The following is a 50978-nucleotide window of genomic DNA, read 5'->3' on the forward strand; positions in this document are numbered from 1 at the left end:
CACATGCCATTCTGCTATTGGCTTCATGACAACTCAGATAACTATCCCTGTAATCAAAGCTCAAAACAATAGCAAATTGCTGTCCCTTAAAGTCACATATCCTAGATAATGAGAATTTAATCTCACATTGGTCATAGTAAGAGACTGATCACAGAAAAATATTACTGGTCTCCTAATTCCTTTAAACAATGAGAACATCTTAAGCCCAGTCTTCAGAAGTCTGCATAAATTTCTGCACATATTCTAATTCTAGATTAAAAATAATATTAGATTTCCCACTAAGTTAACAGAAAAGAGCTCGTAAGTTACTACTCTTCATTAATATAACTGTCTCTACTGGCATCCTATCCCAGTTTAAACAAAGCAAAGAGGTTGCTAACTTTAACCTCACAAGTTGATGGATTTATGTCCTTTTTCACAAGCTTATTTATTCTTCTGTAATTATACTCACTCTGGAAGAATGAGACACTTCAGGATTTTAGTCTTATATGTATAAGTTCAAACAGTAGTTTAACTCTTGCTTAGGCCACAAAATGACAATAGATTCAGATTAAAACAGCAAGATGTCTTCTGCTTTACAGCTTACTACAATAATTTAGCAATAAATTATTTTGCAAATGAAAATTTAATAGACCTTCAAAAAATCAAACAAGACATTTCTTCTGAAAGTATTTCCCTTCCTTAAAAATAGTTTAAAATTTATCCTGATATTAAGAAGAATAATCACTAAACTTTTATAGAGGAAAATTAGTTGGGAACTTTTGAAATGATAGATAACTGTTTTTTACACGTTTAAGGAAAAATAAACCTTTAAAATTGGAATTCATTAAAACTAAGTTGGTGGGGCAGCTAGCTGGCACAGTGGATAAAGCTCTGGAGGATCTGAGTTGAAATTTGGCTTCAGACACATAACACTTACTAGCTGTGTGACCCTGGGCAAGTCACTTAACCCTGTTTGCTTTAGTTTCCTCATCTGTAAAAAGAGCTGGAGAGGAAAAAAGCAAACTGCTCCAGTATTTTGCCAAGAAAACTCCAAATGGGGACGCTGAATGTTGGACACAACTGAAACGACTTAACAACAAAACCAAAAATTATTAAAGTCCTGTTTAAATGCTGCTGCTGCTGCTGCTGGAGCATTGAGTCCTGGAGAAGTAGCAACAGCTATTGGAGAAGTCACGGGTGTGATTGCAATGGGAGCAGGCTGGTGGCAGAGCCACCAGGAGAAAGAAACTGAGATTGGCAAATAGCCATTGGCAGTGGCCCATGAGAGGCAGCTGACGAGGTCCTGGAGTGCCCAGGCACATGTCTCAGTCCTAAGACCTGGAAGGAGCATCAAATCCCACTTGTTCCTTCTGCCTGGGAGGCTGTTCCTATTCTGTCTGTGGTTCCTCCCAGTCATGTCTCCATAGATGAGATCATGGAGGGGGGCTTTGCAATGTGGGCACAGCTCTTCAGAAATGCTTCCAAACCACAGCAATGTCTTTAGGTCCTGGTAATTATTTGGAGGTGGTCAGGTTAATGAGCACACCTCTCTCCTTAGGTTTAATCTGCCTATGCTGCCAAGACACTAGGTGGTCCAAGAATCTGAAAGAGGTTCAACAAAGAGCACATTTGTCAATTGATAGCTGTGGTTCTCTAGGCTACAGCTGGTCCTGTCCATGGTTTCTGGGGTAGACCAGTGGAAAAAGCACTGGTTCTAGAACCTAAAGTTCTGGGTCTGAATCTTCACTGGACAATTCTTTTTCCCTGTCTGGGACTCAGTTTTCTCTTTTGTAAAATAAAAACATTGGACCCAAATGGCCTCTAAAGTCACTTCCAACCCTTGATCTAGGACCCTTATGTTCTGCATAGATATTATCTTGAGAAGCCAACTTCTCTAAACCTGTTTTCTACCACGTAGGCTGAGAGCAGCTGAAAAAGTAAGGGAGGAGGGTGGTTGATTCAATCCATCAAACCTGACCACTCCAATTAAAGTAAGCTCCTATTCCAGATATCTTGATGAGGACATATGACATTTGGATCAGTCTACCCAGGTGTGGATAGACATATCTGTTCAACCAGCGCATTTCAAATAATGTGACGAGAAGTCTGCTTGGATTGGTCTTAGTTTTGGGGGCTTGTATAAAACCAAGGGAGATAATTTAGAGTGAAGAGTTCAGTACCGAGCTGGTGGAAGCCTCTAGCCACAGCTCTAAGAAAAAAATCCTTTGATGGTAAAAGGAAGAGATCACCTTGGCCTGAGGAGAACTTTGTGGCCATGAGATGAGCAGGGAATCTGCCCTTTTCCACTGGTACCCCAGTATGACTGGGGCATTAACAGCTGGCAGTAGGATTCAGGACATGATCCAGGAGCCCAGGAGAAAAGCTCTACTTCAGTAAAGGGGAAGATCTCAAGGATTCTAGCTAAACAAAGTCCAAGAGTTTCGTGTTATGACATTGACTATATGTGTTCTCTAAGCTGGAACCTACTTTCTCCGGGACTTCTGTCTATATGTCTCAAACATTTTGGCTGGAAAAGAGGACGAATTTTGTATCAAGTATACAACCATGGTAAATATTCATTTTAAAAAGCTAATTAAATTGTATGGAAGTGAATGCTGAAAATTAAAAATAAATAAATATCTTTTTAAAAAGCTAATTAAGTCTAGCTGATTAATTGATATGAACTGTCAATCAAAGAAGGAAGTGTAGCAGTGTGCAATAGCATTTGAAAGATGCCCAGCCAAACCTCAGAGATACCCATAGAACCTCAGGTGGAGATGCACAGCTGTGCTCTGGGGGCCCAGCCTTCCAGTTCAAAGTGCAGTTGAAACAGTAAGCCTGGAACCTGTTCTCCATCTTCCCTGGTGAGGAAAATCCACTTCAACTGGGAGAACATTCATTGACTTTCCTGAAGGAAATCAAGCTAATTTCCATACCCCGCCCTAGCAAAATATTTTGTCTGACCTTTGACACTAAAGTAAATAACTTAATGAAACAAGAAATTTCCTAAACTCCTCATACATATGCTGATTCCATCTCTTCCAGTGGAGACAAAACTGGTCTGTTACAGATCTGATCAAATTCTTCCTGATATGGACAATTCATCCTGAAAAAATCCATGAAGACTTAAATTTGTTGTTGAGCTGTTTCAGTTATACCTGACTCTTTGTGATGTCATTTTGGGGTTTTCTTGGCAAAGATACTGGAGTGATTTGCCTTTTTTTAAATCTTCACATCATCTGACAGATGAGGCAAACAGGGGGAAGTGACTTGCCCAGGTTCACACAGCTAGTAAGTATCTGAGGCTGGACTTGAACTCAAATAGAGATTTAAATGAGGTTCTCTTAACTCCAATTAATTGGGCCCATGAGGTTCAATGAAGAAAAGTCGGTTTCAATGCCAGCTTCTTGTGGAAGTTTACCTGAGTCCAAGGCAAATAAATCAAGTCACTCAGCATTTTATTCTGTACAAACTGTTCAAAATAATATTTGTATTAGGTATAGCAAACATAATAAAACATTGAGTCTTACAGATCTGAACCCTAAGCATAAGACTGGGTGATGGTTCATTTGCTCCAACAAGGGAGAACTATAACAAGGGATACTGAACTAAGAAGCTCTAAGTTTGCAAAGAGCTTCATAGCTATTATCTCATTAGTAAAGTGAGCATGAAGGTGTTATTAGCCTCTTAGTACTGCTAAACAAACTGCTGTTCAGAGAGGTTATGTGATTCCCCCAAGACAAACAGCTAGTAAATATTTGGAGACTTGAACTCATGACTTTCTGACTCCAAGTCCAGTGTACTTTCCCCTAAACTATGTTCTTTTTAGGTCAAAGGAGAAAGTTCCTGATTTTAGCAAATGAAACCAGTGAGTCCCCAACAGCATCCTGTTTCAACATTTATCCTCATCCTTCCTTCCCATCAACCCCCACAGTCAGCTTCTTGCCTGTCAGAGAGATGTAGCAACAGGCACACCCCATGAGACGGTGGAAGACCAAAGATTGCTTTTCCCTCCTCCCTCAGTAAGAGGCTGCATGTTCCTAGCCCCAAACCCTCATCCCCAAGAGTTTAGGAGCTGATTACTTTAGGCTTTATCCTGACAGAATCAGGAGACCAGAGATTCTCAGGATCATAGTTCTAGAAGTGGGAGAGACCTCAGAAGCCATAAAGCCCAAGTTCCATCATTCTACAGATGAGAAACCGGGGCTTAGGGAAGTTGTGACTTGCCAACAGATTTAAATACAGGTTTCCTGACTGCAGTGCCAATTCTGAGAGCACTGGAGTTCAAAGTACCTTTAGGACCTAAAACATAGACAGTTACAGTTAACTAGTGCAATCTCCTCATTTTACAGATGGGGAAACTGAGATGCAGAGAAGGGAAATAATTTCTCCAATGTCACAAGTCTTTTCTCCCCAAAATCAGAAACATACTTCTTTATTAAGATAGCTAAATAAGTAAGCGATAAATAATAACAACATGTATCATATCCATCCAAATACAGTAAGTTGTCCAAGATGACAAATACCATTTGCCACCTTTGTCCTTATTTCTTGACTTATTAATTCTTGCTTAAAGTAACCCTGTTGTTTTTTTTTAATAGCAAGTCCTAGAAGAATTCTTTCATTCTATTCTTTACACTCTGAATCAAAAGCCCGGCCTAAGGGGTGTTTACTACTGCAAGGGTCAATGCTTTAGTCCAGTTTGGTACCCAGTACAAGGGAGGTGACAATGACATTGTTACTGTATTCTGCCTTGGTCCAGCCACACATGAAATATCATGTTCTTTTCTGAGTGTCCCGTTTTAGAAAAGACGGTGGTACCATGGACGGTTCCAAGAGGCAAGTACCTTAAGATCTTGTCCTATGAGGAATAATTGAAAGTCCTCAACAAGACACGTGAACAAACAAATCATGTCTTTTGAAGATTAGTTGAATATCAAATCAACAGGCAAAGCATATCCTATAAGGATTAGTTGAAAGTTAAATTAACAAATCAGCAAGAAAATTACATCTTATGAGGATTAGTTGAAAGAAGAGAAGATGCTTTACCTGGAATGGAGGAGATTCATGGCAGTGTTGGGGACAGGGAGAAGACCTGATGGATGGGTTCAAGGACTGGATCCTGCCCTATGGAGCAGGGGCCAAGCAAATTCTAGGACAGAATTAATAATCATGGCTGGAAACTAAAAAACGCAAATTTAAAATTTATCTAAGGAAAAACTTCTCAAGAATTAGAACTCTCCAAATGTAAAATGGGTTACCTCAGGACCAGTTAGTTCACTGTAGTCTAACTCTGAGGTTCATCTTAAAAAATGAATGAATGAAGAAATGAATGAATACATTTTTTTTTTATTTTTAGGTAATTGGGGCTAAGTGACTTGCCCAGGGTTACATAGTTTCAAGTGTTTGGTCTGAGGCCAGATTTGAACTCAGGTACTCCTGACTTCAGGGTCGGTGCTCTATCCACTGTGCCACTTAGCTGCCCCAGACGAATACATTTATTAAGTGGTTACAGTGTTCAACACTCTATGCAGAGCCCTGGGAATGTAAACACAAAAACTGAGGCAGTTCTTGCTCTCAAGGAACTCACATTCTATTGGAGGAAGCAACACAGCTGGCTAGAAGACAGAGGGAAAGGCCTGACAGTTCTTGGCCTAGGACAGCCAAGCTCGTGGCAGTGCTTCTTCCCTGTCACTTACATTAATAAAGCCATTTTTATTTCAAATGTTGACTCCTTTGAGAGTACCAAGGAATCTGGTGTTGAGAATTTTCTTTCCTAAGTCTTCAGTAACTGTGGCATCAGCCCCCCTAGAAACAGATTCCAGATCCCCCACACCTTCACAGGGAGTGATGCCTGGGATTATGGCTCTGAAGGTCAGGTTAGAATCATGGATGGTGTTTGGGGGAGGTGCTGTCACCCCCCCAAGTTCTTGGGTTTACCTACCCAATTTAGCAACTGGTCAGCCATTGGTAATTGTGAAGAGGGTGAGACCCTTTTCCCACAGTGATTGCTCCCTCAGTGATGGCTGCAGTACCTGGGTTGGAAGTAAACCTGATGATCTAGGGTGTGCTGTCCCCCTCCCAAGGATCTTGGGTTTACTTGCCAGTAAGAGACCATAACACTACCTACCTATTGGTAACACTCTATTCTGAGTGACATGATGAATGCTTCTCCTTCTGTTTCAGGGAGAGAATCAGGTTATTAGGGAGTTGAGAGGAGCATTTTTCCAAAAGACAATTGTGTATATGTATGTCTGTTTCATGCAGCATTTTTGACCTACTTTTCCTGCTCTTATTTCACTAAATGTCTTCTGTTGATCATTGAATGTCAGACTGGTTTGATTTTTGAAAGAATTCATTCACAGGATAGGATTTTGAGCCATGCTGACCAAATCTGCTTGAACTTGCTAACTGAAAATAGCATCCGAAGCTCAGGAGGCAGCAAAGGCCCCCAGAGTCATCTGGGGACCAGGAAGTGAAAAACCATGCTGTGTGAGTTTGTACACAGTAACAGCCACATTGTGTGATGACTGTTGTTGATGGACAGCCCTTCTCAGCAATGCAAGGATCTCAGACATCTGCAAAGGTTTCATGGTGGAAAATGCTATCCACATCCAAAGAAATAACTATGGAGTTTGAATGCAGATCGAAGCACACTATTTGCTATTTTTTTTTCTCTTTTCTTTTCTTTCCTCTTTCTGGTGATTCTTCCTATTGGTTCTAATTCTTCCTTACAACATCACTAATGTGAAATTATGTTTAACAGGAATATATATGTATAGCCTATATCAGATTGCATGCTAACTTGAGGAGAGAAGTGGGGAGAGAGGGGGAGAAAAATTTAAAACCCAAAAGCTTATGTAATGTTGATAAACCAAAATAAATTAAGGGAAAAAAATTAAAGAACAGATAATAAACTGAAAGCTCCCTGTTCACATCCTTGACCACCAATCTATTTGGGATTGGCTTTTTGGCTTCATACATTTCAGTCAGTTCCATATACATCTTAAACATGGGATCTTTATCAGGGAAAATTCGTAAAAGTATATTCCCCAGCTACCTATTTCCCTTCTAATTTTTACTATATTTGTTTGTGTAAAACCTTTGTAATTGTCTAAAATCACAATGAGCTCTTTTACCTTGTGTGATTCTCCCTGTCACTTATTTGGTCCTGAACTCTTGCCCTCTCTATAGGTCTGAAAGGCAATGTCTTCCTTGTTTCTCTGCTTTGCATATGATCTGACCTTCTATATGCAGGTCCTGTATTCTTTTCTCAAGGATACTAAGAATCTTAAGAAACTTCTCTAGACCTATCAAAGGAGGTGTTAGCTGAAACCTAATTTCTATCACACTGATGTCCAATTTTCCCAAATGGTTTTTGTCACATAGTGAGTCATTCCCCTAGCAACTGAGGTCTTTGTGTTTATCAAACACTATGCAGCTTGTGATGTCATAGTGAATAGAGCGCATGTTCTTGGAGTCAGGAAGATTCATCTTGCTGAGTCCAAATCTGCCTCAGGCGCTTCTTACCTATGTGACCCTGGGCAAGTCACTTAGCCATGTTTGCCTCAGTTTCCTCATCTTTAAAATGAGCTGGAGCAGGAAGAGGCAAACCACTCCAGTATCTGTGCCAAGAAAACCTCAAATGGGGTCATGAAGAGCAATAGCACTTCCAAGGCCATATAATCTATGAGCCTACCTCTATGAGGGGTCTTTGGTTGAACAGGAAGACAGCCAAATGACCATCCTTTTATTAAAATGCTGGCATTAGTAACAAAATGATCAAATTAACCAGAAATCATGTCTCTTGAGCCTTTTTCAACACCATAATGCCATCTAGACCTTTTACAGATGCATATGGAGAAATTGAGGAAGCTGTAGACACATGTGGTTTGGAAACCACACCCCCCACCTCCACAAGCAGTGTTTCTGGTGCCCTGGCAGCACCTGGGCATGCCCTACAGAACACAGAGTATCCCATTACAGTTTCTATGTGTCTCCTCAGTCCAGGTCACCACTCCCCCATGCCATTCCCTAGGCACCTCTGAGGCAATTTAGAAGAGTGGAAGGAAGGCTGAACATGGAGACAGAATTCAATCGAGCAAACATTTATTAAATACAAAGTGTGGCGAAGGCATTGGAGAGACCAAAGGAGGAAATCAAGGCCTGTCCCCAAAGAGCTTACATTCCCCTAGCATCTGGGGAAGAGGAGATACAGTATATACACAGTTAAGTCATTGCAAGTAAATCTGGTGTAGAGTTGGCCTCCCCACTGGGAAAACTAAGATTCAAGTCATGGGATCATAGATTTGGAGCCATGAGCAACCTTCAAGATAGGGCAACCCCCTCATTTTAGAAGTGAAGAAATTTCAAGCCAGGATGGATAAGAGATTTGTGCAAGATCGCAAGGGTAAGAAGTGACAAAAGTGGGATTTGAGCCGAGATCCTATAAGTCCAGAGCCAGTGCTGTCCTGTTTCCTGCCTCATCTAGTTTTGTGATTCAGGGCATGTCATTAACCTCTTAGCACCCTAGGCAGTTCGGGTAACTAAGTCTTTAAGGCTAAAATTACTAATGGCAATGAAATCACAGGAGAGACAGATAGATGCAGACAGAGACAAAAATATGGAGGAAGGAAGGAAAGAAGGAAGAAAGATGAGATAGGAGGATAAGGAAGAGAGAGAGAATGGGAGAGAGAGGAAGAAAAAGAGGGAGAGAGAAAGAAAGAGATAGAAAGAAAGAGAGAGAGAGAGAGAGAGAGAGAGAGAGAGAGAGAGAGAGAGAGAAGAAAAAGAGAGAGAAAGAAAGAAAGAAAGAAAGAAAGAAAGAAAGAAAGAAAGAAAGAAAGAAAGAAGGAAAAAAAGAAAGACACTAGTAAATGGTAATTTGAGTTCTAGACTTATTTATTCCTGGTTGTGTTATTTTGTGCAGTGCTGTATACAAGACAAAGTTCTGGACTCAGAGGAAGGAAGACCGGGGTTTGATATCTCCTCAGACATTTACTACAAGTGTGTATACCTTAAGCAAGTCGCTGAATCCTTCTTGGCTTCAAATTCCTTATTCACAGAATGAGGGTGCTGGGCTCAGTAACCTCAAAGGTCCCTTATGTGCCTAAATCTAAGGTGCTATGTTTCTTTCTGAGCCTCAGTTTCCTCAAGAGTGAAATGAGATTGGACATACTCAAGCAACAAGCCAAGGGCCTTCATAGTAAGTACTTAGTAAATATTAAGCTGAAATGTTTGTTAAAAAATGACCTTGCTACTGGGACTGAATACTTTGTTCTGTTTCTCTCTAATACTTATATTTAATGAGATACTAGCATTCCTTGTCTTTGCATCATATTTCCTGGCTATAATAGAAGATGCATGGGGGCAGGGAATTTGACTTATCCAAATCCTGTGTCTCCCCCACTGCATAGTCTGAAATGGGAAATTCTGGAGACTATGGCTCTAATCATGGAGACTTTAGCAAACGAACACTAAAGGAGCTTATCCAAGTGAGTCCAAGGCACTGACCCATATACCTGAGATGCTATGCCCTGTGAAGAGCTAACACTGTTCAGTAGTAGAGTGCGCCAGCCCTAGCAGTGGACTGGACTTGCATAGCAGTAAGGCCATCCATCGAGCACAGACACATGCTCAGCAGTGAACTTTGCAAGGACATTTCAGGAAAGACAAAAGTCATTGAGTCTCTGAAGTTGCAGAGTTGTAAGTTACCTTGGTCACATGTGTTCCCTGTACCTGTGCTTCTTTATCATTCATTAAGAGTTGCTGCTTACTCTCTCCCCTCTTACAGATATACACTGTGCGTATTGGCAGGAAAGCGGGTCCCAGGTTTTGGGAAGGGATGCTTTGCAATTCTTGTTACGACTTTTGAATGTTATAGGGAAGCACACTGGGGGGGGGCTCAGGAGCTACAGTGTTAGAAATATGGTGGCCCTATAACCCTCTGAGGATCACCATCATTGAAGAAGAGTATGTTTGAGGAGGGGCTGCTATACTGGGCTTTACTAGACTGAGACAAAAATATAGAGTCAGACTAATGTGAAAATATGCTTTATCTCTTTACTAGACTGAAAGTTCCATGAATATGAGGAATGTATCTTATCCACATCTCTCAGCAGCAGGTTTTTAATTCATGTTATGGAGGGGTGGAACTGCCTTGCAGACCGTCCAGTGTAGAACCCAGGCTGAGGCCTCAACAGTTGCTCATTGGAACTTAATCTCTGAGTACTCGGTGAGGGCGTCAGTGGGTCCACAGTCTTCTCTTGGTTTCACTCCTTGGAAGTTGAGGCAGGCATAATGTAAGTCATCTGGTCTATCCTCTGGGGCTGCTGGGGCTGGGGCTGTGTCTGGACCTGGTGAAATGGGATGCAGGGACTGGTCCACCCAGGACAGCATCTTGGGATCCTGGAGACAGGGCAAGGGGACGTTGAGGCAGGGCAGGTCCCCCGTGTCACGAGAGACAGAGCAGAAGGTGGGGAGAGATGGCCTTGGGACACAGAGGGAGCTGGGGACTGAGAGAGTTGGGTGGACAATTGGGGACTGGGGGCTGGCATGCTCTACCTGTGCTGCCCCCCTGGATGCTGCTGCTTCTGCTGCTGCTTCTGCTGCTGCTGCCACTGACTTCTTTCTGAGCATTCTTTACCCTGAGGAGGTAGAAAGGCAGAGTTGGTGCAGGGGAGAGAAACTGAGGCTTGGATCCAGAGAATGAGGGCCCTGTCACTCTCTGCCTGACCCTGGGCATGTCATTTTCCTTCAATGGCCTCCTCTTTCTTCAATTGTAAAATGTAATTGTGGGTCCCTGAGGTCCCTTCCCCTGTGACATTCTCCTGTTCTGTGATCTTCAGTCACCAAATCCCACAAACATGTGAGCCACAGGAGTGTCTAAGAAAGACCATTGGGCTAAGGATCAAGAGACTTGCACTTGGCACACTTTCGCTCTGAGATCTTGGGTGAATCCCCTCCTCACTCTAGGCCTCAGTTTCCTCATCTGTAAAATGAGAGGCTTGGATAAAATTGTCACTAAGGACTCTTTCAGTTCTACATCCTGTGATCCCATGGGATGATACTGCTTCCAATCATCAGGACCTGAAGGCTTTATCTACTTTGCTTCCCAAATGGCTCCCCACTGGAGCAAGTCAAGCCATCTGCTCCTTTGTAATAAATTCCCTATCCCACTAACCACAGCATGGACTCCAAACCTTCTCATCTGTCCTCAGGCCTCTCATGACACCTCACCCCTTACCCTCTCAGCTGAGTACTGTACCTCAGACTTCACCCAAAAGATTGAGGCCTTTGGCTGAGAACTCTTCCTGTCCCCTCTGCCTGTCTACTGACTCCTACCCCACTACCAATGAACATTTCTATGTTGCCTCCATCCTTAAGAAATGCACATCACCAATCACTCCTGAAGGAGATCTCAAAATGAAAACCCTGAGGAATGTGCTAGTCCAATTCCAGAGCTCTGAGGTCAATGAGAAAATATTGCAAACAGCCAGAAAGAAACAATTCAAAAACTGTGGAACTTCATTCAGGATCACACAAGATTTAGAATTAACAACTGTAAAGGGCTGCTAGGTAAGACAGTGGACAGAGTGCCAGGCCTGAAGTCACAAAGACTCATCTTGCTGAGTTCAAATTCAGCCTCAGACGTTTTCCAGCTGTGTGACCCTGGGCCAGTCACTTAACCCTGTTTGCCTCTTTTTCTTCTTCTTCTATAAAGTGAGCTGGAGAAGGAAATGACAAACCATTCTACTATCCTTGGCAAGAAAACCCCAAACAGCATCACAAAGAGTCAGACCCAAATGAAATGACTGAACAAAAACTTTAAGGAAGTGGACAGCTTGAAATATGATGCTTCAGAAGGCAAAGTAGCTAGTATTACAACTAAGGATACTCACCTAGCTGCCAAAACAGACTATAATCTTTCTGGGGGAAAATGTACACAATGAGAGAGAAGAGTTTCAAGCATTCCTGATGAAAAGAACAGAGTTGAATGGAAAATTTGACGTTCACACACAGGACTCAAGAGAAGTATAACAAGGTAAACCTGAAAGAGAAATCATAAGGGACTTCATGAGGTTAAACTGTAAAGTTTCTATATTCAAAGATGATACTTGCAACCCCTGAGAACTTTATCATTATTGGGGCAGTTAGAAGCGTTATACAGAGAAAGAAGGCCCAGGTATAAATATGTTACATCAGGATGATGTTAAAAAGAAAGAATGGAAGTGTAAGAAAGGGGTATTCACTGGGAGAAGGGGAAAGAGAGAAAAACAATAGGGAAAATTATCACACATGAAAGAGGCATTCAAGGAAGAGCTTTTACAATGGAGGAGGGAATGGAGGGAAAGAGTGGTAACACTTCAACTTCACTCTCATCTGAACTGGCTCAAAGAGCAAACAGTACACACACTCACTCACACATGTACACACACACAGAGTCAGGTTTAGAAATTCATCTTAACCAACAGGAAAGGAAGAGGAAGAGGAGGCCTAGCAATACCAGATCTCTACAAAGCAGTAATCATCAAAACAACGTCCTCCCATATAGAAACAGAGTGTTTGATTAATGGATTAGGCACACAATATTTCAAAGGAAATGACCATAGTACCTAGAGTTACTCAAAGACATACTCAAAGATCCAAGCTATTTGGATAAAAACTCATTATTCTACAAACACCACTGGGGAAAAAGGAAAGCAGTCGGGCAGAAACGAGGTATAGACCAAATCTCAGCCCACATAGCAAGATCAGCTCAAAATGGATACATGATTTAGATGCAAAGAATGATATCATAAGCATATTAGAGGAACATGGAAAAATTACTTATCAGATCTATTGATAAGGGAAGAGTCTACAGAAGAGATAGACAGGATCATAGGAGGCAAAATGTATATTTTTGATCACGTGAAATGAAAAAGTTTTCCACAAACAAAACCAATGAGGCCAATATTAGAAGGAAAATAGTAAACAAGAAAAAAACCACATTCCTTTGATAAAAGTCTCATTTCCCAAATTTATAGGGGACTGAGGCAAATATATAAAAAAGAGACATTTTTCAATTAATACATGGTCAAAGCACATGAACAGGCAGTTTTCAGAAGAAATGAAAGCCCTCAATAATCTTGTGAAAAAATGCTCTGTCATTGATCATTAGAGAAATGCACATTAAAACAACTCTGAAGTACTATCTGATACACATTATACTGAGTGTATGTAACAGAAAAGAAAAGTGTCAAACACTGGAGGTGATGTGGAAAAATAGGGAGAGTGATGCACTTTTGGTGGAGCTACGGACTGGTCCAACCACTCTGGAGAGCAATCTGGAGCAACGCCCCCAAAGGGCTATAAAACTGTATACCTTTGACCCCCCAATACTGCTAGGAGGACTGTACTCCAAAGAGATAAAAGACAAAGGAAAAAGACCTAGATGTGCAAAAAACTATTTATCGCAGCTCTTTTAGAAGGGGCCAAAAATGGAAATTGAGGGGACACGGATCAATCAGGGAATGGCTGAACAAGCTGTGGTGCATGATTATGATGCAATAATATTGTGCTGTAAGAAATGAAAAGTGAATGAGTTCGGAAAAGCCTGGGAAGACTTATGTGAACTGATGCAAAGTGAAGTGAGCAGAAGGAGGAGAACCTTGTGCACAGTAACAGCCCCCATTTATTGGGAGGATGATTAACCATGAAAGATTTAGCTACTCTAATCAAGACAATGATCCAAAAAGCTCCAAAGGTCTCATGATGCAAAAGCTGTGCACTTCGAAGAGAAAACTGAGGAACTCTGATGTGGATTGAAGCATTTTTTCACTTTTTTTCTTTTTCTTTCTTTTCTTAGCTTTTGGGGGGATTACATTTTGCATGACTTCATATGTATACTGGGTATTGTATTCCTTTCCTTGTCGATGAATAGGGGAGGGAAATAATTGAGAACTGGAAGTAAGAATTTTATTTAAAAATGAAAAAGAAAAGTAAAAAATAAAAAGACTGATGTGGATGCAGAAGGAGCTCACCAATGCAGCTGGGTTTCTAACAAAAAGAGACAACAAGAGGAAGCTGAATGCACATGTAGCACTGCTGAGGGAAGGTGTGATGGGGACGTTCAAGCTGGGAAGGAGCCAAGCTGGGGAGAGAAGCCGAGGATGATGGAAAGGTCAGAGAGGAGAGGCAGGAAAAGGCACAGGGCCACTGCTTGGAGTAGATGGGAAAAGGATAAGGCACTGCAAAGAGAAGGCAGAATCTCATCTCAGATTTGTTTTCTCCATCAAGATGAAAAACCATCAGAGAGAAAAGGATGTAACAAAAATGATGGAGGCTGAGAAACCATGTGAGAATTTCAGTTTGGCTGCTTAACTGGGATTTTGTTGGACTGGGTATATTTCGTACAAGGATTTCTCATTAGGAGGGAGAAAAAATAAATGCTAAAATTAAAAAGAAAAACCAACAACATTTTTAAAGAGAGCAGAGGCTCCACAAAATGGAGGAGGGCAATGTCCTAATCTTTTTCAAAGAGCCTCTTACCCTTGAATCTTCCCCCTCCTGTCCAGGATAATATAAATACCTGTTCTGAGGAATGATCAGGCCCATCGGCCAACCATCTCCTCCTCATCTTATTGCTCTGGGGAAAGGGCACTGGATGATGCAGGGGCCAAATCCCTCTGTGCCACTCCCTGTCTGTGCCACTGAGCCCATCATTCAGCTCAGGGAATTGAAAGGGGGTGGACCAGGGAAGGAAACAAGAAGGCACTAACCACCTACTGTGTGCCAGGCCCTGTGCCAAGGACTTAACAGATACGACCTCAATCAATGATAATAATAAATAACATTTCTACATTACTTACTACATGCTAGGCACTGTACCAAGCACTTTACAGAGAAGATCCCATTTAATTATCATAATAGCTCACATTTAAATAGTGCCCTACAAGTTAGGTACTCTTATTACACCCATTATACATGTGAGGAAACTGAGGCAAACAATTTAAGTGACTTGCCCAGGCTCACACAGACTTCTAAGTGTCTGAGGCAGGATTTGAACTCAGATCTTCATGACTCCTGGCCCACTGCTCTATCCACTGGGCCCCCAGTTTCCACATTTGGTTCTGGAAGCTCCACTGGATCTGGAATCAGGGGCCTGGATTGTTTTAAATCATGACTTGACTACATACCAGGCCATATGTGCAACCCTGAGCAAGTCACATCTCCTCTATGACTCTCTGATTGGTTTTTCAATCTGCAAAAGGAAGAGAACTGAAACTTCCCTTCCTAAAGTCCATCTTATATTTCTGTTAAACCTGTGCCCGAACCCAGGGAGACATCAATATCTGAGGCTTTCTGAGACATCAAAGCAGGCTATAATTCCCTAAATCACCCCCAGCCCCAGATCTCCTCCCCATCCCAGCCTCCACACTCACAGAAGGAGGAGGCAGAGGGCTAGCAGACTTGCTGTAATAGCTCCGCAGAGGGCACCCAGGATCACACCATTTTGGAATACATGAGAAGGCGTGGGCCTATCTGGAAAAAAGGAAATCTGGAGTGAACATGGGTGGTCGCCACATTTGGCCCACTGTCCTCAGGGCCCTCAGCTCCAGCTTCACTCCCTCTCCCATCCCTCACCTGTCACCAGCTGGAAGAGCAAGGTGTGGGTCCCCTGTGGGTTCTTCCCCTCACAACTGATCTTAATGGTGGGGACCCTGTCCAGTTTCACACACAGGCTGCTGTTGTCCCAGGGCCCAGACCTGTTTGATATCACCTGGAAGGTGTTGCTGCTACCACTGCCCTCCACAGGCTTCCCCCCTACCCACCACTGCAAGGAGGGGGCTGGCTCTGCCTGGACAGAACAGGTACAGAACAAGCCCTCCTTGACCCAGGAGCAAGAAGGGCTGAGCATCCTTGGGGGGTCGGTGGGAAGATACAGGAGATTCCCCCTTAGTGGGTGATACTGTCCTTATCCCACCAGCAGCCACGCACCCCATGGTGCCCAGCCCCATCACACTCACACTGCACAGAGACATTTAGGGAGGCCTGCTTGGAGCCCAGAGGATGCTGAGCAAGGCAGATGTAATTCCCTCCATCTGCTGGCCCTAGGTGGGGCAGATCCAGGTGCAGGACTCCATTCTGTGAAGGCTGGGAAGAGGCCAGGGTTTGGTCCCCCAGGAGCCAGCTCAGTGTGGCTGGGGGATTGCTGTTGGCAGCACAGAGCAGGCGAAGGGACTGTCCCTCCTGCACCACAAGATCTGAGCTGTTTCCTGAGATGAAAACTGAAAAAGATCAGGATGTCCCAGGAGTGAGAACCCGGAGGGACTTAAGATCCCTAGTCCCCACCTTCACTGTATCCAGTAGGGTCCTGGGAGCTAGAGAGCTGATGTGACTTTCCCAAGGTCACACAAGGAAGGGGCAATTGGAAGAGGACAGGAGACCAGGCAGGAAGGAAAACCCCCAGGCCCAGTCCAGCCTGCATTCCTGCCCCCTTCTCCCTTCACCCTGGCTGCTCCCCAGAGGCAGACAAGGGAGGCCTCCCCTGTCTACCTTCCTGCTACCAGCCCACACTCAGCCCAGTTCATGTTCCCTGCCTTTCCTTCAGATTGGGTTTTTTGTTTATCTTCCTTTCCTCTCTTCCTTCCACTTCTTCCATCCTTTCTTCTATCATTTTATTTCTTTTACTTTATCTTCTTTTTCCTCTTTTTTCTTCCTTCTTTCCTTCATGATTTTCTACCTACCTTCCATCTTTCTTCTTTTTCCCTTCCTTTTATTTTTTCTTTATCTCTATCACATCTTGCTTTCCTTCATTTTTCCATTCTTCTTGCCTTTCTCTCTTCCTTTCTATTTTCTTCCTCTTTCTTTATTTCTTTCTGCCTTTTTTCTTCCTTCCTTATGTGTTTCCAACCTTTCATCTTTCCTTCCTGCCTTCAATCCTTTCTTTCTTTTTTCTTTCTTATTTCCTTTCTTTATCTTTTGTTTCCTTCATCTCTTCCTTCTGGGTCTAGAGAATGAGATTCCCTGTCTCTCCTGTCTCCCTCACCTCCCTGACATCCATGCCCACCCTCAGAGTAGCAGCTGAAGGACCAGGTCCCCTCCCTGCCCTCCCCCTGGGGCTCTGCTAATACCTGTTGTCCTGCTGTCCTGGGCGGTGGTGATAGTCATATTCTGCACAGCATCTGCAACAGAAGGACCAGGCTGGCTGGGGGCTGGGGCTCTCTGCCCAGCCCAGCCTCAGGCAGGGAAGACATTAAATTCAGAAGCACAGAACTTCAGAGGGGAAGGGAGCTCAAAGACCATCCAGGATAATCACTGTGTGACTGACACTGGCACATGAAACCACAGAGACTGAGAGAGAGAGAAAATAGGAAATGCCAGACTGTGTCTGCTGGGATGCAGCTCTCCCTGCCCTGGGCCAGGAAAAAGGCATCTGGTTTCCCAGGGCTGGGCCAGGGCCGTGGACTCTTGATGCACCCCTCCCTCCTCCCTCACTGGGGGATGCAGGCCTCCTGCACCTAGCACTCACAGGACACGTTGAGTTGGACGGTTCTCTCTGTGCTCAGACGGCCTCCAGGAAGGGTCACCTGACAGGTGAGGTTGGTGCCATGATGCTGGTGCCCAGGGATGAAGGAGACCTCTGAGGAGTGGGATGCCCAAGAGCTTTGTGTCTTGGAGAAGAGGGCAGTCCCCCTCCAGGAGAATTTGAAGGGCCTGTTTTCCCCACAAGTCCAAAGAAATGTACAGTTCAGAGTCACTGGGTGCCCTGACTCTACAATCTCTGGAATAGAGATGTCTGGTTTCTGGATCAAGTCTGGAGAGGAGAGAGACAGTGAGCCATGGGCTAGGGAGGAAATTAGGCCTCAAGTGTCCTTCCAGATGCTGACACCTCCCCCTTCCCTCAGATCCCTACACTGTTCCCCTCATAGTACGACCTCGTTCAGCCCCCTGCTCCTTACATACCTTCTGAGCCTCTCTTGTCATGCTCAGGACTTGAGTCGTGCATAGATTATAGGTCAAGAGGAAGTTGCCTTAGACCCAAGAGAGAACAAGTCCTTCATTTGACATAAGGAGAAACTGAGTCCCAGAGAGGGAGGGGAAAATTCTAGGACCAAATGCCCCAAAGAGAGTGAGTCTGAAATCTGGGATTTGAATCTACTTCCTTGGACAACAGACCCAGAGTTCTTTCCAGCACAAACCATGGCCCCTGTCAGCCTTACCTGGAGTCCTGGTTCCTCACACAGAGGAGCCTTCCACATGCCCTCCCCTTTGCAGCTCTGGAGCTTTCGGCAGGGTCTTCACCTCCTTCCCTGGGGCTGCCCCTCTCCCTGAGTGCAATCCTCACCTGTCCCCCTCCCACAGGGAGCTTCAGGGTCTCCAAGGCCAGTCCTTTCCCCGGATCTCCCTGCCTCATACACTGAGAATCTCCCCGAAGAGGAGCATCCTACCTGTCACATTCACGTAGAGTAGCTTTTTCATATATTTATAATATCCATTATGAAGACTGAAGAAGTATTTCCCAGTGTCTGAGGACTGGGCCTCTGTGATGCTGAGAGAGCAATTGTTCATTTTGGGATCCCCAAGGAGATGGAATCTCCCCTTGTCTTGCCCCTTCACCCTCTCATCTGGGTCATTGGTGGCCACGATCTTGTCATGAGTAGGTGGAATCCCTTTTCTGAACCAATACCCGTAAACTGAGTTGCGGTCATCACGTAAGCGGGCATTATCATTGAAGGTGCAGAGAACATGGGCACACATCTCCTCCTGCAAAGTCACTGAGAGCTGCCCCTGCAGTGTCTGGGACAGGGACCCTGAGGACAGACAGAGGCCTGGTCAGCATCTCCAACTCTTCCCACCCACCTCAGACCAGTGTCCCTCTGCCCCAGCCCCACTCACCCTCCCAGAGCAGGGGCAGCAGCAGCAGCAGCAGCAGCAGCATCTATGAGACAGGAGAAAGCCAGGTTCTGCTGGGGTGCTGTGTCACTGCCTGAACTCCATGGCTCCCTCTGGCCAGATGTGTGAGGTTCAGGGCAAAGAGGAAGATGAAAGAGGAAGCCCATGTGCGGAGAGAGAGGGGGGACCATCCTCAGAAGAGGAACCCCTGTCCTCTTCCCCCTGTCCTCCTAAGCTGAGCTCAGTGGGGAGGGGCCTCCTACTCCAGGGACAGTCAGGACTCAGGTGCTGGTGTTGGGGGAGGGACAGCTCTGCTGCTCAGGCTGTGGCCGTGGATGTTTTGTGGAATAACGTGTCTCTGTGGGTGAGAGGGGTGCAGTGACCAGAGCCTGTCCCAGAGCAGGGGCTGACCATCAAACACTGCTGCCCCTGTCCTTTGCCAGCTGACCTGGGGTCAGGAACAGCTGAGCTGGAATCCTGCCTCAGACATGTCCTGCATGGCATTTTCCCTGTGTGAGCCTTAGTTTTCCCATCTGTAAAATGGGGATAATAATAGTACCTCCATCTCAGCCTTGTTGTGAGGATCAAATGTGATATTTGCCAAGTGTTTTGCAGACCTTGGTTCACAGTGGCATAAATATTGGTGGTTATTATTACTTTACTCTTCTCTAAGATCTCTCTAATCCAGCTACACTGGCTGGTTGCGTGCTCTTCAGGCAAGACTTTCCATCTCCCATCTCCAGGCCTTTGCCCTGGCTGTGCCCCCATGCCTGGAAGGCTTTCACCCCTCCTTTCCTTTTTCCTGGCTTGAACCAAACTTCATCTCCAATGCCATCTCCTGCTTCCACTTTCCATTTATCTTCTACTCTCTTTCCCTCTCCTAAATACCTGGTTACTGATGGGGTGTCATCGCACTAGAAGGAATGTTCCTGCTGGATGGGGGCTGGTTTGCCTTTCTTGGTATCCTCAGTGCTCGGCACAATGCCTAGTACATAGCAAGCAATTAATAAATGCTTGTTGACTCTTGACTGGTTGCCGGTTCATTATTTGGATTCCATGGTCTTTGCCCACAGTGTTTCCCTCATTCACCTTTCCCACGCTTCATCAATTCATACTCATCTTCTCTGTGTGCCCATACCCCCACAAGCACCATTTCCCAGTATTTTCATCCCACATAATTCTGTCAGCTTCCCCCCTCCTTTGGATCCCCACTGTCCCTTTTCTTGTGGTCATGGCGGTATCTGAGCCACCACCATTTTTGCTATGGATGTTCTGGTGGTTATGGGACCCTTCTGTCTTGTCTTTGGTCTCCTTGGGATCCAATCTCAGTAAAAACCGTTGGCGGCTCATTGATGCAGGTTACGGACTGTCCTCCAAGCTTTCAGGTACAAACCGTGCAATTACTTAGGAAGGGACTCCTCTGTGGCAGACACTGTGCAGGGCACTGCTGATTCAGAGACAGGGAGATGTTCCTGCCCTCAGGGAGCTTACAGTCAACTCAGGACGGGGGGAAGATAAACTCATGCATAGCCTAATAAAAAGCTCTTCTGGGTTCACTCTTCCAGCTCTCCCTCATCATACTGACAGTTTAGGGTGTGGGTGGGGAGAGGTAGAACACTGCACCTGGCCTCTTCCTCTGTTGCCCCTACTACCCTGTGCTATAGCACAGCTCGATATCTATTTATGTTTTGGCATGAGAAACCTTCTGGAGTATGAACTAACCACTTTGCAATATCTCAATTGATTTCTGTTGAGGGTAACCGTATCCCATTTGTATTATTCATCCTTAGCACGTGAAAAAACCCCAACAAAACCTGTTTCCCCCTCTTTATGGACACATATTACATCTGCTTTAGGGAACTGAATGTCTGATATCAATTATGACACTTCTCAGTATCTAAATTTGGAACTTCCTCGAGTCGGTGCCTTCTGTGTTCCCTCAATCTTACCTTGACTCTCTGTTTCCACTATGTTTGTGAAGTTTTTCTGTATGATTCCTCAAACATATTCAATGGCATTGGTTTTGTGTATTTTTGGAAGAAGTCCAATTCTTACATTCTTTTTTGTCATTCTGTCTGAATGCTCAGTTGGGTTGGGTTGTAGATATCTTAGATATTTTTCTAGACTTCACATATTTCGATTTTGTTCTTCTTTCTCCTTCTAACTCATCCCTGCACATTGAGTCAGTCAAAGGTCCAGAGTGGGTGTTACCATAATGGGAAAGATCCTTTAGTCCCTTCCATATCGTTGTCATTTGTCTTTCATTCTTGAAGAGGACCAATGACACCAGGGGCTGATAGTGTCTTGAATTGCAAGTGAATTGGATTTGAGTGTGGCAGAGATGTGCAAAGTCATCAGTCTCACTGTCTCCTTCAACGTCGTTTGAGTCCAGTGGAAGACATGGGGCAGGACACCTGGCGATGGCCCAGCTTGCAGTGGGAGACGTTGGCTCTTTGCAGCTAAGTGTGTCCCAGGTCTGAGTTTGTCAGAGGCAGCACCAGTTCAGCATGTAAAGGTCAGGCAAGAATGGAGGCAAACGATGGCTTAGTTTGCCTTCACAAAAGAATCAGTCTGAGAGGGGAAGACCCTCAGAATTTCTGTCCAGAGCAGAAACAATTGCTATTTACACTCACTCTGAGCCATCAGAACTCAAACAATGAGCAAGTGATGCCTGGGCTAGGACCTATTATTGCCCAATCACTGAAAGGCAGAGTGATTTGGGGTTAAAGGGATAGTCAAGCAGCTCTATTTGGACCCTAATAGGCTTTATCAAAGCCTGGTTTTCCAGAGCTACATGTCAAGAGATCATAAATGAAAACTGTGTGAGACAGGAGTTAATTGTTCCAGCTTTAAAAAATAAAAAGAGGGACTTCTGCTTCTGGGAGCCATGATGGCAGAGTGAAAAGGTAGCTACTCTCACTCTCCCCTATCAAACTCTGAAAACCCAGAAAGTATCACCCCAGAAAAAAACCCTGGGACAGCCAAACTAGAATAAAGATGGGAAGCAGCAGTGCAGCAGCCCACCAAACATGTCTCCCAGTGCCTCAGCAAAAATAATGGGGGCCGGACTACAAGGGGCCCCAGGCTGGTACGTACCCTGCGGCATTCTGAAAGGAGGTGAAGAAAACAACCTAAAGCCCCAGCCTCGCTGGTTCCAGCACAACACCAGGTGAGCTGTCGGAGCCCTGCAGCCTCCAATTGTGAAGAAATCCTGAAGCCCAGTCAGTAGAGCAGGCAAACACCAACACCCGGACCTCTGAATGCCTCAGTAAGGGTAGGGGAACTGGTGAAAACCAGCTCAGAAAACCACCAGGTGCCTTGGCACTCTACCACAAAGGAATCTCCCAGTGCATTAGCAGAAATGAGGGAGACAACACTGCAGGGGGCCCCAGGCAGATAAACACCCTGCAGCACCCATCTAAAAGGAGCTGAAGAAAGCTAAAGGAAAGGAAAAGCAGGCAACCTAGAATTGCCTGAAAGTTCCAACCTTGCTGATTCCAGCCCAACACGAGGTAAGCTGCCAGAAACCTACAGCCTCCAATTGCCAACATAAGAGGCCCCAGCACACAAAGCCAGTGACCAAGACCTAGGCTCCCAACACAAGAAGCTTGGGTCAGTACCCTCTGTTCCCCAGCAGGAGAGCTCAATCTCTTTAAAGGCCAGGGAATAAAGAAACACCATGAGTAAAAAGAAACGTACCATAGATTCATATTATGAGAAGAGTGAAGATCAAGACAGAAATTCTGAAGAGGACAACATTGTCAACAAACCCACATCTGCAACAACAAAAGGGAATATGAACTGGTCTGAAGCCCAAAAAGCCTTCTTAGAAGAGCTCAAGAAGGATTTTAATAGTCAAATGAGAGAGGTAGAAGAGTCCTTCAAAAATACAATTGGCCAATTGGAAAAAAAATACACTGAAGAAAACAAGTCCCTAAAAAACACAATTGGCCAATTGAAGAAGGAAGTACAAAAACTAACAGAAGAAAACAATCTGTTAAAAACTAGAATTGGACAAATGGAAACTAATGTCTCTATGAGAGAGCAAGAATCAGTCAAACAGAAAAAAAAAAATGAAAAAATAGATGAAAATAAAATACCTCATCAGTAAAACAACCGACCTGGAAAATCGATTCAGGAGAGACAATTTAAAAATTATTGGACTACCTGAAAATCATGATGAAAAAAAGAGCCTGGACAGTATCTTTCAGGAAATCATAAAGGAAAACTGCCCGAAGTCCTAGAACCAGAAGGGAAAATAACCATAGAAAGAATCCACGATCACCACCTGAAAGAGATCCCAAATTGACAATGCCAAGGAATATAATAGCAAAATTCCAAAATTACCAGATGAAAGAGAAGGTGCTGCAAGCAGCCAGAAAGAAACAATTTAAATATCATGGAACCACAGTCAGGATTACACAGGACCTTGCAGCTTCTACATTAAAAGAGCGGCATGGAACATGATATTCCTAAGGCAAAGGAGCTTGGAATGCAGCCAAGGATCAATTACCCAGCAAAAATGAGCATCATTTTTCAAGGGAGGAGATGGATATTCAACAAAATAGGAGACTTCCAAACTTTCCTGATAAAAAGACCAGAGCTCAACAAAAAATTTGATCTTCAAGTACAGGACTCAAGAAGGACTTAAAAAGGTAAATGGGACAGAAAGATACAATATGTTGTTAATAAGGGGGGGCTGTTTAAACCCCTACAAGGGAATATGACACTTGCAACCCTTGAGAACTGTATTGTTATTACACCATGTTAAAGGAGTATACATAAAGAGGGTGGATATTAGTTGACTTTGATGTAATGATAAAAAAAAATCTAATCAAGTGGGTTAAATGGATCCAAATAAGTGGATCAATCTGATCTTAGAAAATGTACTGAGAAAGGAGGAGGCAGACAAGGGTAAATTACATTACAGGAAAAGACACAAAATCCTATTACAGCAGAGGGAAAGAAGGGGGGGTAAGCATTGTTTGAACCTTACTCTCATCAGATTTGGCTCAAGAAGGGCATAATAATCAGTTAGGTATAGAAATCTAACTTGCCCTATAGGCAGTAGGAGGAAAAGGAAAGAAAAGGAGGGGGAAAGAAAAGGGAGGGGGGAAAGAAGGGAGGGAAGAAGCAGTAAGAGTAAAGGGGAAGAAAAGGGAAAGGGATAAAAAAGGGAGGAGACTGAAGGAGTGGTGGTCAAAAGCAAAACACTAGTGAAGGGGGAAAGGAAAAAGGAGAAAGAAAAGCATAAAGGGGGAAAAGGATGGAGAAAAAGACACAGATAGTAATCATAACTGTGAATGTGAATGGGATGAACTCTCCCATAAAAGAAACGGATTGCAGAATGGATTAAAAACCATAATCCTACAATATGTTGTTTACAGGAAACACATTTGAAAAAGAGTGACACATACAGGGTAAAGGTAAAAGGCTGGAGCAGAATATATTATGTCAGCTGAAGTAAAAAAAGCAGGGGTAGCAATCCTGATCTCAGACAAAGCAAAAGCAAAAATAGATCTAATCAAAAGAGATAAGGAAGGAAACTACATCCTGCTAAAAGGCACCATAGACAATGAAGTAATATCATTACTAAACATATATGCACCAAATGGTATAGCATCCAAATTCTTAGAGGAGAAGTTCAGGGAGTTACAGGAAGAAATAGACAGCAAAACTATACTAGTGGGGGACCTGAACCTCCCCTCTCGCACTAGATAATCTAACCACAAAATAAACAAGAAAGAAGTTAAGGAGGTGAATAGAACATTAGAAAAGTTAGGTATGATAGACCTCTGGAGAAAACTGAATGGGGATAGAAAGGAATATACTTTTTTCTCAGCAGTACATGGCACATACACAAAAATTGACCATGTACTAGGGCATAAAAACCTCACAATCCAATGCAGAAAGGCAGAAATATTAAATGCATCCTTTTCAGATCATGATGCAATAAAAATTATATGTAATAAAGGGCCATGGAAAGATAGACTAAAAAATAATTGGAAACTAAATAATCTAATCCTAAAAAATGATTGGGTCAAACAACAAATCATAGAAACAATCAATAATTTCATTCAAGAGAATGACAATAATGAGACAACATACCAAAACTTATGGGATGCAGAAAGCAGTTCTTAGGGGAAGTTTTATATCTCTAAATGCTTACATAAATAAAATAGAAAAAGAGGAGATTAATGAATTGGGCATACAACTAAAAAAACTAGAAAAAGAACAAATTAAAAATCCTCAACTAAACACCAAATTAGAAATATTGAAAACCAAAGGAAAAATTAATAAAATTGAAATTAAGAAAACTATTGAACTAATAAATAAAACTAAGAGCTGGTTTTATGAAAAAACCAATAAAATAGATAAACCTTTGGTTAATTTAATTAAAAAAAGAAAGAAGAAAACCAAATTACTAGTATCAAGAATGAAAAGGGGAAGCTACCACCAAGGAAGAGGAAATTAAAACAATAATTAGGAATTATTTTGCCCAACTATATGCCAACAAATTTGACAATCTTAGTGAAATGGATACATATTTACAAAAATATAAATTGCCCAGATTAACGAAGAGGAAGTAAAATACTTAAATAACCCCATCTCAGAAAAAGAAATTGAACAAGCCATTGATGAACTCCCTAGGAAAAAATCTCCAGGGCCAGATGGATTTACATGCAATTCTATCAAACATTTAAAGAACAATTAATTCCAATACTATATAGACTATTTGGGAAAATAGGTGAAGAAGGAGTCTTACCAAATTCTTTTTATGATACAAATATGGTGTTGGTACCTAAACCAGGAAGAGTCAAAATAGAGAAAGAACCAATTTCTCTAATGAATATAGATGCAAAAATTTTAAACAAAATACTAGCAATAGATTGCAGCAACTTATCACAAGAATAATACACTATGACCAGGTAGGATTTATACCAGGAATGCAGGGTTGGTTCAATATTAGGAAGATTATCAGCATCATTGATCATATCAACATCAAAACCAACAGAAACCATATGATCATCTCAATAGATGCAGAAAAAGCTTTTGATAAAATACAACACCCATTCCTATTAAAAACACTAGAAAGCATAGGTATAAATGGAGTCTTCCTTAAAATAATAAATAGCATATATCTAAAACCTTCAGCAAGCATTATATGTAATGGGGACAGGCTAGAAGCATTTCCAATAAGACCGCGGGTGAAACAAGGATGTCCATTATCACCACTGTTATTAAATATTGTACTGGAAACTTAGCTTTAGCAATAAGAGAAGAAAAAGAAATTGAAGGCATTAGAATAGGCAAAGAAGAAACAAAGCTATCACTCTTTGCAGATGACATGATGATATACTTAGAGAATCCTAGAGAATCAAGTAAAAAACTACTTGAAATAATAAACAACTTTAGCAAAGTTGCAGGCTATAAAATAAACCCACATAAATCATCAGCATTTCTATATATACCAACAAAGCCCAACTGCAAGAGATAGAAAGAGAAATCCCATTTAAACTTACTGTAGACATTATAAAATATTTAGGAGTCTACCTACTGAAACAAATCCAGGAACTCTATGAACACAATTACAAAACACTTCTCAGACAAATAAAATCAGATCTAAATAATTGGAAAAACATCAGTTGCTCATGGGTAGGCCAAGCTAAATATTGACAATTACCTAAGCGATTTATATTCAGTGCCATACCAATCAAACTACCAAAAAATTATTTTATAGAGTTAGAAAAAATAATAACAAGATTCATTTGGAAAAACAAAAGGTCCAGAATATCAAAGGAACTAATGAAAAGAAATGCAGGGGAAGGTGGCCTAGCAATTCCAGATCTTAAATTGTATTATAAAGCAGCAATCATCAAAACTGCTTGGTACTGGCTAAGAAATAGGGAGGTGGATCAGTGGAATAGGTTAAATATGCAAGACACAGTAGTCAATGACTATAGTAATCTATTATTTGATAAACCCAAAGACCCCAGCTTCTGGGATAAGAACCCACTCTTTGAAAAAAACTGCTGGGAAAACTGGAAAAGAGTATGGCAGAAACTAGGCATAGACCCAAATCTCACACCATATACCAAAATAAAGTCAAAATGGGTTCATGACTTAGATATAAAGGCTGATACCATAAGTAAACTGGGAGAACAAGGAATAGTTTACCTATCAGATCTATGGAGAACAGAAGAATTCATGACCAAACAGGAGATAGAGAACATTATGAAAAGCAAAATGGATAATTTTGATTACATTAAATTGAAAAGTTTTTGCACAAACAAAGCCAATGCAACTAAGATTAGAAGGAAGGTAGAAAATTGGGAAAGAATTTTTACAACCAGTCTCTCTGATAAAGGCCTCATTTCTAAAAATATAGAGAATTAAGACAAATTTATAAGAACACAAGCCATTCCCCAATTGATAAATGGTCAAAGGATATGAACAGACAGTTCTCAGATGAAGAAATTAAAGCCATCTATAGTCATATGAAAAAATGCTCTAAATCGTTATTGATTAGAGAAATGCAAATCAAAACAACTCTGAGGTACCACATCACACCTATCAGATTGGCCAACATGACAAAACAGGAAAATGATAAATGTTGGAGAGATGTGGGAAAATTGGAACACTAATACATTGTTGGTGGAGTTGTGAAATGATCCAACCATTTTGGAGGACAATTTGGAACTATGCCCAAAGGACTACAAAAATGTGCATACCCTTTGATTCAGCAATAGCACTTCTAGGGCTATATCCCAAAGAAGTCAAACAAATGGGAAAAGGACCCATATGTACCAAAATATTCATAGCAGCTCTTTTTGTGGTGGCAAAGAATTGGAAATTGAGAGGATGCCCATCAATTGGGGAATGGCTGAGCAAGTTGTGGTATATGATTGTAATGGAATACTATTGTGCTATAAGAAATGATGAACAGGCTGACTTCAGAAAAACCTGGAAAGACTTATATGGTCTGATGCTGAGTGAAGCAAGCAGAACCAAGAGGACTTTGTACACAATATCAACCTTGGTGTGTGATGACTAATATTTTTAAACTGAACCCTTCTCAGCATTACAGGGATCTAACACATCTCCAGAGGCCTCGAGATGGAAAATGCTATCCACATCCAAAGAAAGAACTATGGAAGTTGAATCGCTCTCACTTATTTTTACCTTCTGTTGAGTTTTGTTTCATCTTTCTGATGGTTCCTACTATTGGTTTTAAATTTTACTTACAACTTCACTAATGTGAAAATATGTTTAATAGGAATGTAAATGTAAAACCTATGTCAGATTGTGTGCCATTTTGTGGGGGAGGAAGGCGGATAAAAATTTTCAACTCAAAAGCATATGGAAATGAATGTTGATAAATCAATAAATTAATAAAATTGGGAAAAAACAAAAAGGAAAAAAAAGATGATAGAATAAATAAATAGGGAAGAAAAATTTGGTCCCTAAATCCCACTATACCTTGTAAAATATAAACAGTCAAAATTGATATGCCTTTGGAAAGAGCCCCCACATGTAAGGATATGATTCTGCATGAAAAGAAAAGGAGAAGGAAGAGAAAGAAAAGCAGGAGGAAAGAGCAGTATTGCCCAACTGAAATTGGCCAACTAGGTCCCCAGGAAGGCAACTAGTCCACAGGGATTGTTCTTCTTCCTTAATTCTTGAAGACCATTGACATCAGGAGGGTCGTAATGTCTTGACTTGCAAATGAATTGGGTTTGAGTGGGGCAGAGCTGTGCAAAGTCCTCAGCCTCACTCTCTCCTCCAGTCATCAGAGTCCTTCCATAAGAGAATTAGTAAAAGATGTTGGCTAATTCAACCCAAATTAAAAGGGGGAAAGGACAACTTCCTTCAAACATCTCATGGACAGTCAGTGCAAATGGGATTGGGGTTGCTCAGTGTAGCCCGAGAGAGCAAAAGCAGTAGGAATTGATGGAAGGTCCACTGAGGTCAATTTAGGCTTGATGTCAAGAAAGACTTCCTAACTGGCAGAGCTATCCAAAGGTGGGTAGACTTCTTAGGGAAGTCGTGAGAACCTCAACCAATCAATTATACTTGGCTGTGCCCTAGGCATTGAGAATACAAACATAAAAAATGAATTGATCCTGGATCACAATGACATGATAATTAATGAGAAGAAAATTAATGTATACGCACATGTATATGTATGTTTATAGATATATACATGTGTATATATACATAAAATAAGTATGAAGTATGTATATATGTTTAGGTATACGTATTTATAGAGTTGGAGTTATTAGTATAGTTATACATAACTTTGTATTTATTCTGTTTACAGAGACATACAGTTAATATAAAGTTTATTTACATATTTCTATGCATATATGGATATAGAGCCACACAAAATAGTCACAAGGCAACACAAAGTAGTACGGGAGAGAGGGAAACAGCAACTGGGGATCCCAGGAAATGTTTCATTCAGAAGAAGATGGAGCCTGAGCTGCATCTTAAGTGAAGAGATGTCAGAAGGAAGGCTTGTCAGGCACCTTGTAGAACTCATTGCTGAGGGGCTATGGATTAAGTTAGATGACTCTGAATGCCCCTTGTGTCTCTGCAGTTCTGGGATTCCCCCAAACTTCCTGATTTCCATGGAAGGCACCACCATTCTTCTAAGGGCAGCAGCCTCAGAGACACCCACAACTTTCCCCTCAGCCTCCCTGCCACACCCAATCAGCTGTCATTTCACCTCAGCAATGTCTTCTAGGAACTGGCTTGTTTCTCCTCCCCTGGAGCTAACCCTCCAATTCAGGCCCTCATCAACCCTCCCCTGAAATACTGCATGCACCTTGTAACTGCTCTTTTTGCCTTCAGGGCCTCCTCTCTCCATCTATCCCCAAGTTGCCAAATTGATATCGTTAAAGCTCAGACATGGCCATGCCATTTCCCTTCTCAGAAATCTTTACTGGCTCCCCACTGCTGCTAGGAAAAAGAACGGCACCTTTGCTTGCCATCTAAAGCCCTTGGCAAGCCAGCTCCACAATGTGCCAGGCACTGGGCCAGGTGCTTTACCTTTATGATCCCACTTGACCCTCACAACAACCATGAGGGTGTTAGCAGGTGTTCTTATTATCCCCACTTCACAGATAAGGAAACTGAGGCCAACAGAGATTAAGTGACTTGCCCTGGGTTACAGTTTTTCTGAGGCTGGATTTGAACTCAAGTCTTCCTGATTCCTGGCCCAATGCTCTGTCCTGTGTGCCACCTACTTGGCCCAGTATTACTAGAGGATTGGATTGATGGGTGGATTGACTGAATCCTTCCTTAGTCATTGCCTGCCTAGGACAAATGTCCCTTCCCTGAACAACTGTCCGAGCTCCTCACAGCCATCCAGGATAGCCTCATCCCTGCCTTGTTCCTATTTATTCCCTTCTACTCATCTACTGTGCTTAGTGGAACCTCAGTTTCTAGGAGCTATGGGGTCCTCACTGGTGAAAAGCCATAAAAAAATCACGGTCAGTGAAAGATGAAAGGCCCGGACATGGTGACTTGTTAAAAGTTGTAACACAGACACTGAGTCACCATAACAGGAATATCGTGACCAGTGCATGGCCAATACACACATTTATGTGTGCACAGAACATTGGTTAAGTCCCAAACTCCACCCGTCATTAAGGATGGACTCTCTGGCTCCTGCTCTCTTTCTCAGTTCTCTATAATTACCGTGGGGATTTTTGGGATCCTCTGGGGTGCTCCCTTGAACTGTCCAGCTGCTGCCCCAGACTGAAGATCACCCCTGTCATAATGATTGATTCAATACAGATATAATCATTCAGGACATCCTGGGCCTCTTCATTTGGTACCAAAAGGAACACTCTACAGTCATGGGGGAGGAACAGGGCTCCCCAGCCAGGGGATTCTGGATCTTACAGTAACACACTGCCCTGGATGTCAGGCCAGTGCCTTCCTCTCCAAAATGACTGAACGCATTCTTGATTTGGTATTCTAGCAACATCTGATTTGCCCTTCAGCAGAACAAAGGCTCCCAGAAGCCTTGGGGACTGTCTCCTTTGATGTCTGGGTGCCCAGCACCTAGAACTGTCTGGGAGGATGTTGGCCATGCGTAAATTCTTGTTAGTTGGTGAAATAGACCCCCTGCAGAATGGGAGAGGCCTGCCACCCTCTGGTGGCAAAGGAGAACAGCAGGTAGGGCCCCTGAAGGAGCAGGACCTCCCCTGCCCTGCACCCTAGTAAGGGACACACATTCACTTCAGGCAGCTGGGGTGTGGGATGCATGGCTCAGAAACCTGGTGACCCTCATTCCTTGGGTGCCAGTACCCTGAAGAAGGGAACACAGACTACCGAGTCTAACCTTCTCATTTCAGATGGGGAAACTCATGAGATAAGGAAGCATGCCCTGGGTAGGGGATCCTGGGATACAGACTTCCTCATCAATGAGATAATACCATAGGCCAGTCAGGAGAAGGACCTGGGGCTGTTCAGAGGGAGAAGAGGAGACCCAAGGGAGCCTTGAGGACTGTCTTCTAGTGCTGGAGGTTGGTCCTTTAGCTGGAGGGTCAGGCTTCACATGCTGGGTCCCTGAGGGCAGAACTGGGGCCATTGAGGAGAAGGGGCAGGAGGCAGGTCTGAGGCAGGTTCAAGGCCAGGAGAGCCTTCACACAGAGCACTGGGCAGCCTCTGGAGCTGGTGGCTGCTCCCTCCCTAGAGGATTCCTGTGGGAGAAACAGGCCCAATGCAGGTCACAGCTGGAAGAGCCTGGGCCTTAATGCCAGGGGGTGTGCGGGGTGCTGGAGACCCCAGGGCCCATTTCTGGTAAGCAGAATGAGGAGGGGGTTGGGCAGTGGGTGAGGAGCACAGTATGCCGTGGGCTTGGGGTCAGAGGGCAGACATACTCACCGGGTGTAATAGAGCCAGGTGAGGCCATAGGTGAGCAGAAAGCCGGCCCCCATGAGGGCTCCCCGGAGCAGTGTGAGCATGAGGGGCCAAGAGCTGTTCTCCTGGGCAGAGAAGGCTGTGGGAGACAGAGGAGCATGGATGATTAGAGGCTCATTGTCCCCTAGGCTCCAGTTCTCCCCATCCAGCCTCACTCCCTCTCAGGACCCCAGCTCCCTCCTTGAATTCCCAAGGCCCAGGGCTGCCAGGCCCTTCTCTAGGGGTAGGAGACGGAGCCATCCCACTGGGCACAGGGCAGGAGTCCAGGCTCTGATAACTGCCTTCAATACCTCTTCCTGCCTGATTCTACATGCTTTGGTGTGCTCAGATTGGGAACAGAACAAGGCGGGGAAACTGTGAACCCCACCCCCATAATCAGCACAGGCATGATCTCAAGAGAGGCTCTCTAGCTCAAACAGCAGAGGGGCCGCCCCCCACCATCTGCCCCTCCCAGACCTTCCCTAGCAATCTCTCTGCTACTTCACGAACCCCAGGCTTTCTCCTCTCCTCTGTCCTCTACCTCGACGCCCAGACCCGAACACCAGGGTGCTGGCCTGAGATGCTGAGGCGTCTTTGATGTCCAACCAAGCTGTAAGCCCTCTGCAGTGGCTGCATCAGCCACCTTCACGGGCATTGGAACCAATTGTCCTTATTCTGCCATTCTAGCATCAGAAGTCTTCACATGCTTTGGGTAGACTTCCCCCTAACTCACCCATGGCTGTGAGGCCTCTCAATTACTCTCTACCTAGTTTACCCGTCTGCTGAGACAGTTTCACCAGAGTGTGTCCCCAGTGCATGCTACAGCTTCTTGGAGCCAAAGGGGAGACTGTGTGAGAGGTGGCTGCCAGAGGTGGAGGAGCCCCGACGAGGGCTCTCCAGCCCTCCCACACCAGGTGCTGACCTGCCCTGAACACCCCATCCACCCCTACACATATACCCATCCCCCCTGGCACGTAGTGGGTACTTCATAAGTGCTGGCTGACATGACTTCACGTTAGATAGGTGAGGAGATAGATGGAAAGCCAGTATGTGTCTGCCCTCAGAGATTCAAGTCCTAAACAAGTTCAGTCTTGGTCCTCAGGTGATGAAGGAAGCAGCAGGTGGGCCTCCTAATGACTTCTTGGGGTCTTTGATGCATAGTAGAAAGTGGGAGGGAGGCCACAGGCCTGCAGGACCAAGTGAAGCCCTCATTTTAAACCAGGAAGCAAGTGAATGACTAATCCAGGGGTGGGGATGGGGAACAGCACAGCCTCCATTACCTGCAGGCCAGGGAGCTTGCCTCCTTCCCCATGCCCAGTCCTGGTCTGCAGCAATCCACAGTTCTCCTTCTTCTCCACAGGGTTGACATGAATTCTCTATCCCACACTTGGCTAAAGTCCAGCTCAATTGTATCTCTGGCATTCCTCCCACCAGCCAGGGTGGTGCAGGATCAAAACGACACAGAGGATTCGAAAGGTGGGGCCTTTGACTCTGCAATCACAGCTTCCCTTTCTCTCTCTTCACCAAACACCCCTTTAATATTCCATCCTCAGACTTGCCCTGCCCTCCCCCTGGGGCTCTGCTAATACCTGTTGTCCTGCTGTCCTGGGCGGTGGTGATGGCCACATTCTGCACAGCGTCTGCAACAGAAGGACCAGGCTGGCTGGGGGCTGGGGCTCTCTGCCCAGCCCAGCCTCAGGCAGGGAAGACATTAAATTCAGAAGCACAGAACTTCAGAGGGGAAGGGAGCTCAAAGACCATCCAGGATAATCACTGTGTGACTGACACTGGCACATGAAACCACAGAGACTGAGAGAGAGAGAAAATAGGAAATGCCAGACTGTGTCTGCTGGGATGCAGCTCTCCCTGCCCTGGGCCAGGAAAAAGGCATCTGGTTTCCCAGGGCTGGGCCAGGGCCGTGGACTCTTGATGCACCCCTCCCTCCTCCCCTCATTGGGGGATGCAGGCCTCCTGCACCTAGCACTCACAGGACACGTTGAGTTGGACGGTTCTCTCTGTGCTCAGACGGCCTCCAGGAAGGGTCACCTGACAGGTGAGGTTGGTGCCATGATGCTGGTGCCCAGGGATGAAGGAGACCTCTGAGGAGTGGGATGCCCAAGAGCTTTGTGTCTTGGAGGAGAGGGCAGTCCCCCTCCAGGAGAATTTGAAGGGCCTGTTTTCCCCACAAGTCCAAAGAAATGTACAGTTCAGAGTCACTGGGTGCCCTGACTCTACCATCTCTGGAATAGAGATGTCTGGTTTCTGGATCAAGTCTGGAGAGGAGAGAGACAGTGAGCCATGGGCTAGGGAGGAAATTAGGCCTCAAGTGTCCTTCCAGATGCTGACACCTCCCCCTTCCCTCAGATCCCTACACTGTTCCCCTCATAGTACGACCTCATTCAGCCCCCTGCTCCTTACCTTCAGGGCCTCCTCTGTCATGCTCAGTACCCAAGTCATGCATGGATTATAGGTCAAGAGGAAGTTGCCTTAGACCCAAGAGAGAACAAGTCTTTCATTTTACATAAGTGGAGACTGAGTCCCTGAGAGCTCCCTCTCTGGGGAAATTATGGGACGAAATGCCCCAAAGAGAGTGAGTCCAAAATATAGGATTTGAATCTACTTCCTTTGACAACAGACCCAGAGTTTTTTCCAGCACAAACCATGGCCCCTCTCAGCCTTACCTGGAGTCCTGGTTCCTCACACAGAGAAGCCCTCCACATTCCCTCCCCTTTGCAGCTCTGGAGCTTTAGGCAGAGTCTTCACCCCCTTCCCTAGGGCTGCCCCTCTCCCTGGGGGGTTCCCCACATGTCCCTCATGTTCTCTCACCCCTCCCACAGGGAGCTTCAGGGTCTCCAAGGCCAGTCCTTTCCCCAGACCTCCCTGCCTCATACACTGAGAACCTCCCAAGAGAGGAGCATCCTACCTGTCACATTCACATAGAGTAGATTCTTGAGGTAACTGTATTTATCATATCCAGAGTGAAATCGGAAGAAGTATTTCCCTGTGTCTGAGAACCGGGCATCTGTGATGCTTAGAGAACAATTGTTCATCCTGGGATCCCCAAGGAGATGGAATCTCCCCTCAGCTTCATCCTCCACCTCCCGAGATGGGTCATTGGTAGCCACGGGTCTGCCATATAAAACATGAGTCCCTTCTCTGAACCAGTAGCCATGAACTCCGTAGTGGTAAGAGAATAATCCTCCTGAGCGATGGAAGGTGCAGAGGACATGGGCACACATCCCTGCCTGCACCGTCACCGAGGGCTGCAGCTCCAGTATCTGGGACAGGGACCCTGAGGGCAGACAGAGGCCTGGTCAGCATCTCCAACTCTTCCCACCCTCCTCAGACCAGTGTCCCTCTGCCCCAGCCCCACTCACCCTCCCACAGCAGGGGCAGCAGCAGCAGTAGCAGCTGCAGCATTTATGAGACAGGAGAGAGCCAGGTTCTGCTGGGACGCTGTGTCACTCCCTGAACACCATGGCTCCCTCTGGCCAGATGTGTGAGGCTGAGGGCAAAGAGGAAGATGAAACAGGAAGCCTGTGTGTGAAGAGAGAGGGGGGACCATCCTCAGAAGAGGAACCCCTGTCCTCCTCCCCCAGTGGGCTCCCATCCTCCTTAGCTGAGGTCAGTGGGGCGGGGCCTCCTGCCTTGGGCCATCTCCAGGGACAGTCAGGACTCAGGTGCTGGTGTCGGGAGGGGGGTATAACCGATTTTCTGCTCAGGCTGTGGCCGTGGATGTTGTGTGGAATAGCATGTTTCTGTGGGTGACAGGGGTGCAGTGACCAGAGCCTGGCCCAGAGCAGGGGCTGACCATCAAACACTTCTGCCCCTGTCCTGTGCCAGCTGACCTGGGGTCAGGAACACCTCAGCTGAAACCTTGCCTCAGACATTTCCTACATGTCATTTCCCCTGTGTGAGCCTCAGTTTTGCCACCTGTAAAATGGGGATAATAACAGTATCTCCTTCTCAGCCTTGTTGTGAGGATCAAATATGATATTTGCCAGTGTTTTGCAGACTTTGAATCACTACAGCACACATATTGGTGTTTATTCTTACTTTATCCTCCTCTAAGATCTCTCTAATCCAGCTACACTGGCCAATTGCATGCTCCATAGGTATGACATCCCTTGCCCATCTCCAGGCCTTTGTGCTGGCTGTGCCCCATGCCTGGAAGGCTTTTAGCCCTCCTTTCTTTTTCCTGGCTGGAACCAAACCTCAGTAAAATGAAGGCTGCCCTATATCAAGTATGCTTTATCACCTTTGGGGCTTGTACAAGAGTCATTGCTGATCTTTTTTTTTTTTTTAATTAATTTATTTTGAATTATCAACACTCACTTCCATAAGCTTTTGAGTTTTAAAATTTTTCCCCCTCTCTCCCCATCTCCCTCCCCAAGACAGTGTACAATGCGATATAGGCTATACATACACATTCCTATCAAACATATCTTCACATTAGCTATGTTCTAAGGAAGAATTAGAACCCAGAGGAGAAAACACCACAAAGAGGAAACAAAACTCAACAAAAGAAAAAATAAATAGCAAATAGTCTGCTTCGATCTGCATTCACACTCCACAGTTCTTTCTCAGGATGTGGATAGAATTTTCCATCAGGAGATTTTTGGAGGTGTCTTAGATCCTTGCATTCCTGAGAAGGGTGAAGTCTATCAAAGTCAGTCATCACACAATATGGCTGTTACTGTGTACAGTGTTCTACTCACTTCACTCAGCATCAGACCATACAAGTCTTTCCGGGTTTTTCTGAAGTCTGCCTGCTCATCATTTCTTACAGTACAGTAGTATTCCATTACATTCATATACCACAACTTGTTCTCCCATTCCCCAATGGATGGACGTCCTTTCAATTTCCAATTCTTTGCCACCACGGAAAGAGCTCGTATAAATATTTTTGTACACACAGGTCCTTTTCCCATTTGTATGATCTCTTTGGGATAGGATTGCTGATCTTTTACTTACATTGGCAGTGACCTGGAAACGAGTTAACTCTGAGCTTCCTAGTGAAAATTTCATCCAGGAAAACTATGTAAAACACTGACTGGGGTGCAAATTCCCCAGACCTGAACTTGGGCTTTGTGGATTCATGGCTTGGCTTTGTGGGCTGGGAGCTTGGAGAGCTTCCCTCAGTCTCCTCTCCCCTCTGGAAGGGAGAGTGCCACAGTCCTCCCAAGCCTGCCTTTGGAGAAGACAGAAAGAGGACTCTCAGCTCGCTCCACTCTGCACCTGCCGCTCTGCCTGGTTTATCCAGAGAATGGGATACCCCTGCTCCAGGGACCCCATTTGACCAAGCGTACTGTGGACGTGGTGGGAACCCCTGATAGAAGCCAGTGGAGTCTAGGGACGCTGCCCACCAGCGTGGGAAATCTTTGTATGAGGCAGGGACCTCCCCCACGTGGCAGCTCTGGGAAATGACCCCTGGGGAAGCTGTGGGGTTTCACAGGGAGTGGGGATGGGGTGAGCGTGGGGGAAACTGACTCCATGCAGAACAGAAAAGGCCTGCCAGCATCTTGTGGCAAAGACAAAGAGCCCCAGTGTTTAAATAGGAACGAGTTCCTGCCCTCAGGGAGCTCACTATCTGTCAGGAAGTTGGCCTCTCCTGCAGATCTCTGAGATGGGCAGACTTACTGGGTGACAAATATCTCAGAATTGTGCAAATGAAGGGCCTTGGAAGGTGGCAGAGATGGCAGTGTGTCCTAGGCAGGCTGCCTGGAGAAGGGGGCTTTGCTTAAGCCTGTATCATGACAACTCACCTTTCTATAGCTAAGGCTGAGAAAGCAGGAAACAGACATTATCCCACTGAAGCTTCACAGAAACCCTGGCAGGAGGACACTTGGGTGTTTCCATTTCCATTTTATAGATGAAGAAAATGAGGCTCAGAGAGATTGAGCCGTTTATTAGCCTATTGTCACGTGGTTGGAGGGTCCCACAGACTTCCTAGCTCAGGGACCAACCCTCCAACCTCAAACCACAGGACAAGGGCCAGGTCACCAGGTCAGCAGGCCTGGGGATGGCCTTCAAGATGGAGAGTGTCTGAGGACCTAAGGTCCTGAGCTGGGAGAGAGGAGGCTGAGAGGGCAGACCATGAGGAGTCCAGCCTGGCTGAGGCAGGTTGGGAAAACCCAAGCCTATGGAGACTCAGCTGAGAACCATGGCAGCCACACAAACTAACTCAATTCTAGGCTGTATGAAAAGAGGCCCTGGGCCTGTGATGAAGGAGGGGGTGCTCCAGTTGTCCTGGCTCTGACTCACCACTTCTGCTGAGCCGGGTTCACTGCTGGGCACCAAGATTCAGGAAGGACAGTGATCATCTGGGGAGGGTCATGAGAGGAGAGATACCAGGCTAGGGAAAGGCCCTGAGGTCGTGCCATAGGCCAATCAGAGGAAGAAGAGGAGACCCAGGGGAGACTTGAGGACTGTCTTCTAGTGCTAGAGGTTGGTCCTCTGGCTGGTGGGTCAGGCTTGACTTGCTGGGTCCTTGAGGGCAAAACTGGGGCCATTGAGTGGAAGGAGCAGGAGGCAGGTCCTGGCTGGGTTCCAGGGCAGGAGAGCCTTCACACAGAGCACTGCGCAGCTTCTGGAGCTGGTGGCAGCTCCCTCCCTAGAGGCTTGCTGTGGGAGAAAGAGGCCGAGTGCTGGCCACAGCTGGAACAGCCTGGCCTTAAGGCCAGGGGGTGTGCGGGGTGCTCGAGACCCCAGGACCCATTTCTGGGAAGAAGAGTGAGGAGGGGGTTGGGCAGTGGGTGAGAGGCATGGGATGTCATAGGCTTGGGGGTCAGAGGGCAGACATACTCACCGGGTGTAATAGAGCCAGGTGAGGCCATAGGTGAGCAGAAAGCCGGCCCCCATGAGGGCTCCCCGGAGCAGTGTGAGCATGAGGGGCCAAGAGCTGTTCTCCTGGGCAGAGAAGGCTGTGGGAGACAGAGGGGCAGGGATGATTAGAGGGGGCATATTTTCCCTGAGGCCCCAGTTCTTCCCCTCCAGCCTCACTCCCTCTCAGGACCCCAGCTCCCTCCTTGAATTCCCAAGGCCCAGGGCTGCCAGGCCCTTCTCTAGGGGTGGGAGACAGAGCCCAGCCCAGTGGGCACAGCACAGGAGTCCAGGCTCTGATAACTGCCTTCAATACCTCTTCCTGCCTGATTCTACATGCTTTGGTGTGCTCAGATTGGGAACAGAACAAGGCAGGGAAACCACGACCTCCACCCCCATAATCAGCACAGGCATGACCTCAAGAGAGGCTCTCCAGCCCAAACAGCAAAGGGGCTGCCCCCCAACCATCTGTACCTCACAGACCCTCCCCAGCACTCTCTCTGGTGCCTCACCCACCCCAGGCTTTCTCCTCTCGTCTGTCCCCTACCTCAATGCCCCAACCGAAGCACCAGGGTCCTGGCTGCCCCCTGGCACCATGTCTCTGACAGAAAGCTCTGGCAACTCATTGCCCCCTCTCACCTGGTCGACCAATGGGGAGCACAGGACAGGGAACTCTGCCTCTGGTGCTCACAGCTGTGCCACTCTCCCCCAAGCTCCAGAGTGTCACCTGGCCGAGCCCCCAGTTCCCTCCTGTTCTCTGTGCATAGATACACCAGGGGTAGGTGTTGGGCTTGGGGCCTTTCACCAATCGCCTCTGTAGACATAACCCCGGGGGGAGTCATGTCTGCAGGCCCAGTTCAGCCATGTGACTTACAGGCTGAGGAAGGGGCTGGCCCTCCATGAACTGCAAGAAGTCAGCCCTAGGGTCATTTTACGTTCTGAGGTCAAGGCCCCATCCACCACTACACATACATCCATCCCCCCCTGGCACCTAGTGGGTGCTTCATAAATGCTGGCTGACATGACTTCACGTTACATAGGTGAGGAGATAGATGGAAAGCCAGCATGTGTCTGCCCTCAGAGATTCAAGTCCTAAACCCTGACAAATTCAGTCTTGGTCCTCAGGTGATGAAGGAAGCAGCAGATGGGCCTCACAATGACTTCTTGGAGTCTTTGAACCATATTAGAAAGTGAGAGAGAGGCCACAGGCCTGCAGGACCAAGTGAAGCCCTGATTTTAAAGCAGGAAATAAGTGAATCACTGACCTGGAGGTGGGCAGGTGGAATGGCACGGCCTCCATTACCTGTAGGCCAGGAAGCTTGCCTCCTTCTCCATGCCCAGTTCTGGTCTGCAGCAATTCACAGTTCTCCTTCTTCTCCACAAGGTTGACGTGAATTCTCTATCCCACACTTGGCTAAAGTCCAGCTCAATTGTATCTCTGGCATTCCTCCCACCAGCCAGGGTGGTGCAGGATCAAAACGACACACAAGCTTTGGTAGCTGGGGCCTGGTCTTGGTGAACCATATCAACTCTTTGAATCACGGTTTCCCTTTCTCTCTCTTCACCAACCACCCCTTTAATATTCCGCCTTCAGAGTTTGCAAAGCTTCAGGTCCAGTTCACTGGCCTCTACTTTGTATGGTCTGTTCTCTTCCTCTTAAATACAACACTCAGGACATTGGTCCCTCTCCTGTCCTACACAGTCCAGGGTCTTTGATATGTTATGGGGAGAGCCTTACCAATATCTGTTTTATTCTCTCTTTCTCTGTTTCTGTCTCTCTGACTATCTCTTTCTCTTTCACTTTAGTAGTTTAGGTGAAAATAATGTGAGAGACAGAGAACAAAACATGCTGTCAGGAAACTGAAATGTCCACATCGTGATCCTGGGAATCTTGTTTCGTAGGGGCCCAGTGTGATCACCACTAGGTTCCCTCACCCAGTAGCCATGTGGCCTCAATGCAAATACTGCACTGGCCCAGACTGAATGCTAAGGGCTCAGCCTGTGTGGCCAGAATCCTGTCCTCCATTGACAGCAGCTGGAACCATTCCCCATAACCTCTTCCTACACAAGCCCCTCAAACTCTCCAGATCAGCCCTGTAACGAAAATGAATGCACCGAGGTAGCAAAGCCTCCCCATTTGGCCTGGACTGCAGAGTGCCAGGTCAGCTTTCCCCAACAGGGAAACATGGATAGGTCTAGTGGACAGAGCACTGGCCTGGGAACTGGACCCCAAGGTGAGACTTGTACCTGTCAGCCTAAGCCTGGTGTAGCGGAGAGGTCACTACATTTAGACTCTACATTTAGAGTTCACATGTCTCTGTGAACTAGGTCAGGCCCTCCTCACAGGTCTGGGACTCAGCTTTCTCATCTGCAAAATGGGGATAAGAACTCTCCCACTCTCTTATCTCATGAGAACATTAGGAGGAAAATGGTTTCTAAGCCCTAAAGTCATGAGTAAATGGGAGCTGATGTTATTCCAAGAGGAGGGGCAGCCCAGGACAAAGAGAACCTGGGTCTGCAGAGTGAGATTCCCTGTCTCACTTCTCTCCCTCACCTCCCTGACATCCATGCCCACCCTCAGAGTAGAACCTGAAAAACCAGGGCCCCCTCCTGGTCCTCCCCCTGCTAATACCTGCTGTCCTGTTGTCCAGGGCCATGGTGATGGCCACATTCTGGATGGCATTTACAACAGAAGGACCAGGCTGGCTGTGGGCTGGGGCTCTCTGCCCAGCCCAGCCTCGGGCAGGGAAGACATTAAGTTCAGAAGCACAGAACATCAGAGTGGAAGGGAGCTTAGAGACCATCTAGGATAATCCCTACCTGACTGACACTGGCACATGAAACCATGGAGGCTGAGAGAGAGAAAAAATAGGAAATGCCAGACTGTGTCTGCTGCGATGCAGTTCTCTGTGCCCTGATCCAGGAAAAAGGCATCTTGTTTCCGAGGGCTGGGCCAGAACCCTGGTCTCTTATTGCACCCTTCCCTCACCCCCTCACTTGGGCATGCAGGCCTCCCGCAATAGCACTCACAGGACACGTTGAGTTGGACGGTTCTCTCTGTGCTCAGACGGCCTCCAGGAAGGGTCACCTGACAGGTGAGGTTGGTGCCATGATGCTGGTGCCCAGGGATGAAGGAGACCTCTGAGGAGTGGGCTGTGTCAGAGCTTTGTGTCTTGGAGGAGAGGGCAGCCCCCCTCCAGGAGAATTTGAAGGGCCTGTTTTCCCCACAGGCCCAAGGAAATGTACAGTTCACAGTCACTGGCTTCCCCGGCTCTATCCTCTCTGGAATAGAGATGTCTGGTTTCTGGACCAAGTCTGGAGAGGAGAAAGATAGTGAGCCATGGGCAGGGGAGGGGACTTAGGCCTCAAGTGTCCTTCCAGATGCTGGTACCTCCACCATTCTTCTGATCCCTACTCTGTTTCCCTCATTTTGTGACCCAATTCAGGCCCCTGTTCATTACAAGCCTCCTGGTCATCCTCTCCTATCTTTAGGATTTGACTTCTTCTTGCAGCATGAGTTTAAATAGATAATATATTAAAGATAATATAGTCCAACCCTCAGATGCTACAGTTGGAGAAACTGAGGCCCAGAGAGGTGCAGTTATGTGCTAATTGTCCCACAGGCCATAAGTGGTCATTCAGGGGGTTGAATCCAGCTTTTGGGGGAGCTATAAATGTACTGCTCTTTCTAGAGCACCCCACAGACTTCTCAGTTTTGCCTAGGGTTCTGCTTCCTCACAGAGAGGAACCCATCATGATCCCTTCCATACCAACCTATGGTATCTGGAGCACAACTTCTATATCCTTTACTTCCTTCGCCATTCTCCTTGGGTCATTCTCCTATATATTCCCCTCTCCCCTCGTTGTTTCCTCCACATGAGACCTTGATCCTCAGGGACCTCCCTGGCCAGTCTCCCCCTGAGGTTCCCTTTCCTCCTGCCCTGGGGCCCTCTGCTGGAAGGTGGTTCCTAACCTGTCACATTCACATAAACCTCAAGTTTCACATGAGTATAGTTCCCTTGTCTCTCTCTCTCCATCCAGAAGTAATATTGCCCACTGTCAGCTTTCCGGGCTTCTGGGATGCTCAGGGAGCAGTTGGCCATCCCAGGATTCCCTAGAAGGTGGAATCGGCCCCAGACTTCTTCTTCTACCTCCCGATTTGGGTCATTTGTTGCAACAAGCTTGTCATATTTTTTATGCATCTCTTTCCTAAACCAGTAGCCATGCCCTGGGGAGACTCTGGGGTTGTGTTCCAGACGGGAGGAGATGTTGCAGGTTACCCGGGCACACATCCCCTCCATCACAGTCACCATCGGCTGCCTCTGGACCTCATATCTTGTAATCTGGCACAGAGACCCTGGGGAGAGAAGAAACCTGGGTCACTATCTCCAACCTCTCTTTCTCCTCACCCAATGCCCTCTGTGATCTAGCCCCACTCACCCTCCCAGATAAGGGCCAGCAGTAGCAACATCCCTGGCACCAGAGAAAGCCAGGCCTCCGACATGTCCACTTGCCTCATGGTTTCTTCTGTCCAGCTCTCCACATCATCAGAACAGAGAGGAAGCTGAAACAGGAAGCTGCTGTGCAGGAACAGGCAGATCACTAGTTTCGTCAGAAGAGCAACCAATTTGCTCCAGCCCAGATGGACTTGGACAGCCCAGCTCAAGGAACATTCAAAATTTACAATGGGGGAAGACAGATCTCCTACAAAGGCTGAGGTTGTGGGTGTTTTGTGGAATAGGATGTTTCTATAACAGGTGTGGGTGCGGTGGCCAGTGGCTTCAAACTCTGAAGACACAAAGAGAAATAATTCCCGTGAGGAGGGAAGAGGGGATGCCTCATCTAAAGAAACCAAGGAAGCCACCAGATAGCTTAGGTTTGAAAGAGACATGCATGGAAAATGGAAGCAAGCGCTCTCTCTCTCTCTCTCTCTCCTCCCTTCTCTGTCTGTCTGTCTCCACCCTTCTCTGTTCTCTCTCTCTTCAACTCTCTTGCTCCTTTCTCTTTGTTTTTTCTTCTTCCTCTCTCTTTCCTCCTTCCTCCCCTTCCTTTCCTCTTCCTCCCTTTATCACAGACCTGTGCCAGAATCTGTTGGCCAAAATTACCACTTACCTGCTAGGTGAGCTGATGCCCCAGCAAAGAGTACAAACTTCTGGATGCTATGCATAAACCAACCAGCCTGAAGTGTCACAAAATGAACAACATTTCGGTTAACATTAGTAGAGACCTGGAATGTTTAAACAGAAAGATGTAGCCCCTCAGCCTCAGCGGAATCCCATCACTTTAATGGAGGAGAAACTAGCAGCCCCTGAGTAGGTCGCCTACAATCATATGTGCATTAGAAGAAACTAAAAAGTTGATGAAAGAATCAGTTCTTTAGCACAAAGACTTTCTTCACCCACAAGAATGTTTCATGAGGGGGCAGCTGGGTGGCACAGTGGATAAAGTTCCACCTTTGGAGTCAGAGGACCTGAATTCAAATATGGCCTCAGACACTTGGCATTTATTAGCTGCGTGACCCTGGGCAAGTCACTTAACCCCGATTGCCTCACCAAAAAGCAAAAAAAAAAAATGTTTCACGAGGTCTGAAATATGTGAGAAGAAACTAATCAAACAGCCTTGTTTAATTTCATAAAAACGAGCAATGCGGCTGACCCGAGGAGGACCCCAACCCCAGCTTTTGGTTGGATATTGTGCTGTGGCTGTCCTTGGATGGTTTTCTAAAACTGTATTGCTCCGAACTACATATAAATTCCCTGGCTTTTTTTTTGTTGAATTAGAACCAAGCGGGGATATCTGTGCATGCTCTGTACAACCCACCAGAGAAGGCAAATCTAAGCATTCTTTAAGTACTTCTCCCTCACTGCCTATCCCCTCACTAGTTAGGAGCCGATGCCCAAGGCAGTTAAGTAGAGAAAGACTTGCTGGTCTTTATGGAAGGAAGGAAGGAGGGAAGGAAGGAAGGAAGGAAGGAAGGAAGGAAGGAAGGAAGGAAGGAAGGAAGGAAGGAAGGAAGGAAGGAAGGAAGGAAGGAAAGAAGGAAAGAAAGAAGTATTTACTAAGTGCCTACTATGTGCCAGGGCAGCTAGGTGGTGCAGTGGATAAAGCAATGGGCTTGGAATCAAGAAGATTCATCTTCCTGAGTTCAAATCTTGTTTCAGACACGTCCTAGCTGTGTAACCCTGGGCAAGTCACTTAACCCTATTTGTCTCACTTCCTCATATGTAAAATGAGCTGGAGAAGGAGATGGCAAACCACTCCAATAACTTTCCCAAGAAAACCCCAAAAAGGGGTCATGAAGAGTCAAACACAACTGAGGAACAACTCTGTGCCAAGCATCGTACAAAGCTTTATGAATATTGACTCACTCAGACTTCATGAAAAACCCTGGGAGGCAGGTGCTGTTGTTACCTTCATTTTACAAGTAAGGAAACTGAGGCAAACAGTGGTGACATGGCTTGCCCAGGGTCACACAGCTAGGAAGAGTTTGAGGCTACCTTTGAACTCAGGTCCTCCTGACTCCAGGCCCAGCACTCAATCCGCTGCATCACTTTTGTATCTCTTTATAAGCTACACTTACAAGGCCAGAGGAACCAATATGTCTAGTGCTAAAAGAGCTAGTGGATGTGCTGGTTGAACTGTAACAAGACTCTCTGAATCGGTGCCCTCAGACCCTGGGAAAATTCATCAGCTCAGTTTTAGATCTCCCACCCTGGAGCTGCCGTGATTGGGGAGTGAGGGCAGATTTACCCAGCCACCTGCCAGACCATGGCCCATAGTCTGTCCAACTGCTGCCACAGCCTGCACCATCTTGGCATCTTCACTTTCATTGCATTTGTAACCTTTGACCCCTTTTCTTCATCCTGCCCTGGATATCAAATAATACTGCGGCTCCTTCCACAAAGAGGGTGCTCATCTGTCCGATGGCTCCACTCACCATCCCTTGTGACTCCCTGAATCCAAGCACCCTTTATCTATCACTACAGCCAATAGGTATTGTCCACCCTATTAGAACATAAGTTCCTTGAAGACAGAAGCTGTATCACTTCTATATCTCTATGTCCAGTGCTTGGCACCATGCATGGCTCATGGTGAGTGCTTGGTACATTTACCATGAAGAATGGGAGTGGTACGTTGAAAAAGAGCTAATATCCTTTTAAAAACTAAAAAAAAAAAAGAGAAGATAATGGACTTTGTAGGCTATTGGCTAACTACAATTCGACTTTGCCTTCTGACAATATTCTAGAATGTGGGATTAAAGAAGTCATGTTGGGATCAGGCATATATGCAGAGACCCTCTCAGCTTGCTCAGCTGCTGCAAGCTTCTGATGTGGCAGGTCTAGGAAGATGGCTTCCAGGAGCATTGTGATGACAAATGGGGAAATGGGCTTTGGACAGACTGCAGAGCATGTGTGGACACTCTAGAACTAGTTTTAGTCACCTTAGCTGGGAGGAGTTTTTTCTGATTGGCTACAGAGCTGGATTGTTGGGGACTCTTGAAAAGACCCGAGGCAACTTTGGTTACCCCTTGGCTTTATTTATATCTTAGGGAGCTGATGGCATCTGGTAAATGACCATGTAGTGGGAAGTGAGCAGAACCAGGAGTTGTGCATGGTGACAGTAATATTGTAATGATGATTAACTTAGCTACTCTGATCAATAGAATGATCCACCACAACTCGAAGGACTCATGATGAAAAATGCTATTCACCCCCAGATGGAGAACTGATGGACTCTGGGTACAGATTGAAGCATTTTTTTTTCTTTATTTTTCCTGCCTTTTCATTCATTCATTCATTCATTATTCATTCATTCATTCGTTTGTTTGTTTATTTTTGCAACCTGGCTAACGTGGGACTATGTTTTGCATGACTTTATAGGTATAATGGGTATCATAATTCTTGCCTTCTGGGTGGAGTCAAGGGAAAAAGAGAATTTGGAACTGAAAAAAAAATCTTAAGAAAGACCATGTGGGTAAGGGGGTTGGTTTTAAGATCTTCTTACCTTCTGAAGCCATGTAGTCCACAAGAAATGGGTCTGAATCATTGGTCTTTTTCATTTGTTCTTTTCTATTCTAGGTTCAGAGAGTGGAGTCTAGAACCATGAGAATGAATATGAATCCACAAGAACATGGGAATAGGAATCCAGGCCAGGTTGCAGCCAGCACAGCCCTGAGGAGAAAGGGGTAACTTGCAGAGCTACCCTCTGAACCAATGTCAACAAAATTTGGACTGAGGACTCATCCAGCAGGAATGCTGACCTTGGGGCATGAATTTGGTGGGTCCAATGCTACATAGGAACTGAGCTAAGTCTGAGCTTATTCTATCAGAGACAAGGTGGCTTAGGAGAGAGAATGCCCTGCATGTATTAGGGAAAACGTCTATGTTTGTTCTGGCTATACCTCTGAAGTAAATGGGCCTTTGTAAAAGTTACTCCATGTTAAGTGATTAAATAGAACTGAGGCACTATTAACTGACCCATAGCAATGGTGGAAACAGCCAATGACAGTGGAGGAAAACCTGCCCTCTTATCCCTTTAGAACTTTGAGGGGAGCTCAAGAAACAGCCTGTACCTGAGAGAAAGGACCAGAGCCTACAACGTAGAGCATGAGCTTGACTTTATCAAGCACAGGTCATGCCAAACTGACTTTCATCCCTTCTAAAAAAAAAAAACCAAAACAAAACAAGAACAACAAAAAAGTGATGTACTTTATCACATTTTTTCAGTGTATTCTTTTTTAATTTACAAGGATAGATAAATGATAGATTCACAAATCAGCTATTAAGCACTTATTCGGTGGTGCCAGGCACCATGCTATTCAATGGGAATATAGATAAAAACAAGAAATGATAGTCCTTACCCTAAAGGAGCTTATATTCTAATGGGGGAGAGATTATACATTTGATGAGTTGGAAAAGTGGGAAGGGAAGGAGAAGGGGGCAAATTTGGAAAATCAGGAGTGGTGCCAGGAGAGATGTGTGCCTGAATAGCCTAAGAACCTCATGAAATAGTGGTCTAAAATAGTCATTCATCAATCAGAAGAGAGGACCACAAGGATGGAGGTATATCCAGGCTGCTGGGAAGGAGATTAAAAAAAAATTCAGGAAAGTTAAAATTGGAGTTCTTTTTACATATGGTATTGTTTCGTCTATTGGGCTTCTTGGGAAGCTCTGAGTCCAATCTGTCCTTGGCTCCCAATGCAGACATTGTCATCAGCTGATCTGGGGATGCTACTAAAATGTTGATGAAAGACTAATAAGTCTTCTTCTGGCCAACTGGGGAATAGGAGAAGGAAACCTGCAGTCCTCTCCCAATTAAACAAAAAGAAAAAAGGGGAAAAAACTCACAAAAATGGTTCCTTCATTGGCAATCTCCAAAAAGACAAGCAAGTCTCATTCTTAATTATAAGCCTATCACTTCTCTCCCAAGAGGTAGGGAGCGGACTTCATCTTTGGATGTCTAGAATCACGTTTTGTCATTGCATTGATCTGAGTTTTAAAGTCTTTCAAAGTTGTTTGACTTTATAATTTTGTTGTTGTGTAAACTGTTCTTTTGGAACTGTTTGTTTCAGTCTTCAAGAGCTCATCTAGGTCTGCCCAACTTTCTCCCAAAATGCTCACTCCATCATTTCTTATGAGGCAATAATATTCCATTACATTTTTATACCATCATTTGTTTACTCATTCACCAATTGATGGGTATCCGTGTTAGTTTTCAGGGGGTTCTGCTACTTCAAAAAAGGCTACTATAACTGTTTTTGGACATATGGGTCGTTTGCTTCTTCCTTGATCTCTTTGGAGTGGTAATAGTTTTCCTGGGTCAAAGGGGATTAACATTTTAGTGACTTTGGGGACATAGTTCCAAGTTGCTTTCCAGAATGTCTGGACTAATTCACAGCTCCACCAAAAGAGTATTTCTGTGCCAGTTTTCTCACAGCCTCACCAGCATTTTTCCTTTTCTTTTGTTGTCATCTTTCACAATATTATGAGTGTTAGATAGAACCTCAGAATTTCCATAATGTGTATTTTTTCCTAGTATTAGCCATCTAAAATATTTTATATGGTTGTTGGTAGCTTTGATTTCTTCTTTGAAAACTGTCTGTTCATATCTTTTGATGTTGGAAAATAGTTCTTAGTTATAATTTGAATAAGTCCCTCACATGTATTAGATATAAAATTTTTATAAGAGAAATTTGCTGCAAAGATTTTTTTCTTAATTAACTATTTCCCTTATAATTTTAATTGCATTTATTTTGTTTGTGCAATTTTCTTTTAAAATTTTATATAATCAGATTTGTTCATTGAATCTTGTATGAGCCTCTCTGTCACTTTGGTCATAAAATGTCCCCTATCCATAAACTGAAAAAAATAATTTTGTCCTTGTTCATCACGTCATCATTTAAGTCTAAGTCATTTATCCATTTGGAGTTTATCCTGGTGTGAGATGTTTATCTTTACCTAATTTCTACCAGACTGATTTCTACTTTTCCCAGCAGTATTGGTAAAATTGTAAATCTTTCCCCAGTAATTGGGGTCTTTGGGTTCATCAAACACTAGGCTTTTGTATTCACTTGCCTTTTTAAATATCGTGTAGCTAAGCTTTTCCACTGATTGATCTTTATTTTTTCCACTAGTAATAAATCATTTTGATGACTGCTAGATTGTAGCACAGTATGAGATCTAGTTCTGTTAAATCCCATTTCCCCCCATTTTTTTGTAATTAAAAATGTTTTACCTTCTGTTTCTCCAGATGAATTTCATTATTATTTTATCTAACAATATAAAGGTGTCCTTTGGTAGTTTGATTAGAATGGCACTGAATAAGTAAATTAATTTAGATCATATTGTCATTTTATCATATTGGCTTGGTCTACCCATCGTCAATCAATATTTCTCTAACTCTTTAGGTCTGTCTTTATTTTTGTAAAGATTGCCTTGTAATTTTATTCACATAATTCCTGGGTGTATCTTGGTAGGTGGATTCCCAAATATTTAAATATTTTATATTTATTTTTAATAGAATTTAATTTTTTATTTCTTTTGGCTGGGTTTTGTTGGTAATATACAAGAATGTTGATGATTCACATGGATTTATACTATATCCTGCAACTTTGCTGAACGTATTGATTCAATTAATTTTTGTTGACTCTTTGGGGTTCTCTAGAGAAATCACCATGTCATCCATCAAAATCAGTACTATTGTTTTCTCTTTGTGTTTATTCCATGGGTTTCTGTTTCTTGTCTTTTTGTAATAGCCAGCTTTTCCGCACTATGTTAAATAATGGTGTTGATAATGGGCAACCTTGCTTTGCCAATGATCCTATTGAAAAGGCTGCTAACTCTTATACATGACACATGATGTTTGCTCTTAGTTTTAGAGAGATACTATTTACTATATTAAAGAAAGGTCCATTGATTCATATACTTCCTATTGTTGGGTTTAAAAAAACAGAAACAGATGTTAGAATTTGTTAAAAACTTTTCCAGAAACTATTATTATGTGTTATTGTTTTTGTTATTAATATGGTTTATCAGGTTTATTATCATCTTCTTCACATTGAATCAACCTTCCTCTCCCTAGTATAAATTTAATTTGGTCACAGTGCATGTTTTTAATATGTTGTAGCCTATTTGCTACAAAATAGCTTAAAACTTTGATTTGAACCATTTGGTTTAAACTTTGCATCAATACATATTTAAAATATTGGTCTATAATTGTCTTCTTTGTATCTCTTTGATTTAAGTATTAAAATGGAATAATCAGAAGAGTCTATGTTCTCATCCTCATGAGGCTGTCTCCTATAATTTTGTTGTTTAGTCATCTTTCAGGCAGATCTGATGCTTCATGACCCCTTTTGGAGTTTTCTTGGCAAAGATACTGTAGCGGTTTGCCATTTCCTTCTCCAGCTCACTTTACAGATGAGGAAACTGAGGAAAATATGATTAAGTGACTTGCCCAGGGTCGCACAGCTAGTACATATTTGGGGCTGGATCTGAACTCAGAAAGAGGAATCTTCCTGACTCCAAGCCCAGTGCTCTGTGCCCTATGTCACTACCTAGATGCCCTGTTTCCTATAATGCTGACTCCTATGTTTATTACTAGGTACTGAAACTGTCCAGCACTCTTAGTGTTACAGAAGAGTTATTTTTTTTTCTTCATTCTGAGTAAGCCCTTCTGGTTAATTTTTAGAAACTTCCCCTTTAGCTGTCACTCTAGGCTTCCTGACCCCATCACCCTACCAGTAACATATGAGTGATCTCAGCAGACTGTTTGCCTGTAAACCCTGTGTAAACCCAGGCCCCCAGGGTCTCTGTGACTGCCATGGAGGGTATAAAGGACAAGGGTGTCTCTCAGTGTGTGAAGTGAGTGCATAGTAAAGAGCATGA

The 50978-nt window shown here is 44.8% G+C and overlaps 2 protein-coding genes across 2 annotated transcripts; both read right to left on the reverse strand.

The window, feature by feature from the left end:
- Positions 1 to 10094: 10094 nt before the first annotated feature.
- LOC110219803 (sialic acid-binding Ig-like lectin 12) lies at positions 10095 to 10671 on the reverse strand. Its single transcript, XM_021003500.2, has 2 exons — positions 10546 to 10671; positions 10095 to 10389 (listed from the first exon to the last, which is right to left on the reverse strand). Exons 1-2 carry the CDS (start codon positions 10618 to 10620, stop codon positions 10189 to 10191), a joined length of 276 nt encoding a protein of 91 aa, XP_020859159.1. The 5' UTR covers positions 10621 to 10671; the 3' UTR covers positions 10095 to 10188.
- Positions 10672 to 11873: 1202 nt separating this feature from the next.
- On the reverse strand, positions 11874 to 43151 carry LOC110220050 (uncharacterized). Its single transcript, XM_078146252.1, has 18 exons — positions 43033 to 43151; positions 42566 to 42949; positions 41623 to 41907; positions 38579 to 38693; positions 38343 to 38490; positions 35148 to 35181; positions 34694 to 35062; positions 33759 to 34043; positions 33360 to 33410; positions 31756 to 31870; positions 31520 to 31571; positions 18862 to 18904; positions 18414 to 18776; positions 17495 to 17779; positions 17097 to 17147; positions 15990 to 16250; positions 15405 to 15504; positions 11874 to 12031 (listed from the first exon to the last, which is right to left on the reverse strand). The coding sequence occupies exons 1-18, from the start codon at positions 43109 to 43111 to the stop codon at positions 12007 to 12009; spliced, it is 3045 nt and encodes a 1014-aa protein (XP_078002378.1). The 5' UTR covers positions 43112 to 43151; the 3' UTR covers positions 11874 to 12006.
- Between the last annotated feature and the right edge of the window lie 7827 nt (positions 43152 to 50978).

Source organism: Phascolarctos cinereus, unplaced genomic scaffold (assembly GCF_003287225.1).
Source record: "Phascolarctos cinereus isolate Bilbo 61053 unplaced genomic scaffold, phaCin_HiC Scaffold_726;HRSCAF=1367, whole genome shotgun sequence".
Lineage (NCBI taxonomy): Eukaryota > Metazoa > Chordata > Mammalia > Diprotodontia > Phascolarctidae > Phascolarctos > Phascolarctos cinereus.

Excerpts from the sequence above, each read along its gene's own strand:
- LOC110219803 (XM_021003500.2), bottom strand. The coding sequence starts at position 10,620 with ATGCTCAGAAAGAAGTCAGTGGCAGCAGCAGCAGAAGCAGCAGCAGAA. Across the intron at positions 10,390-10,545 it reads CATCCAGGGGGGCAGCACAG|GATCCCAAGATGCTGTCCTG; the intron begins GTAGAGCATGCC and ends CCCTGTCTCCAG.
- LOC110220050 (XM_078146252.1), bottom strand. The coding sequence starts at position 43,111 with ATGAGGCAAGTGGACATGTCGGAGGCCTGGCTTTCTCTGGTGCCAGGG. Across the intron at positions 35,182-38,342 it reads CAGAAGCTGCGCAGTGCTCT|CTGCTACTGCTGCTGCTGCC; the intron begins GTGTGAAGGCTC and ends TAAATGCTGCAG. Across the intron at positions 17,780-18,413 it reads ACTCTACGTGAATGTGACAG|ACTTGATCCAGAAACCAGAC; the intron begins GTAGGATGCTCC and ends TCTCCTCTCCAG.